This window comes from Camellia sinensis, chromosome 15 (genome assembly GCF_055761805.1).
Source record: "Camellia sinensis isolate YWXY chromosome 15, ASM5576180v1, whole genome shotgun sequence".
In the NCBI taxonomy this organism is placed as follows: Eukaryota; Viridiplantae; Streptophyta; class Magnoliopsida; order Ericales; family Theaceae; genus Camellia; species Camellia sinensis.
The window spans coordinates 29,725,313-29,797,401 of record NC_138975.1 but is presented as its reverse complement, the minus strand read 5'-3'; the positions used below and the strand labels follow the sequence as shown (position 1 = coordinate 29,797,401).

The 72,089-nt window shown below is 39.2% G+C and overlaps 2 protein-coding genes and 1 long non-coding RNA gene across 7 annotated transcripts; 1 reads left to right on the top strand and 2 right to left on the bottom strand.

Annotated features, from left to right (window-relative positions):
- The first annotated feature begins 630 nt into the window (after positions 1-630).
- Positions 631-1,691, top strand: LOC114284608 (ethylene-responsive transcription factor WIN1). Its single transcript, XM_028227552.2, has 2 exons — positions 631-816; positions 984-1,691. The coding sequence occupies exons 1-2, from the start codon at positions 737-739 to the stop codon at positions 1,432-1,434; spliced, it is 531 nt and encodes a 176-aa protein (XP_028083353.2). The 5' UTR covers positions 631-736; the 3' UTR covers positions 1,435-1,691.
- Positions 1,692-29,374: 27,683 nt separating this feature from the next.
- LOC114284473 (uncharacterized) lies at positions 29,375-65,758 on the bottom strand. Of its 5 annotated transcripts, none has more exons than XR_014356138.1 (7): positions 65,297-65,758; positions 64,096-65,097; positions 63,952-63,999; positions 63,520-63,568; positions 30,697-30,762; positions 30,462-30,605; positions 29,375-29,629 (listed from the first exon to the last, which is right to left on the bottom strand). It is a non-coding gene; the product is annotated as an uncharacterized LOC114284473 (long non-coding RNA). The 5 variants fall into 5 exon arrangements; XR_014356139.1 differs by lacking the exon at positions 29,375-29,629 and adding an exon at positions 29,725-29,824 and having other exon boundaries at positions 30,444-30,605; XR_014356136.1 differs by lacking the exon at positions 29,375-29,629 and adding an exon at positions 29,725-29,824.
- Positions 65,759-66,942: 1,184 nt separating this feature from the next.
- On the bottom strand, positions 66,943-70,499 carry LOC114284477 (uncharacterized). Its single transcript, XM_082908118.1, has 5 exons — positions 70,048-70,499; positions 69,336-69,807; positions 69,110-69,233; positions 67,958-68,543; positions 66,943-67,105 (listed from the first exon to the last, which is right to left on the bottom strand). The coding sequence occupies exons 1-5, from the start codon at positions 70,497-70,499 to the stop codon at positions 66,943-66,945; spliced, it is 1,797 nt and encodes a 598-aa protein (XP_082764244.1).
- Positions 70,500-72,089: the final 1,590 nt, after the last annotated feature.

Genomic DNA, 72,089 nt, shown 5'->3' with positions numbered 1-72,089 from the left:
CGCTACCACCCACCACCCGCCACCGTCACCTACCCACCCGCCACCACCACCCACGACCACCCGCCATCCGCCACCCACCTGCCACCACCACCCGCCACCACCACCACCACCACACCCATCCACTCGCTACCACCCGCCACCGTTACCCACCCACTCACCACCACCTGCTACCTACCACCCACCGTCACCACTTTCCACCACCACTTTCTATCACCGTCTTCCGCTATCATTTCTCACTCTTTTTTATATTTTTAAAATTTTTAAAATATTTTATTAATTACCAAATGCGTTTGTAGTTTATGTTTTTCTAAAAATAAATAAAAAAATAAACAAAAATTAATTTATAAAATTTTTATAAATATAAACTGAAAACGTAAGCGTTATCGAACATACTTTAAATGTTACCGTAATTTCTCTGAAATTTTCAGTATCGTCGTGGACGGCCTGTTTTGGACGGGATCAGATAAAAATTTAATTGAATTTAGGGTAAATTAACCCGTACACCCTTACCACTGAACTAAAAAAAAAAAAAGCAGCAATATCCAGGCAGCGGCCCAGGGCTGTGGTCCATGTACTGCTGCTGCTGGACCTCACTAACTCCCAGCTTCCCTCGCCCCTTTATATTTCATCGCAGAGGCATTAAGTTCCACCACATCTCCCGTAGTTTCTGCTTCCCCCTCTCTCTGTCTCTTTCTCTCATAATTTTTTTCTTCTAAAAAACTCTCTGACAAAAAACATGGTACAGTCAAAAAAGTACAGAGGTGTCAGGCAACGCCACTGGGGTTCTTGGGTTGCTGAGATTCGCCATCCTTTGCTGTATATGTCTATCTTTCTCTCTCTCTCTCTCTCCCCTATATTACATTAACGTGGATTATTTGGGCGTTTGTTCTTCACAAATCTCTTTCAATTTTTCTCACTTCACTTCCCAATCTTCTTCTTTTTTTTATTTTTTTATTTTTTTTAATTCATATTTGTAATTTCAGGAAGAGGAGGGTGTGGCTGGGCACTTTCGAGACCGCCGAAGAGGCGGCGCGTGCCTACGACGAGGCCGCCATTCTCATGAGCGGCCATAACGCCAAAACCAACTTTCCGATCACCACCGCCAGCCAATCCACCGACGACACGTGCCCATCAGCGCTGTCATCGGTGCTGAGCGCGAAGCTTAGAAAATGCTGTAAGTCACCGTCGCCATCTCTCACCTGCCTGAGGCTCGACCCGGATAACTCCCACATTGGTGTTTGGCAAAAAGGGGCCGGATCACGCTCCGACTCCAACTGGGTCATGACGGTGGAGCTCGGCAACAAAACCGAACCTTCACCACCCGAAGAGGAACCAGCGGCCGCAGAGTCGCCAGCGACAGAAATGGGAGAAGGGTTGGGGGAAGAGGAGAAAATGGCATTGCAAATGATAGAGGAGCTCCTCAATCGGAATTGACCTAACAGGATATGTATTAATATCCGTGATATAATCAAATATCGTCGATAATGATTCACATGTGCACTAGTCCCTGTCAAGACAATGCCAGTGTCCTTTGGTTTTCCCTTCAAACAAAGTCTTCTCCCAAGTCTTCTTTTTCTATGTGAAAGGGTAGGGCATCCAGGATGGATGTGTTAAAATTATGTGTTAACGTGTGTTATATAATAAAAAATATTAAAAGTGAGATTAAAAAATATATGTTAAGAATTTATTAATTTAGTGAGTAAATAGTGAATGAATGGTGGTGCAATGGATGTATTAAGGGGTGTGCTAAATATATATATATATGTATATAATAAATAAAATAAATAAATAATTTAGTTTAATCAAAAATTTCAAGTCCAAAAAAAAATACCAACAAGTTTAAAAAAAAAAAAATTTGCTATTGACCGGTCAACCGGTAAAATAAAAAAAGCGTTCCCCTTCGCTAGCTAAAACGCTAGCTGTAGATGACAAACATATTAACGTACACCACTAACACACACCACTAACACACTTACTAACGGTTCCATTGTGAGAGTAAAAATAAAAAATGACTTGTTAAAAAATAACAGCTGATACTAAAATACCTACTAACAGCTCTACTGTGGATGCTTTTGTAAACTTTTTTTTAGTTAATGGTAAAAATATCATATATTATCATAAATAATATTATATATTAGTTGTATCCATATGATTACCTGGGAGCTATAGAAATAAATGGATAAATTTTTATATGCGGATAAGATATATGTCATGCGGTACCTTTTATTATTGTGATTAGTTTTGATAGTAAAATCTATTACATTTATGTTAAGTATTTAAAGAATAATAAAATACACATTTATGATTAATAAAAAATAATACTACGTAATACTCAACTGACATACAAAAATTTCTCAAATAAATGAATTGGGTTCCATCAACTTTTCTCTACCACAGCTTGCTTAATTTTCCCCCTTTCTCTCTCTCCCTGTCAATTATCTTCTTCATATCGATATTCATTTGGCTAAAACTTTTTACTACTTTCGTTTCATTTCATTTGTCTATTATTTTATTTTTGGTCATTCTAAAATATATATCCACAGTCAAAATTTTAAGTTTAAAAGTTTATAAAATTATTGAATTGGTCAAAATCTTTCAGTGTGTGTAAGTCCTATATTTGATCATTATTATTATTGTAATTTATTAGGATTTATTATAATATCTAATATGAATCAAATAAAAAAATAATTATAAATATATTTAAAAATGGGAGCAGAAGGGGTATTTTGAAAATTAATATTTTCAATTTTCAATTATACATGTCTTCTTAAAACATTATAAAAGTTGTATAGCATCACCCTTTTAGAAAAAGACTATCATATGCAGGGGTGTGTGCGGTGTGATTCGAACAGTTTAAGAGTAAAATTATAAATTGAATGACGGATTAGTGGATTAGTAGATTAACAAATTACAGTTTGGACAATTTTTAGCGAATTAGCGGATTAAAGAATATTCTAACTAATTATCATATATTTACATAATATATGACATTAATTTGTATAAAATTTTTTAGATATATAACACAAAATAATTTTAAATAATATGTTTCATATATATAACTACTAATTTGTAATAAATTTCATATCTTAAATCTCTATCACACTCACTTTTACATTGATATTTCATTAGAAATTTAAAAATATATGTATTAATTATAGCGGAGCAGAATGGTTCAGTTGACAGATTATAAATTTTAAAGTTTAAACCGCAGTTAGCGATTAGAACTTTACGGATCGAAACGGATCGGTGAGATTTTAACAGATTATGTGATATTTTGTACCGCCCCAATCATATGGGACAGATGGAGTAAAAGACAACTTTGTTTTCACGTTTTTTTTTTTTTTTTTTTTTTTTTAAGCTTTCAGTAAAAAAGTAAAAAATAAAGTCAAAAAAAATAAAGTCTATCTCCTCTGGACGGTTATAAACATTTAACAATAAAAATTAAGTCAAATTTTATTAAAACTTTTTATTTACAACTTATATAAGCCTAATGTTCTAACAAAAAACTTGTTATATAAATCAAATTTAAAAAAAAAAAAAGAGAAAATCTTATATTTTTGTTTTGCTTTTTTTTTTTTAAATAACTTTTTTATCATTAAAAAAAAATTACTCTTTAAAATCATCTAGTCGAAACAAATCTACGTAATTCATAACTTATTCATGAGTCTTGTGTGGGTGATTTTCAGACCACACTGCCCGCTTAGTAACCAGCTGGAGAGCACTGACAGAATAGATGGCACTGGCAGAATAGATGGCACCTAACTGACCTGCAACAGAAATATAAGAATCCCGCGGTAGTTTCGACCACCCGGGGGCACTCCGACGATCAAGTCAGTATATCTCTCAAAGATAATCAAGTACTAAACTCACAAGCTTGAGTATCAAAAGCATACCTTAGACCCATGGGGGTGCCTCTCTTTTATAGCCAATACAATCCTAGTCCCAATAGGAGCCTGGCCCTAATGGACTTAGGATTACTGCTAATCTGGGACTCCCAGTGGGATTAGGATAAACTCTCTAAGAGTCTTATCTTTACCCAAACTGAAGTCTTCTCCCAATCTAGGACTCTTGTCCATATCCAAGTTGAGTTCCCTCTTCATTCTAGGACTCTTGTCCCTTGTCCGCTTATCTCGGATTCCGATATCTTTGGAGGCAACCTCGGCCTAGCCGAGATGACCTCGGCACAACGACCAAGACACATGGCACCTCGGCTGACACATCGGTGTCACCTTGCCACGTGTTGGTACTCAGAAAATATATCCCCACAACTGCCCCTAGGTTCTATTACCTCGGCATTCTGAGGTGATGGAACCTACACTGTTCGTTCATCTGTGTCCCTCTGTCTAAGATCAAACTCGCCGACCTCAAAGTTCCCTAGACTTTACCATCCACTTCTATCAAGTATCAAGATTCATGCCTTTCAAACTGCTTGAAATCGCACCTCCTAGCCGAGGTTCTGGTTCCATTAATTTGTAAACTCCAAGAGTTTTGCAACTGCTCCACTCACACTCTCTGGTGAGTTCCCGATTTCCAGTTATCTATTTGACTCCGGCGATTTTCATATCGGCGTTCATTTGGTAGGTTCATAAATTCTTACTTTTTATTAAGCTCAATCTTTCAAAACTCTTCTGATTTACTTTGAATCTGTTTATTTTCCATCTGTGGTCTTCTGTTCTCGTCTGTCTTCAAGTTTTTGATTTCTTATTCCTAAAATGCCTGGAACTGTTCTTGTTATATCCGTTTTCTATTGCTAGCATCGTGTCTGGGTCATTACTTTCTTGTTCTTCACATACTTACTTAGTGCCTGTGCACTTGACTTTATTCTTGAACTCTGTCGTCTTCTTGACTATTTTTCTCTTTTTTCATTTAATCCTCTGGCTTCTTCTCTTTCTAGCTCTTTTGCTTAAATCCGTCATTTGTTCCAAGCTTTCAAGCTTCTGCAACTGTCTTCGTTTCTCTCCTCCAGTGAAGCTTTACGTCATTCTGTCATTATCGTCAGACTTCGGCGATTCTCATTCCGGCTTCCCTCTTTCTGGTAAGCCACTGTTCCTCCTGGTTTTATTTCTTTTTGCTTTCCAAGAAGCTCTGCTTCATTGATAATCATCATTGCTGTTTTACCCGCTGTTTTCATATGAATACACACTGTTCACACATCTGTTGATTTCTATCACTGTTCTTGGCTTGACACATTTGTGCAATCTCTTTGTCATGATTTCTTGATAGCTTCATCACCATTCTTGATTACGGATTACATTCTTGTTTTTGTTTTCTGTGTCTTTTTCCAGATTCTTGCTTTCAAAACTCCGAGGTGCCAATCGCCAAGAAGAGCTTTGATCAAACTCTTCAGGAGGTTGATGCTGAGCTCGTGGCTGAGAAGGCTGCTGAGAAATTCTTTCCAACTGTCTTCTGGGGGTAAGACACAACCTACCGCTGATGCCGAGTAGTTTGCTTCCTTCTTGAAATTGATGCCGAGGTAGCGGTAGAGAAGCTCCTCCAACTGACTGCCGAGGTTGAGCCATTGTCGTCCGTCGAAACAAATTAGTCCGACGTTCGTTAAGGTCTTCATTTTTGTACTTGCCAACCTTCTCAGCTCTTAACAAGCTAGTTTGGTCATTTCAGTTGATCATATCTCGGAAACGTCTTTCAGTGTTATCTCGGCTATACCAAACTTGTAAATTGCTACAAATTTCAACAAGTGGTAGACTTCATAATCTTCGGTTAACTCATCTTGTAATTTGCTCAAAAATTTCAACAAGTGTTAACATTCCTTGTTCCTTAATTATCATTCCTTCTTCCACTGTATTTGATAGCCATGTCGGGTAATTGACTTCTCGGATGGCCCTAAGCTCCAAAAGTCTGTCTACTTTTTCCTCTACTGGTTCGACGTGTGTCAACGTTGGCCCTCTTGCTCATTGGATTACAGGTTTGGCCGACCTGTCGACGTTCAATTTGCGGCATGTGACCAAGCTTCAAGTTCTATTTCTTCTTCATCGGCTAAGCCTAAGCCGAGAAGAAAGAAGCGTTCTTTGTCCCCCTCCTGGACGAGGATTTCTAGTGCCTCTTCACACCTCTCGACTGGCTCCTTGCCGACATCATCTAGTACCTCTATGTCCTCGTTTTCAATCTCTGCCTTCTCTGGTTCTTGCATGCTGTAGGTGGATTTCATTACTGCCATGGAGCAATTCTCCGCCTGCAGTTGATCCCCTCTGACTTCTTCAATCCTATGTTCTATTGGGAACCGCAGTAGTTGATGCAATGTTGAGGGAACTGCCCCCATTGCATGCAACCATGATCTTTCCAAGATTTGTAAGGAGATGGAGTGTCGATGATGGTGAATTCTGTTGTGATCTTTTTGGTGCCAGCCTGCACCTCCAAGCTTACTGCTCTTAGTGGCCATGTCGGCATTCCATTGAACCCAACCATTGGGCCATTGGGTTGCTCCATATCGTCTAGATGAAGGCCGAGCTCCTTGTAACATCGGATATACATGATGTCACAAGAGCTTCTTTAGTCAATCAGGATGCATTTCACTTGGCACTCCCCAACCTGGAGGGATACTACCAAAGCATCATTATGCGGGTGCTGGACCATCTCGAGGTCGGCTTCGGTATAAGACACTATTGGTCCCAAGCATTCATATGCCCGATGTCTCTTGTCCCCGACTTGGTAGACATGTTGTAGGTGCTTTCACCTTCTGAGTCTCCGCCCTAATTTCGTTCTCGTTGACCCTCGAGTGAATTACATTAATTACCCGAGGTCTTCCTGCATGAGGTTGTTGTGCTGGGGGAGGCGGAGCTGCTGGCGCCCGAGGCAGTTTTGCCTGTTCTTCCCTTGTTCTGGTCTCATCGACGAGGTCCCTTCAGATTGCCTTGCCTCATCAGATCTTCTAAGTGTGCTTTTAGTGTTCTGCAGACCTGAGTCATACGCCCGCCTTCGACATATACCTTTAACTGTGCAATCTCCTCGGGGTTACATACCTCGGGTATAATGGCTAGAAAACTTTTACTTTCGGCAAGATACTGACCTGCAAACTTTTCATAAATTCTAACAAGTATGAAACATATACTACTTAATGTTAACTTTGCAAACTTTTTCTCAAGTTTCAACAAGTGTTTAAACAGTGATCTCGGTCTAGCCTACTTGTAAATTGCTACAAATTTCAACAAGAATTAACATATACTGCAACAGGGATCAACAAGGATTAACATTGCAAGTGTTAAACAATAATCTATTTACGAATTTCAACAAGTGTTTAAATATACTTAGCTCCTTCCTCAACCTGTAAATTGCTTCAAATTTCAACAGATGATCATATGTCGGCTTAACGTTATCTTGTAAATTGCTACAAATTTCAACAAGTGAAGAGAAACAGCCATCTCGGCTTAACTTCAACTTGTAAATCGCTGTAAATTTCAACAAGTGAAGATAAGGAATCAGCTTAATTCCAACTTGTAAATTGCTATAAATTTCAACAAGTGAAGATAAGGAACCAGCTTAACTCCAACTTGTAAATTGCTACAAATTTCAACAAGTGAATTAAGGAATAATCTCGGCTTAGCTTCAACTTGTAAATTGCTATAAATTTCAACAAGTGAAGATAAGGAACCATCTCAGTTTAACTTCAGTTAAACATCATCTTTGGCTTAACTTCGGTTAAGCATCATCTCGGTTTAACTTCGGTTAAACATCATCTTCGGCTTAACTTCGGTTAAGCATCATCTCGGTTTAACTTCGGTTAAACATCATCTTCGGCTTAACTTCGGTTAAGCATCATCTCGGCTTAACTTCGGTTAAACATCATCTTCGGCTTAACTTCAGTTAAGCATCATCTCGGCTTAACTTCGGTTAAGCATCATCTTCAGCTTAACTTCGGTTAAACATCATCTTCGGCTTAACTTCGGTTAAGCATCATCTCGGTTTAACTTCGGTTAAACATCATCTGGACTTAACTTCGGTTAAGCATTATCTCGGCTTAACTTCGGTTAAGTATCATCTCGGTTTAACTTCGGTTAAACATCATCTGGGCTTAACTTCGGTTAAGCATTATCTCGGCTTAACTTCGGTTAAGTATCATCTCGGCTTAACTTTGGTTAAGCATCATATTGGTTTAACCAACTTGTAAATTGCTACAAATTTCAACAAGTGGTAAACGCATTCTTCTTCTCTCTGCCCCCCCAGTGTGAACTTAAAATCCACTTGGGTTCTCATCATACATGTAGTTTCGACCTTGTCGCCGAGGTTTAATTCAAGCCGAGGTTGTTGGCCTTGGTTTCTCTATTGATCTTACTTGGCTCCAACCTGAGTTTGATTCTTGGCCTCGCATCGGCGAGCGGTTTCTTTTTTCTTGTTCCGACGCCTTTGTTCCCGGCATGTCTTCCTTGGCCTTAGCATACTTCTGGCCAACTTTAGTTTGATCTTGTGTGTTTCCTTTTTATCTTCTGGGATCTGCTCATTGTGCTCTTCTCTTCTCGGACTCAGGTGTCGAGATCTTATCTTCTGGAATCTTGGATCTGCTTACTCAGGTTGAGCTCTTCTTTTCTCGGACCTACTCATCTAGGCCGAGATCATGTCTTCTGAGATCTGGGATCCAGGATTTGCTCACTCAGGTTGAGCTCTTCTATACTTGAATGTTATCTCCTTGGGAGCGCTCATGCCCCCTGTCTTTGCATCCCTTCTGGAAGGGTCTTCGTTCCTCTGTAGGTATCTATCCTTTCATATCCGGAGGTCATCTTCGTTGTAGTATCTGCTTCGATCTGTTGTCTTTGGTGCGTCACCTTCCTGGCCGGCGTCTTTCACTCCGTGACTCTGGTCACGAGTTTCTGTGTTGCGATCGTCCCCTTCAATGTCGAGATCGATAGGTTTCCCACTCCCAGTAGGAGCATTGTCTCTAATCTGATCCTTCTGTGTCATTGGCCATCTATTCTTCTTTCTTTCCCCGGCAACGGCGCCAAATTGTGTGGGTGATTTTCAGACCACACTGCCCGCTTAGTAACCAGCTGGAGAGCACTAGCAGAATAGATGGCACTGGCAGAATAGATGGCACCTGACTGACCTGCAACAGAAATATAAGAATCCCGCGGTGGTTTTGACCACCCGGGGACACTCCGACGATCAAGTCAGTATATCTCTCAAAGATAATCAAGTACTAAACTCACAAGCTTGAGTATCAAAAGCATACCTTAGACCCATGGGGGTGCCTCTCTTTTATAGCCAATACAATCCTAGTCCCAATAGGAGCCTGGCCCTAATGAACTTAGGATTACTGCTAATCTGGGACTCCCAGTGGGATTAGGATAAACTCTCTAAGAGTCTTATCTTTACCCAAACTGAAGTCTTCTCCCAATCTAGGACTCTTGTCCATATCCAAGTTGAGTTCCCTCTTCATTCTAGGACTCTTGTCCCTTGTCCGCTTATCTCGGATTCCGATATCTTTGGAGGCAACCTCGGCCTAGTCGAGATGACCTCGGCACAACGACCAAGACACATGGCACCTCGGCTGACACGTCGGCGTCACCTTGCCACGTGTTGGTACTCAGAAAATATATCCCCACAAGTCTAATCACAATAAATTTAACAAATTCATAACCTTGTCACTTGATTCACCGTACACTACTATAATAAGAAAATTAATATCAATATGTCTTTTTATACTATTAATTGACAGAAAGGATACAGAATTTTAAATTTAGAACTCTAATTTAAACTCTAGTGATATGAAAAAAAAGAGAAGAAAAATTCACAAACATCATATTATGGGTGGAGGCCGGCTCATTAGCGCTTCACTAGAGCTCTGTGGCCCAGTTTGTTTGGGGTTATAGAGAGGAGATTGGATTTGATAGTGAGGTGAGACCCATTATATGTTATGTTTGTTTTGAGAGATGAGGAGGAGACTCCTAATCCCTTAGTATTAGGATAGGCCTTGGAAGAGAGATTGTGATGGAGGAGGTGGAGGAGGGAGTAGAGATGGTGTTAGAAAAATAGTCCGCTGGACTATTATTTTTTTATTTTTTATTTTATTAATGTTTATATGTGGGACCAACTTATTAGAGCCCCCAATTTTTTTCCATTTTTAAAGTTTGTTTAGGAAGTGGGTTGACTTTTTGATTTTTTTGGTTATTTTAGCCTGAGACTAAAAAGTCTGGTTTGGAAATGATTTTTAGTTTTTTTGTGAGAAAAAAAATATAATGATTATGAGTTAGATGTGATATTTTATCTTATTAGATTAAAAAATTTATTTTATTTTCTATAACTATTTTAACCAAAAAAAGCCTCAAAACCAACTTGCTAGACGGAGGCTTAAAACAATAATTTAGGTCAAGTTTGACAAGTTGAAAAAAAGGTAAAAAGTCAAAAAGTTACTCAAAAAGTTAAAAAATTATCACAATTTACCAAAAGTCAAAAATTACGGCTGCACAACTCCCAATCCTAATTTTTCCTTGCACACTAATTTATATAATTTTTTAATACACATTTTTTCATAAAAAGTCAAAAAATTAACTTAAATATTCATATTTATTTTTTCAATTTTTTAATTTAAAAAAATAAAAAATATACTTATTTAAGACATCCCAAATAACCCCTTACTATGTACATCTATCCTTCCATATTCCCTAATCGCGGGCATTGAGCTGCCATTGGTATCTGCATTGAAAGCCTTGATCAATGTTTTAAAAACTGGGCAGCGAATTGGAATGGGGTCGCGTGGAGGGGTTACCAATTTAATTGTTGGGTTGAATTGGAATCGAACTTTGTCGTAATAAATATATTAAAATTATATTTATATAAAAATATAAGTAGTAAAATTATAAATTAAAAATATTAAATTATTTTAAATATTTGTTTTAATATTTTTTTTAGTGAAAAATATAATAGTATATTTTAAAATATTATTAATTTTAATTTTGAAAGAGAAAATTAAATATTTAGTATTCCGTCTATATGATTTTAATTTAAATAATTTGATTAAAAAAAGAGTAAAAATTTGAAGGGATATCAAAATTTCAATATTCTGTCAAATACATTTGATTGAATCCCACATGGATTTCTTGAATTTTTTTGAAAGAATTTTTTTTTCTTATAAATAGATGGAGACTTTCACAATAATTTCAAACTCTTAAAGGGATTCCTCACAAGGAGAGACCCTTAAAAGAGAATTTCTAATTAAAATTTTCTTATATTCTTATATGTTATATATATACACACATATATATATATATATATATATATATATATATGTGCATATATATAAAATAAGAAAGAAAAGAAAGAAAAAAAAAGTTATAAATAAAAATAGTCGAATTGGCCAATTCAATCCGATTTTCAAAACCTTGGCTTTGATGATTATCAACTTTACTTAAGGCCTCGTTTGGCAAGAGGTTATTTTAGTTAATTAGCTAAAAAGTTATTAAATTAGTCAAAAAGTCAACAATCTATACTAAAAAGTCAAAGATTCTCTTTTCTCTCTACTTTTTGCACATCTTTTCGTAATTAGCCAAAAAGTCATCCTAAACATACAAGTTTTTTTTACCTACCTTTTTAGCCAAATAACTAAAAAGTTACTAAATTAGCCTGTTCCCAAACGAGGCCTAAATTGTAATAAATTGAAAGTTAATTTTTTTTATATAACTAGTTGGATTACTTTTGTTTTACCACACACAAGGAGAGACGGACAAACCAAAAATAAGAGTATCCACACTAGCTTCTTCAAATATTTAGTTAAATTAGAGCTTAAAACCTATTTTTTTATTTTAGTTAGTCACCTCTTTTGTACTTTCTGCATCAAACTCTCTATTTTAACTTAATTTTACTAAAATATATATATTTTTTGTTGTATTTGTTATTTTTTCTTTTCTATTAAATTGATGAGTTACCAGCCAAACAATTCTTAAAAAATACAAAAAAAAAATATAAAAAATAAATTGCCATTGACTGGTTGGACGTTTGGCCGAATTTTCGGGCGGACATCCGGTAACATTAATTTGCTTGATGTTTTGCTTGTTGTAGCAATGAACAGTACCTCGCTTAACAAGCGAGGTGCTGTAGCAATCATAAAATGAAATGAGCTAAAGCGAGATTGATGGAGTTGATTTTTTGAAGTTTATATCGCTAGTTTAGCTAAAAAAAGATTTTATCGAGTTTGATAACAATGCCCTAATATCATATCATTCAACTTTTTGTTAAAAATCAAAACCTTATGTGCCAACTAAAAAAATAACTCTTGCTAATAAATAAATAAAAAAAGAAAGAAGAAAATAAAGTAATTAACTATTTGAATTAATACTATTTTAAAGATTATTTCTTGAAATAATTAGTCCTTTTTTATATAGGGAAATTTCATTTCAGTGCAACTCAAAAAAAAAAAAAAAAAAAAGGTTGCGTTTGGTTTGGTTTTGGAATTGTGATTCTCTTTTCGGAGTTGTGATTTGAGAGTGAAATTGTGAATTGAGTTTTGAGTAATTAAAAATTGATTTGGTTATGAGTTTTGAAAGAAATTTTAGATTTAGAATTTTGAAAAGAGCGGATTGGGTTAACTCGATCGTCCACTCGGACATCCTCTTGAATATCTGGCCGGTTGACCGGAACAGTGCATTTTTTTAAAATTTAATTCATTTTTTTTTCTTTACCATTGCAACTTGTTATTTGAAATATATATATATATATATATTTCTTTTAGATATTTTTTAAATATAGAAATTAATTTTTTTAGATTTTTTATAACAAGAATTTAACAATCCCATCAGTAACCATCTTCAACACTATATTATCAAAAGAGTTTTGAAAAGAGTTTTGAGTTTTGAATTTTGAGTTGTGTTTTGGTTATGAGTATTGAAAATAATTTTTGAATTGAGTTTTGAGTAATTTTGAGTTGTGTATTTGGTTATAAATTTTGAAAAGTGATTTGAAAAGTTTATCTTTGAAATTATGATTCTAAAGGTAAACCAAACAGAGCCTTACATATTAATAATAAACTTTACAACATTAAAAAGACAATTTTATAATTTTTTCCATGTATCTAAAATTATTTTTTGAACCTTACACTGAACTGTTATTTTTTGAACTTTACACTGAACTGTTATTGGATACATGACTTGAACTACATTTTTACAAAGCAATTATTTTTATGTATTTTCTAAATTTATTTAATCTCATAAGTAAAATAAGGTTGAATTATGCTAACGGTCTCTATAGTTTGAGAGTTGTATTTCTTTGGTCACTGACTTTCAATTGTGATATATTTGACATTGAATTTTGAATCTCATTTCAAATAAAGATAATTGAAGACATTATTACTCCATTTTAAGGATAATGTTGTCAATTTAATAAAATATAAACTTGTGTGACAAAAATAAATGTCAAAAAATTATTTGTAAATTTTAAAAAATTATTTCTGCTCATCAAAGATAAAGTTATATAAAAATTATAAATTTTTTATTTTTATTTTTTTTCCAAATTAATTTTTAGTACGTGCTTAAATGATGATCATTCAATGGGTGATTATTTTTGTTGATATTTTTGTTGGAAATGGTTATAAAATTTTGGGTAAAACCAGAATTTTTTTCTAAGTTTGGTCTATTTTTTAGGTGGGGCCCCGTGCGTCGATTTTCACGGGTCAAAGTGGTAACGTGTTCTATGCCGTGTTGTGATTCACGTGGTATATTTGGTTGCTCAAAACCATTACCGAGTGAATGGGAAATTGAAACCAAAGTGTGCTCCATGGAAATGGAGTTTTGGTGGAAATTCCTTAAGGTTGTAAAATGGCTTGTTCCACATTAATTTGGTGGGAAGTTTTGAATGGGTTTATAAGGCATGGGTTTGGTACTTGGGGTGTGCCGCAAGGGGTACCCAAGTGTTTTAGAGGGAGAGGTTATGGACAAAATGAGCTAGACCCATTGGACCCAAAAATCACCACACGCACGTGCCGTCCGTCCGGTCGAGCTGGGCCTGGGCACGGGTGTGTGGTTGGGCTTGTTCGGCCCAATACTAATCTTTTTGGGCAAAAAAAATATTTGAATTTAATTTTATTTTTGATAAAATAAATCAAGAATTCAAATTAAACCGGAAATAAACTGGTCCGGTTTTACTGTACATCCAAACAGGGCCCTTCCCGTTTTTTATCTGTTTGAATTATAAACCCAATAGATTCAAATCTATTTGAATTCAAAACCAACAGGTTTGCACCTGTTCAATTCAAAATCTGCCGCCACCATTAGATCTATAAATAGGACAACCCTCATTTGATATTAAAGATTTCAAAAATTTATTATTTTCGTCCTTAAGAGCTCTGCAAATTCATTCTTCATTTTGTTGCATTATTTTATTGTAAGAAAGAGTGTAAACACTTAGTATGTTCGTAAGACAAACAATTTGTAGTGCTGCTATTGTTTGTGGTAGATCATTTTATCCTAGGAGATAGACGTCCAAATTTTGAAAGCACCGAGGAGAGGACGAATATGTCTTAAGGACATAGTGTTAAACACCGGACTTGATCAGATAATTATTCAAAGAAATTAATCAAGTAAGTTGTTTAATTTATTATTCTGTTTTATTTATTTACTTAAATCAGATTTTAATTTTGTTTTTGTAATAAAATAAAATCTGTTTTTATTTATTTTGTTTAATTTCTAGTTTGATTTTTGTAATCAAACAAATTCTCTCATTTCCTTTATTTCTTTATATTCTAGTTGTTGTTTAGTACACAATAGAATTTAATCTACTTAAATACAGTGAAGATTGTCCAACAATCTTAAGACAGATCGTTTTTGGTATCTTCATTGTATTTAATTTTTTGTGATTTCATAAGACATATTCTGGTTGGAAAAACGAATAGTAGTTTACGCTATTTGACAGATAGTAGTAATATACTGTCTTTTTTCTTTGACAACTAGTAGTAATATACTGGTGTCATTAACAATTGCAAAATATTAATTTGTGTTACAGAAAATTATTGTGATATTTTATTTTTCTAGTTTTAGTAATAAGGAAAATAAAATTATTTTGTATTATAATTTATTTTTTGGTTTTAGTAACTAGAAAATTAATTTTTGTTTTAATTTTTTTCTGATTTTTGTAATCAGAGATTATGGCTATTGCAACTGAAACTGCATCTGGTAGTGGTACTCCTATTGTTATACCAACACCGGTCCCGATCTAGAACCATGTTCATGTACCAATCAATCATGGAGAAAAATCGAAAAAATTTAACGGTACCGAGTTTAAGAGATGGCAGCAGAAGATGCTGTTCTATCTTACAATTCTTAATTTGGCCCGGTTTCTCCATGAAGAGGCTCCAGCACTTAAAGAGGGTGAAAGTGATCGATAAGTTGTTGCCGCTGTAGATGCTTAGAAACATTCAGATTTCTTGTGCAGAAATTACATCCTCAATGGCCTTGACAATATGCTGTATAATGTATACAGTCCTCTGAAAACAGCAAAAGAATTGTGGGATTCTTTGAAGAAGAAATACAAGACAGAGGATGCCGGCACGAAGAAATTTGCTGTCGGTAAATTTCTGGACTTTGTTATGGTAGACTCTCAAACGGTAATTTCTCAAGTTCAAAGTTTTCAATTAAATTTACATGATATTCATTCTGAGGGTATGTCTCTAGCCGAGTCATTCCAAGTCGCTGCTTTAGTGGAAAAGTTACCACCGGCTTGGAAAGATTTCAAAAATTATTTAAAACATAAACGCAAAGAGATGACCATGGATGAATTGATTGTAAGATTAAGAATTGAGGAAGATAACCGAAAGGCTGAAAAGAGGAATGGGAAAAATCCCATTGAGTCCAAGGCTAATGTGGTTGAACAAGTTCATAAATCACATAACAAAAAGAGAAAGTTTACTGGAGATGGTCCTAAACAAGGCGACAACAATGGCAACAAGAAGTTCAAAGGAAAATGCTATAACTGTGGTAAGACTGGACATCGAACTTCTGACTGCCGCCGCCCTAAGAAGGATCATGGAAGTACAAGCAAGAAGACCACCAATCAAGCCAATGTAACTGAATTAGATTACATCTCTGACGGAGTGAATGGCATCAACCTCTCTGCTGTGGTGTCTGAGGCTAACTTGGTTGGAAATCTCAAAGAGTGGTGGGTTGACACTGGAGCAACTCGTCACATATGTGCGGATAAGAAGATGTTCACTACCTACAATGAGGCTACAAATGGTGAACAACTTTTAATGGGAAATTCTTCTACTTCTACTGTGGCTGGACAAGTGAAAGTGATCTTGAAGATGACATCAGGGAAAGAACTGACCCTCAACAACGTACTGTATGTACCTGACATCCAGAAGAATTTAGTTTCTGGTTCTTTGTTAAGTAAAAATGGTTTTAGGCTTGTATTTGGGTCTAATAAATTTGTATTAACAAAGAGTGGTATGTATGTTGATAAGGGATACATGAGTGATGGTCTCTTTAAGTTGAATGTAATGACAGTTGTACCAAAAGTTGCTATGAATGAGAATAACACATCTTTTACTTATATTCTTGAGTCGAATTTATGGCATGGTAGATTAGGTCATGTAAATTATGATGCTTTGTGTAGATTAATTGGTTTGGATTATATACCAAAGTTTGAAATTAATCCTAATCATAAATGTGAAATTTGTGTAGAAGCGAAACTAACTAAGGCTCTATTTAAATCGGTTGAAAGGAAAACCGAACCTCTAGAATTATTTCATACTGATGTATGTGATATAAAATTTATTCAAACTAGAGGAGACAAAAAGTATTTCATAACTTTTATCGATGATTGCACAAGATATTATTATGTTTATTTACTTAGAAGTAAAGATGAAGCCTTAGAAATGTTTAAACTCTACAAAACAGAAGTTGAAAATCAACTTGGTAAAACCATTAAAATGGTTAGAAGTGATAGGGGTGGTGAATATGATGCATCATTAAATGAATTTTGTGTACAATATGATATTATTCACCAAACAACAGCCCCTTATTCCCCACAGCAAAATGGAATTACTGAAAAGAAGAATAGAATCCTTAAAGAAATGATGAATGCCATGCTACTAAGTTCAGGCTTACCATAGAACTTATGGGGGGAAACAATACTGTCTGCTAATTATGTTCTTAACAGAATACCCCATAAGAAAACCAGCAGCACTCCTTATGAATTGTGGAAAGGTCGACCGCCTTCTTACAAATACTTAAAAGTGTGGGGGTGTTTGGCAAAAGTTAAAGTTCCTGTTTCTAAAAAGACTAAGATTGGGCCAAAAACAGTAGACTGTGTGTTTATTGGTTATGCTCAGAATAGTAGTGCATATCGGTTTCTGACTTATAAATTAGCAATACCTGATATAAATGTGAACACTATTATAGAGTCAAGGAATGTTGTGTTTTTTGAACATGTCTTTCCTTACAAGAAAGGACAGGAATTAAGTTCACAGAAAAGAATTTATGATTATACACAAAGTCAAGAGACTAATGACAATCAAACACAAGAGCCTAGTAATGGTCTCGACCAACAGGATTTAACTGATGATGAACCAAGACGAAGTAAGAGAGCGAGAACATCAAAATCCTTTGGTCCAGATTTTCTGACATACCTGTTAGAAAATGAACCTCAAAGCTATAAGACAACAATGACAGGTCCTGAAGCACCTTTGTGGAAAGAGGCTATTAATAATGAAATTGAATCCATTATACAAAATCATACTTGGGAATTGGTGGATTTTCCACTAGGTTCTACACCTCTTGGATATAAGTGGATATTTAAGAGAAAAATGAAAGCAGATGGTTCAATCGACAAGTATAAAGCAAGACTTGTAGTTAAAGGTTACAGACAAAAGGAAGGTCTGGACTATTTTGACACATATTCCCCTGTGATAAGAATAACATCCATTCGCATGCTTATTGCTATAGCATCGTTGTTTAATTTAGAAATACATCAAATAGATGTTAAGACAACTTTTTTAAATGGTGATCTAAATAAAGAGATCTATATGGAGCAACTCGAAGGGTTTGTAGTATCAGGGCAAGAAAAGAAAGTTTGTCGACTTGTAAAATCCCTTTATGGATTAAAACAAGCACCTAAGCAATGGCATGAAAAATTTGATCATGCAATGCTTACTAATGGGTTTAAGATAAACGAATGTGACAAATGCGTCTATGTTAAAAACACTGACCAAGGATATGTCATAGTTTGTCTTTATGAAGATGACATGCTTATCATTGGAAGCAGTCAAAACATGATCAAATCAACTAAGCAAATGCTTAACAAAAGATTTGATATGAAAGATATGAAGGTCGCAGATGTTATATTAGGAATGAAAATTACTAAAACATCTGGCGGATATGCATTATCTCAATCTCCTTATATTGAGAAAATTCTTGATAAATTTATCAGGGATGATTTGAATTTAGCTAGAGCACCTGTAGATATCAGTCTTTATTTATCAAAAAATAAAGGTGATACAGTGTCTCAGTTAAAATACTTCCAAATCATTGGAAGCCTAATGTACCTAATGAATTGTACTCGTCCTGATATAGCTTATGCTATCAGTAAATTGAGTAGGTACACTAGTAATCCCGGAGAAGACCATTGGAAAGCGATCATTCGGGTTCTTAAATATCTAAGATTCACCCGTGATCATGGTTTGAACTTTACTCGATATCTAGCAGTACTTGAAGGTTATTGTGATGCCAATTGGATATCGGATACTAAAGATTCAAAATCCACTAGTGGATATGTCTTTACTCTAGAAGGCGCTACTGTTTCTTGGAAATCCACGAAACAAACTTGCATCGCACGATCCACAATGGAATCCGAGTTTATTACTTTAGACAAAGCAGGAGAAGAAGCAGAATGACTTCGTCACTTCTTAGAAGACATTCCAATGTGGCCAAAACCTGTGCCAACTATTTGCATTCATTGTGATAGTCAATCTACAATAAGCAGGGCACAAAATCATATGTATAACGGTAAGTCACGACATATTCGTCGTCGACATAAAACCGTAAGGCAATTGTTGTCAAACGGAATAATCTCAATAGATTATATAAAATCTAAAGAGAATATTGCGAATCCGTTAACAAAAGGTTTGACAAAAGAGCTAGTGTATAGTTCATCAAACGGGATGTGATTAAAGCCTATTACATAAGAGTCGTCATAATGGTAACCCTACTTATATGACTGGAGATCCTAAGAACTAAGTTCAAAGGGACAACTAAGTTATGTATGGCTTGCCAGAAATCACCAAAGGATTAAAGTTCCTACCCATTCCTGTGGAGAGAGTGATATCTGCAACATATGTTGTATGTAGGGGTATAAGGATAAGCTTTGCTTTTAATACTTACTTATATCTTGATTGAGGCATAAAATCAAGACGAGTATAAGGAGATACTCACAATAAGAATCACTTATATGAGTATCGAACTGGGGCCGGTTCTATGAGAATAAAGAGGCTAAATTCTCTAAAAACACTTATGACACAACAATGAGAACCATGATGTGTTAGAATATATTTTGTGTGAAATCTATTGCCTTGGCTTACACAAACGGCTGAACAATTCAAGGCATCGCGTCCATTGGTTAGCCAGTAAGTCCGATGGGTTATCACTAGGGAAGGTTCAAGGCCGAAAGCTACCTATCCTGATGCAAGATATTTTCGACTTATACTCTTTCGATAAAGTCTGCATATTGTTGTATTTCCATTGTCATCAAATTCCATTCATGTGGGGGATTGTTGGAAATAGTTATAAAATTATGGGTAAAATCAGAATTTTTTCCTAAGTTTGGTAAATTTTTTAGGTGGGCCCCGTGCGTCGATTTTCACGGGTCAAAGTGGTAACGCGTTCTATGCCGCGTTGTGATTCACGTGGTATATTTGGTTGCTTAAAACCATTACAGAGTGAATAGAAAATTGAAGCCAAAGTGTGCTACATGGAAATGGAGTTTTGGTGGAAATTCCTTAAGGTTGTAAAATGGCTTGTCTCACATTGATTTGGTGGGAAGTTTTAAATGAGTTTATAAGGCATGGGTTTGGTACTTGGGGTGTGCCACAAGGGGTACCCATGTATTTTAGAGGGAGATGTTATGGGTAAAATGAGCTAGACCCATTGGACCCAAAAATCATCACACACGCGCGCGTCGCCGCCGCTGTCCAGTCAGGTGGGCGGGCGGGCTGGGCTGGGCTGGGCCTAGGCGCCGGTACGTGGTATGTGGTTGGGTTGGGCTTGTTCGGCCCAATACTAATCTTTTTCGGCAAAAAACATTTGAATTTAATTTTATTTTTGGTAAAATAAAATCTAGAATTCAAATTAAATCGGAAATAAACTAGTCCGGTTTTACTGTACATCCAAGCAGGGCCCTTCCCGTTTTTTATCTGTTTGAATTATAAACCCAACAGATTCAAATCTGTTTGAATTCAAAACCAACAGGTTTGTACCTGTTCAATTCAAAATCTGCAGCTACCATTACATCTATAAATAGGACAACCCTCATTTGATGTTTAAGATTCCGAAAATTTATTATTTTCGTCCTTAAGAGCTCTGCAAATTCATTCTTCATTTTGTTGCATTATTTTCTTGTAAGAAAGAGTGTAAACACTTAGGGTATGCTTGGTTTGCATTTGGGAGATGAGTTTTAGAAAAAAATTTCTAAAAAATTGTTCGGTTTGAGTTTTTCTCAAAAAAATTTCAAAATCACTTTCTCTCTCTTACACATCAATCAATCACTTTTTCTCTCTCCTCTCTTTTTCTCAATCACTTTTTCTCTCACACACATCTACTCAAATTCTCCCAAAATATCAAATCATTCCAAACTCCCCAAAAAACAACTCTCCCAAAATATACAACCAAACAAATCAAAAAAAATTTTAAACTCTCTCTCCAATTTTTTTTTTCAAAAACAACTCTCCCAAAAACAAACCAAACAAGTTATTAGTGTGTTTGTAAGACAAACAATTTGTAGTGCTGCTATTGTTTGTGGTAGATCATTTTATCCTAGGAGATAGACGTCCAAATTCTGAAAACACCGAGGAGAGGACGAATCTGTTTTAAGGATACAATGTTAAACACTAGACTTGATCAGATAATTATTCAAAGAAATTAATCAAGTAAGTTGTTTAATTTATTATTCTGTTTCATTTATTTACTTAAATCAGATTTTAATTTTGTTTTTGTAATAAAATAAAATCTGTTTTTATTTATTTTGTTTCATTTCTAGTTTGATTTTTGTAATCAAACAAATTCTCTCATTTCCTATATTTCTTTATATTCTAGTTGTTGTTTAGTACACAACAGAATTTAATCTATTTAAATACAGTGAAGATTGTCCAACATAGACGGTTGTCATGTACTAGATGGTTGTATTTGTTATTAACAAATATTTTTTTGATAATTATCATGTAATTGATGGTTATTAGGCTTCTAATGTATAATTGATATGTTTAATATATGAAATGTTTTTAGTTTTGAATTTTTTGATTTATTGGATTGGTTTAATAATGACATCAAAGTGGTTGCCATGTTTGACTTTTGAAAAAATAAAAACTAATTTAATGAAAAAAATACTAATTTAACAAAAATAAATAGCAAAACAAATTATTTAAAAAAATTATTTATACACTTCCAAAAAATAAAATTATATAAAAATGATGTGCTTTTAATTTTGTTTCACCAATTTAATTTTTAGTATCTTAGCAAAAATTTTTGAAAATAGATTTTGAAAACCAAACAAATAGAATTTTATAACAAAAAATGTTCCAACATTATTTATTAAAAAAAATGCCATTATAAGGAGTACGCCGAGTAAAGGGTATCTGGGCCACATGACTGAGCCGAGTATATTGGGTGAGTTGGCCAGACCATGTCAGGTGAACCTAGCTTGTCACTTTCTAAAAAGTATAGCAGAGAGATGGGTCTTGACAGAATGATGATAAAGGGCTAAGCTACATGGAGAAAATATCAAGGAGAATGACTTTATAAAAGAATGAGGAAGGCTGAAGAAGGAGATATGTTCTAAAAACTTGAATGTTAAGCAACCAAAAACACTTATCTTTCGATAGAGGGTAACTTGCTTGTCGGAATGCAAATTCCAACACCACCGATCAAAGTTTTCAGGTGACAGCTGGGAAGATCTCACAAGGGCTTGTTTGGATTGAAAGAGTATTCCAAAACCATATCCCCACATTAGTGTAATTCACCCTTAAAACAAATAGTATTCAAAACATGTGTTTTTTTTTTTTCTTTCTCGAAAGATAGATTTAGATATTAAAGAAAACCTACATGGGCATCATAGGAGAATGCTATTATTTGTTGGAAAGCAACTACATCTCAAAATTGTTCGTCAAATAGTTGAACAAGAGGATGATTGAAATCTCTAACCACCTTACTTTAATGAGAACATTAGGCATAAATGGCTGAACAAATGGCAATTACATTGATAAAGACTAGTGCTTTTCATTTTAGACCATCATAATCTACTTTAAACATGTGAGACATCAAATCATTAAGCATATAAATGGTCAAAACAATGCCGATTGCCTATAATGACGTGATGAAATGATCAATAATGCAATAAATTGGTCGTTAGGGAGGTTTTGTCAATTACTAATGAATAATTCATTTTTTTTGGGTAATACGATGATTCATGATTGAAGAATATACCAATGTCGTAGCTACACACATACAAAACAAGAGAAAACAAAAATTATTATTGCAATCTAAACTTGATATGAGCAGTTAGTCGAATGGGACACTTTGGCAAATCAAATGTCATTTTATGCAAATATGCGTGCCGCTTGCACCTAAATCAACATGCTACTTCATATCATGCTTAACCAACAATATGACAAAATAAAAACCCTACCTTCCATGCATTAATATGCACAATAAAGTATAAATGTCAAGAGAAACCATGATTACATTGATAAAGACTCCTTAAATTTCGCTTCGGGAAGCAACTTTTGCTAAAACCTACTGGAATTCAATTGATCATAATGCTGATAAGGAATTATTCGAATATTAAAAGACTCACCATGAACATAATAAAATAATTCATGTCAAAATCCCCAAAAATAAAAAATAAAAATACCACCAATTATAAACATGATGCAAGTGGCTTGTGTTATTTCAAATAGCATATTCTTCTTCTTGTTCATGAGTACTAATCCAGCTCAAGTAGACTTTAATCATCAAAGTAGTATTACAAAATAATGAAATGATTTCTTATATATATATATATCTATAACCGTACCGTAGTCATATTGGGAATGCATCCTATCATCTTTATATCAAAATCTTTTCTAGAGTAAATCATTTTTTCTTGTTTGCACGGAAAGAAAATATCTTATAACAATATTGCATTTTGATCTTTGCAAGTTTTTGGATAATAATATAGATTTGACATTTTAATTTTAAAAAATAAAGTAGGTAAACATACACTTCAACCATAGTCTATAACTAAATGCATTAATTTGGAGCTTTCAAGCATTGATCACTAGAAATTCCTCATTTTGGTGCAAACAAAAACCAAAGCACATGTGGACTCATTAGCTAAGGCATTTCCATTAGATAACAAGACCATAAAGACTTAAAATGACTTGAAGTGGGGACGGTCACTGCCCCAGTGGTAGGTTGATCATCAATTCTTCAATTTCTATTCATTAGGTATATTTTTCAGTTTGTAATTGTCATATATAGAGTTCAAAACACAGTATGAAAGTGTTATATTGGCGCTGTTTGGGGAGGGTGAGTTAAGGCTATTATAGCCTAAAATGCAAAATAAGCCCAAAAGTCAATACTGTTCACAGTTTTCTTAAAAAATATATATATATATATATATATAGGCTGTACCTACACTGTCACAGTTGAAAATTGTTATATAAAGGGTTAAATTACCATTTTGCCCCTTTACATCCAATTAAAAAAATATAATTTAGGGACAAATTTTTTATTTTAAATTCAAACATCATTTCAACACACTTTTCAATACAACAGCTCAACTAAAAATTCATTTCATCTTCCCAAATACAAAAACTAAAATAGCCTACTAAAATAGCCAAAAAGCCAAATAGTCTATTAAAATAGCCACTTCCCAAACGAGGCATTGTAGTGGTTAGGTGGGATAAAAATTGTGGCAGTTGATGGGGGATTTAATTAGCAACAGGAGTTAGGTAGCTTTATCTTTCATAAGAATGGATGAAGAGGGTCTATTTTGAAATTTTATTCAACAATATCCTTTAATTAATTCATGTGCATTCATGCTGGGACCAATTTTTGTCTAAATAGAAAGCTCCAACTAATTACAAGTGTTGTGCTAAACTATATTAGTCACTAACATATATGTTCTTTTTGCAATACAAAATTTATATGGACCCAAAACAATAAACACAGAGAGAGAAAAGAAACTAGGAGAAGATTTTCTGGATTGTATTAAACCCATGTGATAGACAGCAAACCACTGGCAAACAGGTTTAGCCATTCGCTAGTCTGAGTCAGGGTTAATTACACCAACACTCCGTTATCTATTAAGAAATACTAGCTTATTTTTCATATTTATAAATTCTTATATTCTGACCTCATACTATATAAATCGTACAAATATCCCCTTTTAAAGTGATGGAAATGATTCAATATACATGGGTTAAGAGATAAGGGATAAATTGATATTGGTTAATAATAGCTTAGGAGGTTTTGGTGTAATTAGCCATTTAAATAATGGTAATCTCTATATTTTTCAAATTCAACTCTTTGCTCACTATCGTTTCAATTTGGACAACATTAGTCGTAGGCTTTAAGTCCACTTTCAATCTAATTCTTCTGGCTCAAATTAGATATTAATATTCATGATTTTTTTTTTAACACATGTCAATCACATAAGGAGCACATATAGAAAAAAAAAAAAAAAAAAAAAAATTAACGCTAATTTAAACGAAATGACCAAATTAAAACTCAACTTAAAGTCTACAGTTGACATTGTTCAAATTGAAATAATTTGACAAAGATAAAATTTGAATTAAACTACAAAAGTAAAATGTATAATTTACCCTTTGTGTTTCTAATTTGTGACATTTCCAACTTTTACATTCTTATGATCTATATATGTGAATTGTGAATATTAAAGGAATACGAAACAATATAAAAATATGTCAACTAGTTTTCTGGTCATGTAGATATATATATATATATATATATATAAGAGTACATAAATTTTTTGACATATAATTATTTTATTATGTTCATGGTCAGTGTTTTAATGTTCAAAGAGTAATGTTAGAAATTTTGATTGCCATTTTTCTTTTAGCAAAAGTTGCTTTCCAAAGAGAAGTTAATGTGTCTTTATCAATGTAAATCATGATTTCTCTAAACATTTTTAGACACAAAATTTTAAGGATAAAATCACTTTTTTAAGGATAAAATATTTTTTGTCGCAAAAATTATTATTATTTTATTTTTAGTAACAAAATTGGACATTTAGTGATAAATTACTTACTTTTTGGGACCAAAAGTTTTGTTTAAAAAAATAATTGTTTTTTGAGACCAAGTTATTTTGTTTGTAAAAGTACATTTATTAGTAATATTTTCAAAATTTTGTCTCTAAAAGCTCATTTTTTGACTTTCGAGACAATCTTTTAGTGACTGTTCCTGCGACAACTAAAATTAGTCTCTAAATATTTTTTATAACAAAATTTATACTTTCAGAGATAAATTAGTCTCGATTAGTGATGGTCCATATTAATGTATGAAAGAGTAGGGTTCATATTTTGTCGGATTATTTTTTAACAATGATCGTGAAATGTGATTGGATTTTTCAAATAAAATTTAGTTTCCAATAATGTTTTTTCAGTAACTATGATATTATGAATCATCGTATTATCGTAAGATTTGAATTATTATTCATTAACAGTCGACAAAACCTCTCTATGTAAACATAAATTTTAGAACATAAATCTTACACTTTGGATCATTTACCATGTGTATTATCAAGAAATCAAGACAAAATGACATACCTGAATCCATTGATGAACGGTTAAACGGAAGCGTTTGATTGTTAATAAAACCTTAATATTGACTTTGTTAGAGCCTTCTAATCCTTTCCCTTTGGTGCCTTATGTTTCTCCTTGAGAGGATTTAGAAAAACAAAACAGTATTCTTATTTTTTCACATTGGGAAGGAATAGGGACCATAACCTTTTAAAGGTTGTAATTGGTTTTCATAACTGAAAGGTAATGAAAACCAATAAATTAACCATTATTGGTTTTAAAACTGAAAGGTAATGAAAACCAATAAATTAACCATTATTGGTTTTAAAACTGAAAGGTAATGAAAACCAACTTTAACCAATATGTTTTAATTTCTATTTTTGCCCCTCATAGAAATAGAAATTATACAACTAGTATCTACACATTAGGTCCATAACACATATACCCTTAAGCCTATTAACTAAATTGAATCACTTAAATTGTAGGCTTCTTATAAATGATAACACCACATTTAATTATGTGGTCCCATTGAGACATTATCTAACAATCTTCCACTGGACCACATATGTATCCTGAAAAATGTGCTTAACTTTAGTGAGCTCAGAAATTTGTTATCATAACTTGAGGGTATCCAAACAATCTTGTCCATTAACTATATTAATATAGGATCAAAGCGGTCTTCGTTACATCAATCGTAACTCGACCCACCAATGGTCACGTATACTAATACAGCTAAATGACATAGATCAATCATGGATGCGTAGCATGGAAATTACATGTGATGTGATCCATACATGCCTATTTCCAACTGGTCCTACTTAACTTTATTGAGATCAATACTTCACAATACGTAACAGAGCGTAATAAACTGAATATTTCATTTCTGCAGAAATTAATCTAATTACATAGATAAAACTCAAGGCTGACATAAAGCAGTAATATAAATACAAACTCCTACTAAACCAGAATGTTCTTAAATAGAACAACACCCATCTGAGCAGTGTGCTCATGAAAGACCTTGGGTGGTAGTCCCTTCGTAAGTGGATCCGCTATCATGGAGTTTGTCCCAATGTGCTCTATGAAAATCTGTCCACTCTGCACTACCTCTCTTTTACAACTAATCTCTAAATAAATTAATTTAATGACAACATCTCAAGATACCTAGCACAACATTAATACCAAGCCTTTGGGTAGTGATATTAACTGTAAGTGGTATTCTTGTTGTAATGATCAAACATTGACAATAAGTTATGTCAAATAACAAATCTATCTTTTGATGGATTTATTATTCACATTAGGTTTTCTTGACAATTGACACATGTTTATCACCACAAAATGTGTGTGTAATTCTGCCAAGTCTTAATCATGTCTTTGGACCGATAAATACCCGCATGAGATACACAGACATGAACTTCAAAACATTCCAATAAAACAATCTAGACAAGAGAGATCACTTTTGTGACATCTTGTTTGAATTGACTTATATTGAGAATGTTAGAAAATTAAATTTCTGCAGACGTTGTATGAAATTACATTAAATCTAAAGATTTCTAAATTTGTGACCCCGTATATGTTATATAATCTGCAGCAATTCCAATTATATATATACATATATAAATAGAATTGACGGGTCCAAAAAAAACTGCCCACCGAATCATTTTACAATTTCAGAAAACAGATTACCATTTTCACAGAACAAAACAGGAAAAAACAGAATTTACATCCATAAGAAAATTCAGAATCTGATGCCAGGAAACTAAATGGAATGAATAAAGCATATCAATTCTGATAAGACACATGATATGCTGGCTCTGATACCAATTGTAAACATAAATTTTAGAACATAAATCTTACACTTTGGATCATTTACCATGTGTATTATCAAGAAATCAAGACAAAATGACATACCTGAATCCATTGATGAACGGTTAAACGGAAGCGTCTGATTGTTAATAAAATCTTAATATTGACTTTGTTAGAGCCTTCTAATCCTTTTCCTTTGGTGCCTTATGTTTCTCCTTCAGAGGATTTAGAAAAACAAAACAGTATTCTTATTTTTCCACCTTGGGAAGGAATAGGGACCATAACCTTTTAAAGGTTGTAATTGGTTTTCATAACTGAAAGGTAATGAAAACCAATAAATTAACCATTATTGGTTTTAAAACTGAAAGGTAATGAAAACCAACTTTAACCAATATGTTTTAATTTCTATTTCTGCCCCTCATAGAAATAGAAATTATACAACTAGTATCTACACATTAGGTCCATAACACATATACCCTTAAGCCTATTAACTAAATTGAATCACTTAAATTGTAGGCTTCTTATAAATGATAACACCACATTTAATTATGTGGTCCCATTGAGACATTATCTAACACTCTAACAACAAATTTATTATATTATTGAACATATCACCATGTCTTTATCAAGGTAATTGGCATTGTTTTGAACATTTTTATATTTAATGATTTGATATCCCACTTGTTTAAACTACATTATGATGGTCTAAAGTGAAGAGCACTTGTCTTTATCAATGTAATTGGTTTTGTTCTTCCATTTAGGCCTAATGTTGTCATTAATGCGAGATTTCATTCATTCTCCTGAGATATAGTGGTTGCTTTCCAACAAATCATATGGTACTCTCCTATGATGCCCATGTCCTTAATATCTAAACCCATCATTAAGGGATTTTTTAATATCTAAAAAAATTTCCTTGTGCCTTACTATATATAGTTGAAGACACCTATCCATTGCAAAATAAAAAAATGACTCTGTTACTACTTCTGCATATTTGAAAGGACTAATTATTTCAAGAAATGCTACAAGAAGTTATTTCAATTGCTATGGTTTTTACTTCTCTCCTTGTGCGGTTAAACGAAAGCAGTTGGGTCTACAAATCAAGAAGAAAAAAAAAAAAAAAAAGGTAAAATTCACTTTATACTTTTGTGATTTTGTCTATCACTTTCACTGCTACAAAATCATAAATAGGTTACAAATTTTAAATGTAATATATGTTATTTAATCACATATTTTTTTATTTTGTCAAAGTATAATCTTTGAGGGTGTGATTGTTAAAGGTCATTTTTTATCATACTTTTTTACCATCATTTACCGTCATTAAAAGATTATTGTATCACATGTTTTGACTGTGATAATAACCATTTACATCACAGATTTTAAATGTGATTAAAAACCAATAAAACCTGAGATTAAACTTAAATAATCCATAATTAATAAAGAGATAAGATCACAATTATATGCATTTCTCATCATAGTTAGTGCGTGTGATAAAAAGCCTCAGACCACAAAATATTACTATCAATAACAACATATAAACCATGATTAAAATATAATCAATAATATTTGTACACATTTGAATAATGTATAATACACCTATTATTAACTATTCTTTGAATCACAACATTGACCACATACAAATGGTTAATAACCTCATATATTTTGTAAATGAAAGTCGAATGTTGAAAATATATATATACACACACAAAGAAAGTGTCTAAATAAAAGGTTTTTTTTTTTTTTTTAACCGTGATTACACAATAAAAATCTCATTACAAAGAATGAAAAAACTTATGGAAAACTAAGTGTGCTTCCATATTAGTACGCCTTCTTTGACTACATTTTGGGTCTCTCCAAATAATTTTTGACTTGAATCTAACAAGCTCCACACTGCAAAGAAAAAAAAATGAATAAGAAAAATTACAATCTTCCGAGGTTTGACCATATTCCACAAAAACCAATTAAAAAGTCAGTACGAAAATTACAATCTTCCAAGGCTGACCATATTATACAAAAAAAACCGATCACAATTACGCCGGACATGATAGTCCTTCAAGAAAAAGGTCAAAGTGCCCAAAGATTTCCCTATACAATTTAAAAGAATGAAAAGGGCAAATGTATCAGTGAAGAGTATCAATCTTTAAAAAAGGATAATTGAACTGAAAAAAAGATTTGATATTCCTTCACTACAACATATAAGAATTTTAGATAATAAATATTTTAGTCTTTAAAATTAAAAATTTTGTTGCAAAAGACATTTAAGGACCAATTTTCATCATCATGAGGATAGTTGCTAAAATGTCATCCCAAAAAGTCAAAAATAAGACTTTTAGTGACAAAATTTTGAAAATGTCACTAATAAATAGACTTTTAGGGACAAAATAATTTGGTCTCAAAATGATTTATTTTTTAAGACAAAAAATTTGGTCCCAAAAAGATAATAATTCATCACTAATGTCCGATTTTTGTTGCTAAAAATATAATAACAACACTTTTCGCAACAAAATTATTTAGTCCATAAAAAATAATTTTGTCTCTGAATTTTAGTTTCTAAAATCTTAATTTTTTGTAGTGCTTTTTTGTCTAAAAGGCTAATTCTAGACCAAGCTCAGCAAGCATGATAAATATTAGATAGGCAGACAATTAAAAAGCAAATGTTCAACTAATTAATTTAGTAGCAATTGATGAAAAATGAAGAAAATACATCATGTAAATCACCCACAAATCTAGGGAATTGTAAAATTTTCAGTGGATTGCCTTTGTAGCTTCACCCTTTAAGCCAATGTAATGTATGTGAGTCGCATCACCACCAAAATTTTCAAGAAAATGCAAGGTCAGATTTCCCCAACCTTGGAATCTAGAATATCTAAATGAATATATAGATACCCGTCAAAAATAATTAGATAATGCAGCAAAAATCATGTGACAAAGAAATGTTCCTTAACTTTAAAAGTTACCTTCACGATATGGAGCCCATTCAAGCTGGCGCAAATGATGTGGAGCATCAAGTGGGGCAAAAGTCTCTGCAAAAGTTTAGGATGCGAGCAACTTGTAAGTTTTCATGAACTAACAAGAAATAAAAGAAAAGGAATACTGATCAAATCCAAGCAAGATAGACATTAAGTTCGCTCCACAAAACGGAAGCTGTTATGCTTTGGAAATAGACTTTTTCTCTAATAATGTGGTGTCTCGAGATATTGCAAGATCCTTATAAGAAAAGTTGCGCCACTTTCAATATCATCTGAATATTGTCATACACTGTGGTAACACTTGAATCATTCACTGAACTACTATTGTTGTCAAATACCACCACCTGTTTATATAGGAATAGTTAGAATCCCCCTTTTTTGATGAACACAATAGCTAATGTTAACAGCTAAATATCAAGAACCCCAGCTCCTCTTTTCAACAATAAAACAAACAAATTCAATAAATTCCATTACTCTAATTTAGGGTCAAACTAATGAATTCTATAATCAAGTCATATTTCATTCTCAATGAATAATACTGAATACATCTGTCATACTTATACACAATGAACCTAACCAATTCTATAACTAATCTAACAAACTCTTGTAACTAACTCTAACAGATACAAGAAAATATCCTAGCTGATGACTTAGCTAAGTTGAGCTGTGGACTACAGGCTGAGCTGCTTTTGCAACAGATATTTGAACTGTAGGTGGAGCTGCTATGTCTGCAGTCTAAGCTGCTGCTACTGGCTGAGCTATGATCCTCAACATTTCTCCACATGCTGATGGAAGGAGGAACATACATCAGTTTGTCTTTAAGATAGGAAAACCGAGAGACAGACAAAGGCTTGGTGAAAATGTCAGCCAACTGATCAATGATGGGAACATAGTGTAAGACAAGTTGTTTAGCAAGCACTCGATCTCGAACAAAATGGCAATCAACCTCTATGGCCCCGTTTGTTTTGGGTTATAGCAAGGGGATTAGGATTACTAGTACCTTGGGATTAGTATATGGGGTGTTTGTTTTGAGAGATAGCCTTGGGACTATTAATACCTTGGGACTAACTAATACCTTGGTATTACTAATACCTTGTTTGTTTTGAGAGATATGGAGGGTATTACTAATACCTTTGTAGACACCCCATTTTTGACCGACCTTAAGACTCAGACGTCACCGATTAAGCGCTTGGTGATGTTGCATAATGTGCTTGTTCAGAAGTTTTAGAGTCGCGGCTGTGAGCCCTGCCTCCGGACTTCCAAACCCTTTTCTGTGCCTTGTCTCGGTTTGCGAGCCAGACTCGGTTTTCTCCGTTTCTTTTCCTGAGGGGAGGGAGAGGTCCCGTAGACCATCTCTCAATGTCCGTAGGCTAAATTTGGTGGCCGTAGGCCATTTTGCCCATTTCGGAGTCCGGTTCCCGGTTTTCGGAGCCGTCAGGCCGTGTGCCTCGGTTCGGGACCACCTAACCATCTCCGTTTGCTTTGATTTTTGGCATACATCCTATTTCATCCATTTTGAGGGACACTGAGGGCTGAGAAACCCACTTCGAGGTCAAATACAATTTTCGGTGCTTAACATCCCATTTCCGGGACCTCGAAATGCGTGTTTTGGCCCCGGAACATTCGTTTTGCAATGGTTTTCGTCCATTTTTGGCAGGTACCTCTGTTTCACCACAGGGAAGGTCACTGAAGGGTGGGAGGCCAGCAATTGTTGCAGCAACCAGTTATCTCTCCTCCGGAGCCTCCCGGCGCCCGTTTTTCCAACTTCCGGGCTAATGTTGAATACCTTAGAGCCAGCGTTGCCAACTTTCAACCACATATCTGTGATCTACACATCTGAGAGGCCCCTAAAAGTTCATGGCCGGCCATTAAGGTCACCTGACCCTTTTGACCCCTTTCTTCCGGGCTAATGTTGAACCCCTTGGACCCTTTTTCTGGAACTTTCAACCACATATCTGTGATCTACACATCTGAGAGGCCCCTAAAAGTTCATGGCCGGCCATTAAGGTCACTTGACCCTTTTGAACCCCTCTTTCCGAGCCACTGTTGAACCCCTTGGGCCCACTTTCTTGGAATTTCAATTACATGGTTGTGTTGTACACACAAAGGCCTACCTCCCCAATACCTGGCCGGCCAGAAAAGATGGTTGACCCTTTTGACCCCTAGCCGGCCGGCTAGGGGGTGTGGCCGGCCGGCCACCTCCGGCCAAAGTGAGCGGCCGGCCGTGCTCTCCTCACTGTGCCCCTTCCAGCTGTGAGGCAATATCCCCCAGATATTTTCTGTATCCGGGGGATATTTTGGGAGAGAGTTTTCCTCTCCATTTGACCCCCCTTTTACACCCCCTTTCTTGACCTTATAACCAGCTGAGGACCTTCTTCTAGGGGGTTAGAAAATTTGATCTTAAGAACTCCATAGCCAACTCCATCTTCATCTTCTTCAATTCTTCAAAAACCCTAAGTCCATTAACCTCCATTCCTTCTATACCACCAAACTCTACCACCACTATCTCATTTCCAGCAGCTAGGAAGGGTTCTTGAAGGCCAAAGGAGCAGCAAATCCATCCAAGAAGCAACCAAAGTCTAGATCTTCAAGGGTAAGTTCCACTTTGATCCTTTTGACCCTTTCCTTTGATCTATTTCTAAGCCTCATTTCTTTTTGGTTTCAAGCTTCGGTCCTAACTGAAAAGGACCATATTTTGAGCTCATCATCACTTCTCATTAAGGGCTCAACCTTGTTTGAGCTCTCCATAATATACTTGCTTCATTGACCATGTTGTATGTCATGATTTTGTATGCCTTTTTTTGACCTATGAGCAATTTATTTTCGAGCATGTTGTAAACTGATATGAGGCATATTTTGAGCCCCTCTTCAACATTGGAGAAGGGCTCAACATTGTTTGGTGTTTCCATATGTCACTTGTAGTTATATCCCCTATTTAGCCCCATTTTTGCATAAATTAATAGCTCTCTTTGCTTCTGTTTTTGGACCTTGGTCCGAACTGAAAGAGGTCTTATTTTGGCCTATACTTCATGTTTCATTCACACTTTTTTTCTGTTTGGTGATTAGTTTATACACTTCATGTTTTAGCACCTTTTGAGCCTTATTTTGCATCATATTTTTAGCGTACTTGTATACTGATTTTGAGGCTGCCATATACTGTAAATGTTCATATTTTTGGTCCATCTTCAGTGTTGTAGAAGGAAATTTTTCAGTTTGAGTTTTGCTTACACCACTTGCTTCTTTACCCCTCTTTTGGCCCCCATTCTTGCATGCTATGCTTCCCTTACCTATGCTTGCTGTTTGGCCATGTTCATAACTGCGAAAGTGCATCTTTTGGGACTGTCTAGCTTCTGTCTTTGCATTGCATGTCCATGTTGTGCATATTTAGTATGGCTATAGGCCATTTCGGATGCCTAATGTTGCATTTCGGGTCATTTCCTTACATTTCATGTCATTTCACTTCATTTCGGGACTGTTTTCCCCCATATTTTGTTGCTGAAATTCCATTAGCATGCTTACATATCATTTTCCATGTCATTTGCATTGCGTATGCATTGCCTCGGTTTGCGTGCCCGCGTGCACGCATTTCGAGGCACTTCATTTTCTGCCATCGGCATCCGATGTGAGTGTGGCTGAGGCTCACTTGTGTTGGTATAAGCCCATTTGTCATTTTCCATGTCATTTGCATTGCGTATGCATTGCCTCGGTTTGCGTGCCCGCGTGCACGCATTTCGAGGCACTTCATTTTCTGCCATCGGCATCCGATGTGAGTGTGGCTGAGGCTCACTTGTGTTGGTATAAGCCCATTTGTCATTTTCCATGTCATTTGCATTGCGTATGCATTGCCTCGGTTTGCGTGCCCGTGTGCACGCATTTCGAGGCACTTCATTTTCTGCCATCGGCATCCGATGTGAGTGTGGCTGAGGCTCACTTGTGTTGGTATAAGCCCATTTGTCATTTTCCATGTCATTTGCATTGCGTATGCATTGCCTCGGTTTGCGTGCCCGCGTGCACGCATTTCGAGGCACTTCATTTTCTGCCATCGGCATCCGATGTGAGTGTGGCTGAGGCTCACTTGTGTTGGTATAAGCCCATTTGTCATTTTCCATGTCATTTGCATTGCGTATGCATTGCCTCGATTTGCGTGCCTGTGTGCACGTACTTCGAGGCATCTCATTTTCATTGCATTTATCATCGCCTCGATTTGCGTGCCCGTGTGCACGTACTTCGAGGCATCTCATTTTCATTGCATTTATCATCGCCTCGATTTGCGTACCCGTGTGCACGTACTTCGAGGCATCTCCTTTTCATTGCATTTATCATCGCCTCGATTTGCGTGCCCGTGTGCACGTACTTCGAGGCATCTCATTTTCATTGCATTTATCATCGCCTCGATTTGCGTGCCCGTGTGCACGTACTTCGAGGCATCTCGTTTTCATTGCATTTATCATCGCCTCGATTTGCGTGCCCGTATGCACGTACTTCGAGGCATCTCATTTTCATTGTATCTGCCATCGCCTCGGTTTGCGTGCCCGTGTGCATGCATTTCGAGGCACCTCATTTTTAGCACTGTGTATGTTAGGATCACATCTTAGTTACATTTCATGCATATCATGCATATTGCATCGTGTCCGGGATAGGAGTTAGTCCGGGCACGGGAATCGAGGTACATTTCGTACTCCGAGTGACGGAATGTGTCTCAATTCCCCAGTCACCGACACTCCGGATTATCCATGATGGAGTTAGGTTTTAGCTGTAGTTTCATGTGCATTCATCCTATATTGAGTGGTGCATTTCGATTCCTCGGCCATCATGCCTCGGTATGTGTGATTGGTGGCACGAGGATCGAGACATGCATATATTTGTGCAAATACATTGCTATGCCCCTTTCCTGCTCTCTGTTGCAGCAAAACCAGGAATCAGTAACTTTTCGGGACTTGGCGCGCATTTCAAGAACGGGTGTAAACAGAGGCTAATTGGGGCATTCCGGTGGATTTCCGCGCAAGACAATCCGGACATGCATCATCCATCAGAAGCAAGGCAGTCCCTGGCTTGCACGCCAGTTTATTTGCTTTCTAGTTAATTCATTAATTAGAATTCTGTAATATTCTTTTATTCGGGACTGTAATATTCGGACTGTATATTTATTCGGACCCTCCGAGCGAGGGCACAACTGTAATAAGTGTGGGTGAGTGTGATGTATGTCTTCCAACCCCACGTCTTTCTCCCTTTTATTTATCCGCTTTTGATGGTTAGATTAGGGCATATTTTAATTAGCATACAGTATGACAGCATGTTTACATCATTCATCTATATTGCATGCATCGGGCTCGGCGCATCATACTAACTGCATTGTACTTTCAATACCAAGTTGAATACATGTTAGTTGTAGCATTTCATATGCCATCTTAGAATAGCCGAGCCTACTATAGTTGCATTTTGCATGTGTTGCATTAGGCATTTTTGTATACTTAGGATCATGCATGATTTCTAATGTAGTTTCTGTTTTTGGCTTGGAGTACTCGGTAAGCTTTATGCTTTAGCATCCTTGCATGCGTGTGAGTGTCGCCATGAATAGCATGCTCACCATGAGGCTATGTGCTTATCTGATATAACTGCCTGAATGCCTGTGGGTGAAGGTTGGGTTATCTGAATTGGAATAAATCATCAAATGTTTCAAGCCTACCTGCGGGTAGCAAATCGTTTTCAAAAACAAACAAGAAGTGTTTTATTCCAATCCAGGCGACCTGGTCTATATTTATATGCTGTGCGCATCACATAGTAACCTAGGCTAATAAACCGGAATAAGAATTCACAATGTTTTCAAAAATTGATATCATGATTAGTAGAGGCCGGTCTATGACCGGGCGAGCGGGGGTGCTCACGAAGTGACCTTCCCCAATCGTACCCAAGTTCCCGAGCCGAGGCAACTTTGGTAATGACGGACACGTGGCCTTTTGGCACCGAGTCAGGGTTTCCTAAATTTCCCAAATTAAAATATTTAGGTGGCGACTCTGTATCTGGCAAAGCAGTCCATGTTTGGCACTTCTTTCAAAAAACTGTTTTCTCAAAACGATTTGCCGGATTTGGACTCTTTGGTTCAGACTTAGAACCGTGACTGACAAAAGTCGAGTCCGAGCTGTAGCGAGGTCCCCCGCGGGCTTGTTACAGTTTCTGGCGACTCTGCTGGGGATTTAGAGAACTTGACTCGAACTCATGATATCTGTTTTGACTACACTTGTGTGTTTCTTTGCATTGCATTTGCATTGGTGCGCCTAGGACACCGTGTTTTCCATCTGCTATTCCTGAACGGTTTGCCGGAGGCTTGTCTTGTCAAGGCATGACCATAAGGCTGACCGGTTGTGGGCTCTGCCAGTATGGGAACACAAACCCCGGTTTTACCGGGGCACCCTCTTTGACCATTCGACCTAGTGCATATTCGGATCCATAGTGACCATTCCAAATTAGGACAGGTTGCTTACCCGTTTATAGGTTGTTTTGAAAACGCTATGTGCATAGTGAAACCTTAGCTCCTGACAAAATAGGACAGGGAAACCTTACCCCAACATAGGGGTGTTTTGGCTCTCACTTATCTGTTATGTGCTTTAGAGTGCGTCTCTATAGGAGTGCATGTATCGGTATATGAGTTTGGGCATCAGGCCTGCGAGCTTCAGTTCAAGTATCGGCAGTATCAGGCCTGCGGGCATCAGATCAGTATATGAGTTTGAGTATCGAGCCTGCGGGCATCAGTTCAGTATTGACAGTATCAGGCCTACGGGCATCAGTTCAGCATTGTCAACATCAGGCCTGCGGGCATCAGTTTTCTATTACGGGTATCAGGCCTGCGGGCGTCAGCCAGTATTTGAGGAATATTTATCTACGGATATCAGATTCTGTTTTAGGGAACAATGATACAGGGATGATAATCAGTGTTTGAGGACAGTGTATACTTCAGCTTATTGACTGTGTGTTGATTATGCCCGACTATGTGTCTTGCATTTTATTTTAAGCTGTTATGCTGCCCGTTTATCTGTTTATTTATTTCTTTTTCGCTTTATTTATCTTTTGCTAGGTCAGTTTTAGCACGATTGCTTCCGACCCAACAGGCATTCCCCAAGCACCTTGGACGCGCGGTCGTCGGCTCCACCGATCTGAGGATCTAATCGACGGACAGCCAGTGTTCCATTCTTTACCCCCTGTTACAAGAAGGAAACAAAGGAAGCGCAGTACATCTGAATTGAGAGCACCAGAACAGTGGTATCCCCCACCAGTGGACAGTTGGACTGAGATCCCCCTTGAGACAAATCTGTCAGTAGTTCAGACAAACCAAGACAGTATGACGGCACCAACAGGAATTGAGGAGATGATGCGCCAAATGCAAGAAACTATGCAGGCCATGCAGCAAGATGCCGTTCGCCGGGATGAACTTGCTAAGCAACAGTCTGAAATTATGACCCATCAGGCTGAGCTGATTACCAGACTGCAACAGCAGAATGAGGCATCTGCTTCGCAACAAGTCCCTCCCCCGGCAAGGGCCCCATTACCCGAGAAGGCTCCTGTTATTCAAGACGTCCCTCCCAACACCCCGAATACTGTACCGGCTGTCCAAATTTTGCAAGAGGACACAAGTCTTCCAACGGGGCCTGTCCCGCCCCCAATTCCACCACAACTGTCCAAGGCTCATACATCCAATCACCCGGACTCTCCATCCGAGGACGAGGTTGATCCAACGGCTCTGAAATTGAGCAAATTGGAGAAACTCTTTAAGAAATCCCAAGGGGCTAAGGCTATGCCGGATATCGGAGATGGATATACCGAGGAGGCCGTGACGCTCCCCGATAGATTCAAAATGCCACAAATAGACCGTTTTGACGGGACTGGTGACCCCATGGTTCATATCCGACTGTTTGCGGATGTCTTGCGGCCAATGGGCCTCACACGACAACAGAAGCTCTCATTATTCGGCCGAACCCTGTCGGGTGTGGCCTCCCATTGGTACGCAAGATTATCGGATGAGGTAAAGAAGAACTGGGATGAGATGGCCGAGGCCTTTGTCACACAATATTCCTATAATACTCAGATCGAGATCACAACTCGTGATCTTGAAACGACGAGGCAAGAGCCTAAGGAATCTTTCTCAGACTTTGTGATCCGATGGAGGGCGAAGGCGTCGACGATGACTCTAAGACCCACAGACAGAGATCAAATCCGGATGATTGTGCGCAATCTCCACCCGAAGCTGATGCAAAGAATGATTGTGGTCCCCTTCCCTACTTTCGCAGATTTACATGATATGGGGGTGCAAATAGAAGATGCTATGAGGCAAGGACTGCTTGACCAGGACAGAGGACAACTGAGGAGGACCTTCAATCGCAACAATAACGCAGGCCCGAGCGGCGCTGCAAATACGAGAGCCTCGGAAGTTGGTATGGTCACCACCACTCCCCCTCCCCCTCCAAGACCCACGACTGCCACACCATTCTCCGGCGCGTCCGGAAGCAACTCACAAAACAGCCGATTCCAACCCCGAGGCCAAAGAACCTTTACTCCACTATATATGCCTCTGACCAAAGTTCTAGGAATACTGATCAGAAAGAACCATTTGAAACCCCTGGAACCCAAGCCATTACCAAATCCACTCCCTCCCTCCTTTGACTCATCGAAATACTGCGCTTATCACCAACAACACGGTCACGACACCGACCGTTGTTTCAGATTACGTCATGAGGTCCAAGATCTTATTGACAAACAGGTGATCGCACCTCCCGACCAACCCAATGTTACGACCAACCCTCTCCCATCACATAACCAAGCTCCTCCTCCCAAAAGAATTAACTTTATCCAGACTGGGGTCGCATCTTACGATCCTAGCATCTACATTACTCCCACCCACCTACCCAAGCCAGAGGTGCTCCTCCCCGATTACACTGACTTCTTGTGCATGGTGGACACCTCCAAAACCCAACCAGAACCGATGGTGGTGACCGTTGAAGGCAGGGCAGGGCAGATTTTGGGAGAGACCGAGTTTGTTGAATCTGGGACTGGGCAGAGTTTCGCTGAGAGAGCTTATGATCCGAGCAGGCACATCCTATCAACGAGCCGAAGTGGGCTAATTGTAGAATTTCCCGAGACAGGAGAATTGTGCATGATCCGAGAGGATGGATCTAGGCTATGGGCAGATGAGCCGACAACCATAGAAGAGGACTTTGCTAACTTGCAATTTCGCGATGATCAGGAGTTGGAGGACGCGTCCATTAACTGGAATGATTATGAGGGATCAGAGGAGGCCACTGGATGGCTTGAAGATCAACCGGATGCAGTGGGGGAAGCCCAACCAGAACAGAGCCCGGCAGGGGCAGAAACATCATTTGTGGCCGGAACGGCCGAAAATCAAGTTGTACCGCCGGAGAGCGCCGGTGTTAAGAATTCCGCTCAGGACATGGGCATTACGGATGTGGGAACCATTGAACAAACAGCTGTACTGACACAGTTGGAACAGGGAAAGTTTGAGGAAACTGAGAGAGCCAGAAAGGCGAAGGGCCCTGAGGGGACCGGAAGTGCTGTGTGCACAAAGACAGACAACGCTGCGAGCATTTGGACAGAGAGCACTGAAAGTGCGAGTAGACTGGAGCCGGACAGATGTCTGTTGGCTGCCAGCGGAATGTGGTGGGAAGATGACGATTTATGTCTTGCCCACACCGATGAAGACTGGGGAAATGGCCAACCAGATGATACTTGGTATCTTGATGAAGTGGACCATATGACAAGAAGTGGGCGGTACTTCAAGCCCCCACACTTAGACCAACCCGAAGCATCCGGGAAAGACAGAGAAGTAGAGAGACAGAAGGAGAAGCAGATTGAAGACGAGGCTGTGTTGAAACAATTAAAGAAAATACAAGCAGACATCTCCATCTGGGGACTGCTAATGGCATCACGAGTGTACAGGGAAGCTGTCCTATCTGCCATGGACAAGTCGAAACTTTCTATAGACACCACGCCTGAACAGCTGGTTGGGCTGGTTTTTCCGGGAGGAGGTTCCCCGGCATTAACTTTTTCAGACAAGGAGCTACCGCCTGAGGGCGCAAATCATAACAAGCCTCTCTACATCTCTGTGGAATGTAGAGATAAGTGGATACCGGTGGTACTTGTTGATACCGGGTCTGCGATTAATGTCTGCCCAACCAGAACGGCATATGCAATCGGGTTGAAGCCTGTAGATTTCGTCCCAACCACCCAAGTGATCAGGGCATATGACAATACCAGCAGAGAGGTGATGGGGACTGTTAAAATTCAAACTAAGGTTGGTCCAGGACAACACAGTATCGAATTTCATATTTTGGACGTTCCCGCAACCTTTAACTTACTTTTGGGGCGACCGTGGTTGCACCAGGTCAAAGCAGTCTCTTCCACCCTTCATCAAATGCTGAAATACCCTCACGGGAAAGGGGTAGCAATCATTTTTGGAAATTCATCAATCCATCCGCCGCCGGAAGTGTCTACACCCGTCTTAGAAATCGAGCACGGCACGGAGGATGTGTTTTTGTCGGGGTTCACTTTGGCCGAGGCTCAAGTGGTGCAGAATGTCATGGCTGCAAATGAGGGCATGTATGTCAGTGCACAATCTATCTACCTCATGAACAAGCTAAAACATACCCCTGGAATGGGATTAGGGAGAAGTGGCCGAAAAGGCGTCTCAGTGTTGGCCGAAGTGCCGCACAATCCTCACGCCTTTGGACTGGGTTATCTGCCCACCAAGGAGGATTGGGTGAGGAAAGGAAAAGAAATGGCCGGAAGGGCCAGGGCAAAGAAGGCCGGGAAGCCATTTGATTTAATACACAGGCCCATCTGGGGTACCCTAAACGGACGTTTCGTCCGGGAGGGGGAAGATTTTCCATTCTGCGGCTTCCCGGAGCCATGGCTAAACGCGAAGGGGGAGCGCGTGCCTGGTTTTGAAATCTTCTTCGACATACAACTATCTGGGGATGACGTTGCCGAAGCGTAGACAGACCCACCAACTGAGACTGAGCAGTGTGAAGCAGTGGATCCTGAGAGTACAGAGATGGAAATGGGGGTAGCACTGGCGAGTCTACTATCAGATCCTCCGATCGGCCAAGAGTGCTTGGGGGATAACTCTTCGGTTTCTGTGATTGGAGATGAAATAGCTGCGGGCTTTCCAGCGTCGATCTTGGATGCATCTATCGCACCTTCTCTCATCTGGCAATATGAAGAAGGCTTTTTATCTAGCAGTTCCGGGTCAGGTAGTGAGCCGGAATCTGATTCTACCGAATCTTCTGCGTCGGAATCAGATTCCAGCTCGACTGAGTCTGAGTCCGGTATTCCTGGGGGTGATAACCCGGATACCACAGTCCTGTCTAGGTCGTCTTTTTCATTTTCTTTTGAGTCTGTTGTAACAGAGGAATCTGACGGCTTGGAAGTATTTAATGAGAATGATGTGGATGTGGTTTCCGAGTATTTTTCTGTGCCTTTGATTTATTGCTTAAATCAGGATTTTCAAAACTTTGATGAAAACAGCGAGGAAGAAATTCCCCCAGTTTTGCAACGATTAATTGATCAAGAGCAAGAAAGATTTGTTAAACCATTAATGGATGAAATCACTACTGTGAATGTTGGTACTGAGAAGGACCCGCGGCTGGTCCAGGTCGGGTCCACGTTGTCTTCAGAGGAGCGCGAGCGCTTAGTCGCTTTATTAAAAGATTTTAAAGATGTTTTCGCGTGGTCCTATGAAGACATGCCTGGAATCGATCCTGAGATTGTACAGCACCGGATCCCTCTTGATCCAGAGGCCCGCCCTGTCAAACAGAAACTCAGAAGGATTCGCCCGGACTGGGCCCTCAAGATTAAGGAAGAGGTCACCAAACAAATTGACGCAGGGTTCCTGTTGGTGTCTGAATATCCAACTTGGTTGGCCAACATAGTCCCGGTGCCAAAGAAGGACGGCAGAATTCGGGTCTGTGTAGACTTCAGGGATTTGAACAAGGCCAGTCCGAAGGACGACTTCCCCTTGCCGCACATCGATGAATTGGTGGATTTCACGGCAGGACACGCCTTGCTTTCGTTTATGGATGGTTTCTCAGGCTATAACCAGATAGTAATGGCACCCGAAGACCGAGAGAAAACTGCGTTCACTACCCCGTGGGGGACATATTGTTATCGAGTGATGCCATTCGGTTTGAAAAATGCCGGAGCTACGTATCAACGGGCAGCAACTACAATATTACATGATATGATCCATAAGGAGGTCGAAGTGTACGTGGACGACATGATTGTCAAGTCCAAAGATAGAGAGGGCCACTACACCGCCTTACAAAAATTCTTTCAAAGGATCAAAGAGTTTCGGCTGCGACTGAATCCCCAGAAATGCACGTTTGGTGTTACAGCAGGGAAGATGTTAGGGTTTCTGATCACACAAAGGGGCATCGAGGTCGACCCTTCCAAAATCAAGGCCATCTTAGAAATGCCACCACCAAGGACTGAAAAGGAGGTGCGAGGCTTTCTAGGTAAAGTGCAATTCATAAGGCGGTTTATTTCTAAACTAACCTTGACTTGTGAACCACTTTTTGGTCTCCTGAAGAAAGGAAAGAAATTCCAATGGGACGGCCGATGTCAAGCAGCTTTTGAGCAGATCAAAGAGTACCTACAGAACCCACCCGTGTTGTCACCGCCAGAGCCGGGGAGACCGTTGATACTATACCTTTCAGTAACTGAGACCACCATGGGTTGCATGCTTGCGCAGGAATCAGAAGACAAAGTAGAAAGAGCCATCTACTATCTGAGCAAAAAGATGTTGGATTACGAGATCCGCTATACACCGCTAGAGAAGGCTTGTTTGGCCTTGGTATGGGCAACCAGGAAGCTGCGGCACTACCTGTTAGCCCACTCTGTAATGTTGGTTTCGCGTTTGGATCCCATCAAATATCTTTTCGAGAAACCAGCACTTACAGGTAGGCTAGCTCGTTGGTTGCTGTTGCTCTCCGAATTTGATTTGAAGTATGTGACGCGCAAGTCAGTAAAAGGCAGAGCGGTAGCGGAGTTCCTTGCCGACCACCCGGTTGAGGGGGATGAAGCGGTTGAGTATCTATTCCCAGATGAAGCCATTCTGCACGTCGAAGATGAAACTTGGACAATGTACTTTGACGGAGCGTCAAACCAGTATGGGTATGGGATAGGGGTGTTGCTGATAGCGCCTGATGATTCCCGTATTCCTTTAGCATTCAAGCTCCGGTTCAAAGTTTCCAACAATGAAGCAGAGTATGAGGCATGTATTGCTGGCCTAGAAGCAGCCCTAGAACTAGGGGCGAGACGAGTGGACGTCATTGGGGACTCGAACCTCGTTGTGTCTCAAGCAAAAGGAGATTGGAAGGTCAAAGAGGAAAGGATGATAACCTACCACCAAACCTTGGATTTGTTAATTCCTCGGTTTGAGAAGCTAAATTTCACCCACCTCGTAAGAGAGAACAACAGGTTTGCAGATTCATTAGCAACTCTATCTTCTATGATAGACATCCCGTCCGGAGTCCGGATGCGTCCAGTCATTATTGATCAGAAGTTTGCGCCAGCGTACGAGTCGATTTCCGCCATAGAAGAGGTTCAAGACGGCAACCCCTGGTACTACGACATCTGGAACTTCTTGGAAAAGGAGATATATCCGCTAGGGGCAAATGCCAAGGATAAGAGGGCTGTCAGAAGAATGGCTGCTCAGTTCGTTATCTGCGGGGGAAAGCTGTACAAAAGGGGTCATCTGGGAATGCATAAGCTCTGCGTAGAAGCTGAAGAGTCAAAACGCCTGATGGAAGCCATCCATGGGGGGGAGTGCGGTGCACACATGAATGGAGTAATGCTGGCCAGAAAGATCCTCAGACAGGGCTACTACTGGTCAACCATGGAGGAGGATTGCATTGGTTTTGTTCGGCGATGCCACAAATGTCAAATTCATGCAAATCGCATGAACATCCCACCGTCAAAACTATACAACATGACTTCGCCGTGGCCTTTTTCAGTCTGGGGAATTGATGTGATCGGAGCTGTTACCCCGAAGGGGTCCAACGGGCATGAGTTTATCCTAGTAGCGATAGATTATTTCACAAAGTGGGTCGAGGCCCAATCATACGCAGTGTTGAAGGCGTCGCATGTCGCAAAGTTCATCAGGAACAACATCATCTGTCGCTACGGGGTGCCAAACGAAATAATTTCAGACAATGGTTCCCACTTCAAGAAAGAAGTGATAGACTTGTTGGAGAAATACAATGTGGCTTTCCATAAGTCCTCTACATACAGGCCGCAGACCAACGGAGCGGTTGAGGCCGCCAACAAGAATATCAAGCATATACTACAGAAGATGGTGGAAACCTATCGAGATTGGCCAGACAAGCTGCCATTTGCTCTGTGGGGCTACAGGACTTCAATCAGAACTTCTACTGGAGCAACTCCATATTCATTGGTCTATGGAATGGAGGCTGTTCTACCCATTGAAATTGAGGTCCCATCATTACGAGTATTGGCTGAATGCCAAATAGCCGAAGCAGATTGGCAGCAAAGCAGATTCGAAGAACTCATGCTTTTTGATGAAAGAAGACTGAAAGCACTGTACCACATCCAAGGCTATCAACGCAGAATTGCCCGGGCTTTCAACAAGAAGGTTAAGTCCAGGAATCTGAAAGAGGGAGATTTGGTACTCAAAGACAACCGAGCTCCCATCCACGACCCAAGGGGCAAGTTCAAACCCAATTGGACTGGTCCTTATATCATCAAAGCTATCTGGTCAGGTGGGGCTGTGGTTCTGATGGATCTAGATGGCTTGGAGTTCTCACAACCGATCAATATGGACAAGTTGAAGAAATACTATCCTTGAGAGGCTCGCTAGGCCGAAAACCCGAAAGGGCGACCTAGGCAAGATTCAGGGCACAAAAAAATTAGAAAACATAAAAACTGAGCTCGCAAGGTTGAAAACCCGCAAAGGGCGGCCTTGGCAAAAGTTAGAGCGCAAAAGGAGAGTGAAAATACTCGAGCGAACCTAAGCCTGAACTACGTAAGACTTGATTCCCATCTTTGGGATACGTAGGCAGCTTCGTCCTGAAGTTCAGTCATAAACTTTTCCCCGATCAACTCTGTCCATATTAATCATCTCAGTCATCTTTATCCATCAGCATTTATCATGATCTCTGGTACAGTGCTGTTCAAACTAGGGGCAACTTTCCGTTGCCATGACGGTGCAAAGTTACTCAGACAAGGGGCAACTTTCCGTTGCTTTGGAGTGCCGCATTGTTCTTCAAACTAGGGGCAACTTTCCGTTGCCATGACGGTGCAAAGTTACTCAGACAAGGGGCAACTTTCCGTTGCTTTGGAGTGCCGCATTGTTCTTCAAACTAGGGGGCAACTTTCCAGTTGCAGGGATCTGGGGTTGTGCATTTCAGTGACAGATTTTCGGCGTGTCCAATTCTGATCCACATCGAAAATAGTTTTGAAAAGTTTTAATAAAAGTTGACTTTGTTCAAATCAATCTTTTCACGACTAAGACCATTTTTGGACCAAAAGTGGAAAATTTTCAGTACCATAACTTTCAATTTCATTGATTTCAAAATGGAGTTCTCCTGCTCTTGCATTACAATCGAGGTTGCTTTTTAGTACAATCATAAAGAAAACTTGAAAATACTAATAAGCAATAAATTTGGGGCATAGTTGAATCAAGTATCTCTGTGTCCCACTCCAGAGTTGGACGGGATATCTGATGCCAAGCTGGGCCCAACTTGTACCTCCTTTTTTGAGCCAATCCACATATTCATCTAACAAAGCGCAACTGAAGGTTGAAACAGGGGCCAGAAACTCTCTAGTCCTCCATGCCGTGGCATATCTCTGGCCGGCCAGCTCCCATGGATGACTGGCAATGTTACAGTGTGTCCCCTCGGCCTTGTCTTGCTCTTCGAAGGAGAACTCCAAGCATTACCATACAACAGGAGAGCCGAAGGCCTTCATTTCAGACGCGTTCCGATGCCCAGATCGTCAGAAGTACACCTTTTGTTTTTGAGCTTTTTGCTTATCGAGTTGTTGTACTTTGTTTATCGAGTTGTTTGTCGAGCGGACGTGTTTTGTGTTTTGAGTCCTTGCTCTCTGTTTAAGCAAATTTTGTTAAAGTCTTGTTTGTTTGCATTGTTGCTTTTTGCTTATCGAGTTGTAAACTTGCTAAAGATTCTGTTATATCTTAGTAAGTTGGGTTGTTTAGTTTGTTGCGTCGGTTCACTACCTGATTTGGTGATTACAATGCGCATTACCATTCAAATTCTTTTCTTGTGCAAAACAAATTGATGCGATACGATACTAAAAGTTCAAAATACAAACACCTTTTCAAAAGCTATTTCATTTCATCATGCTTTACAACGAACAAAAGGTACAGGTTTTACAAAAACAAAACTGCCTAACAATGTGCAAAGTGCTACAAACTACTAGTAAAAAGAAAAATAAAGCATGGAAATAACAACATCAAAATCCTCGGGAACGGGAACGAGAAGCCCGCCTGGTCCTCTTTTGTGGAACAACCTCCACACCATCATCAGAGTCGGAGCTGTCGTCCTCAGGATCCTCCTCAGCCTCGCCTCTGTTCCCCGAGCCAAAACCGGAGCCTCCCTCCTCGACAGATGTCTCGAACTGACGGTCGGTAGCCTCCTCCTCCTCCTCCTCATCAGACTCCACCTCCACAACATGAGCCCTGCGTCTGCGGACAGGTCCCCCTCGAGCTCCTCGAAATGGCCTAGATGGCCCGGCTCCTCGGGAAGGCCGAGATGACCCCTCCCCCTGATAAGGCCCGGATGGCCCAGCTCCCTGATAAGGCCCAGATGGCCCAGCTCCCCAATGAGGCCCAGGTGGCCTGATCTGTGGCTGACCGGACCATGAAGGCATCTGAAAACAAAGAGTTCAATTCAAATACATCAGTCCGAATATATACATCAGATGCAGATACAAGCAAAAGCTACATAAAGTGGGTGCATGTAAATACAGTGTACAAGTGAGGTGTGTGTCAGATGTGCTCTACACAAGTAGTCTATCGATGCAGTAGAAATCAGCATGTCATCAGAAGTATGATCGATGCCAAAAACTGAAGGGTACCTGAATGCCCGCAACAGACAACTGTGCCTCCCTGCGTAGGACCATGCCCTCGAGTGTGGCCACCAGCTCAACCATCTCCTCCATGTACCCTCGCGATGGCTGCAAAAATGAGTTCATACTCATCAGTGAACAAATGAGTATCTAAACATCTGAAATGATGAATGACGAAAGTGGAGCATACCGGCGGTGAGTCCGGATCAATGGCATATCGATCACTGGGCATCCGAGGCTCTAGTGGAACTGGAATCGGAGAGCTAGTCCCATACTGCCACGCCATCAACTCAGTAGGCATATCTGGCCATCCCAGATGAGGATGAATCGACGGGTTCGGAGGAAACGGTCTACTCCCACCTCTAGATGCGCCAGCCCTGCTAGAAGAAGGGATGTCTGTAGCCCGAGCCTGAGCCTGATCCGAGGATGACATACCGGCAGGTCTCATCATCGGAATACGAGCCTCTGTCAATGGAGGCATCAAATATATGTGACGATAGGTGGCGTAGTCCCCCTCCGCAACATATAACAAAGCATCGCTGCCTAGCATGGCGCCGACTACCTCTGAGTAAGAGAGCCCGTCAGCGGTCCGCATACTAGCCGGAGGTACCGCGGGAACATCCTAGGAAAGATACCCCCGTACCTGGCACAGAAAGCGCTCCCCCAGGAACCAGACTCTGCCGACTGGCCCTTCGAGCAGGACCCTATACCGGGAGATGCCTGAGGCTCCGGTATACTGAAGTAAGAGATCATCACCCAGAGGTGCCCAAGGCTGCCAAGTAATCTGCGGATGATAAATGTATAAACCAATCAGAAAACGAGAATATACAGAGCAAATCAAAGATGAAAATGAAAAGAACTGAAAGTTCTGAAATACCTCTGAGTGTCGCACAGTGTCGAAGTACTGTCGCAGGCGAACCAGGGTCTCTCGAGGCCTCGCCCGGTGCGGGCCCTCAAAAATCAATGAATATGGGGTCACGGGAATCCCCACCACCTCCAGCACTGGGGCTAACGATGGGAAATATACATAAGCCCATAACTGAGAAGAGCAGTGCAGAATGTAAATACGAAATGCTGAGAGCAAAATGCAGACTGTAAAAGTACGATGTGTGTGCAATGTACAAGTAATGAAAAGCAGAAATGTAAATCGAGGGGACAGAAAGTACCTCCCAAGCTCTCCAGTAGCCGCCAAGCAAATCGCCCCGCCCGCGGGAGGTCGCGCTCATGTAAAAGTAGAGGGTGGCCAGGCCAGCGCCACCCCAATCATATCTACTGACCTGTGATAGGTCAACCAGAGCGCTCAACAGGTATAACCCAATGGTGTTCCCTCTGTCGGCAAACAGAGTAGTCCCGAAGAGGAACATCAGGAAGCCACGAGCATACTGCTCTGTCTCCTCAGGAGTCTCGGGCATCATCTCAGCCCGCCGAAAATGGGAGGAAAACCAAGTATAGCGGACTCTCCCAGAGACCCTGTCAACAGGTGGGCGAGCCCCCAACAAATACATCCAGGCGGCCTCCCACTCGCCCATATCCTCATCGTATGGGATGGCCCAACCTCCGACATCAAGGCCGGTCAATACAGCAAAATCAAAAGGGGTCATAGTCATGTCCCCGGTAGCAGAGAAATGAAAGGAATTAGTGGTGTCCCACCATCTCTCTACCAAAGCTGCCATCAAGGTCCTCCGGGCAGGACAACGTGACAACCCGGTGCAGAAGGGCCCAAACCCCGCCAAATCTACCAAATCCCTGACGCCCTCCGGGAGCTCAGCATACCAATCCCGCGCCATGGTAGAACCATATCCTCGCACACTGCGGGAGCCACCCTGCATTCAGAATGAATACATGTGTCAGTATAAAATGAATGGGCTGTGTGCCGATGAGATGAATGAGTTGTGTGCCAACAGAAATTTGGGCTATGTGCCAATAAAACAAATGGGCTGCGTGTTCAACTTTCAGTTAAATTGTGGGCTGCGTGTTCACTATCTACCTGGGCTGCGTGTTCAGAGAATTTGAATTTTGGGCTGCGTGTTCAACTTTCAGTTAAATTGTGGGCTGCATGTTCACTATCTACCTGGGCTGCGTGTTCAGAGAATTTGAATTTTGGGCTGCGTGTTCAACTTTCAGTTAAATTGTGGGCTGCGTGTTCACTATCTACCTGGGCTGCGTGTTCAGAGAATTTGAATTTTGGGCTGCGTGTTCAACTTTCAGTTAAATTGTGGGCTGCGTGTTCACTATCTACCTGGGCTGCGTGTTCAGAGAATTTGAATTTTGGGCTGCGTGTTCAACTTTCAGTTAAATTGTGGGCTGCGTGTTCACTATCTACCTGGGCTGCGTGTTCAGAGAATTTGAATTTTGGGCTGCGTGTTCAACTTTCAGTTAAATTGTGGGCTGCGTGTTCACTATCTACCTGGGCTGCGTGTTCAGAGAATTTGAATTTTGGGCTGCGTGTTCAACTTTCAGTTAAATTGTGGGCTGCGTGTTCACTATCTACCTGGGCTGCGTGTTCAGAGAATTTGAATTTTGGGCTGCGTGTTCAACTTTCAGTTAAATTGTGGGCTGCGTGTTCACTATCTACCTGGGCTGCGTGTTCAGAGAATTTGAATTTTGGGCTGCGTGTTCAACTTTCAGTTAAATTGTGGGCTGCGTGTTCACTATCTACCTGGGCTGCGTGTTCAGAGAATTTGAATTTTGGGCTGCGTGTTCAACTTTCAGTTAAATTGTGGGCTGCGTGTTCACTATCTACCTGGGCTGCGTGTTCAGAGAATTTGAATTTTGGGCTGCGTGTTCAACTTTCAGTTAAATTGTGGGCTGCGTGTTCACTATCTACCTGGGCTGCGTGTTCAGAGAATTTGAATTTTGGGCTGCGTGTTCAACTTTCAGTTAAATTGTGGGCTGCGTGTTCACTATCTACCTGGGCTGCGTGTTCAGAGAATTTGAATTTTGGGCTGCGTGTTCAACTTTCAGTTAAATTGTGGGCTGCGTGTTCACTATCTACCTGGGCTGCGTGTTCAGAGAATTTGAATTTTGGGCTGCGTGTTCAACTTTCAGTTAAATTGTGGGCTGTGTGTTCACTATCTACCTGGGCTGCGTGTTCAGAGAATTTGAATTTTGGGCTGCGTGTTCAACTTTCAGTTAAATTGTGGGCTGCGTGTTCACTATCTACCTGGGCTGCGTGTTCAGAGAATTTGAATTTTGGGCTGCGTGTTCAACTTTCAGTTAAATTGTGGGCTGCGTGTTCACTATCTACCTGGGCTGCGTGTTCAGAGAATTTGAATTTTGGGCTGCGTGTTCAACTTTCAGTTAAATTGTGGGCTGCGTGTTCACTATCTACCTGGGCTGCGTGTTCAGAGAATTTGAATTTTGGGCTGCGTGTTCAACTTTCAGTTAAATTGTGGGCTGCGTGTTCACTATCTACCTGGGCTGCGTGTTCAGAGAATTTGAATTTTGGGCTGCGTGTTCAACTTTCAGTTAAATTGTGGGCTGCGTGTTCACTATCTACCTGGGTTGCGTGTTCAGAGAATTTGAATTTTGGGCTGCGTGTTCAATTTTCGGTTTATTTGTGGGCTGCGTGTTCACTATCTACCTGGGCTGCGTGTTCAGAGAATTTGAATTTTGGGCTGCGTGTTCAATTTTCGGTTTAATTTGTGGGCTGCGTGTTCACTATCTATCTGGGCTGCGTGTTCAGAAAATTTAAAGTGTGGGCTGTGTGTTCACTTTCGAATTCGGGCTGTGTGTTCGACAAATCAGTGTTTGAGCCGTGTATTCTAAAGTGTGGGCTGTGTGTTCGCAATTAACTAATGAGCCGAGTGTTCAGAAATTTCAAGTGTTGAAACTACATGTTCAAAGATGTAAGGAAAGTACTATGTCACAAGCTAATTGTTTAAACATGGCAAGGACGCAAAATGTAAAATACAGAAGATGAGGTAAATACCTCTCGAGCCTCATGAGAGAGATGCTGCTCTGGCTCTCTGAGAAGCAGGTCCGCAGGTGCTCTCTCGTCGAAACTGGTAAAATGACGGAAAACGGCACGTGGAAGAACGTGTACTGGTGGACGATACCTCCCGGGAATAAAAGGGCGAGTCCTCGGAGGTAGGGTCATGGGATCGAAGTCATCACCGGCACCTGAAAAGCCTCCACCGTGGGGAGAATTGCCCGCCATGTTCAAGAATCTGCAAAAGGGAAGCAAAAATGAGCAAAATGCGCAAAAATTGGAAAAGTCAATAAAAGTCAATTCTCGAAAATTGGAAAAGTCAACAAAAGTCAACTCCCGAGAAAATATTCTAAATATTAAGATGAACTTACCTCAAGTGTTGAAAATGCAAAAAGAAGCTCCGAAGCCGGAATTTAATCGCTCCAAAGTGTTTAAAACTAAGTGTTTTTACAAAAACAATTTGCGCGAGGCGTTGGAAAACGCGCGTAAAACTCAAAACTGGAGAGAAAAGCGTTGAAAGAGGCAAGGAATGAAATGGGGTTCGGCTGCTATTTATAGGCTTCAAGCCTTGGATGAAATGCATGCAAAAAGGAGGCAAAAAGACGAAAATGTCCCTGGGAAAAGGGCACGGCCGGCCGGCCTCTAAAAATAGCTGGCCAGCCATCTGCTTTTTGCAGAAATGGCCGGCCAGCCATTAACTTTTTTAGAAAACGGTTGGACACCCCCCCTTGGGAAGATAAACGGCCGGCCATGCTCCCCACATACTCACCTAGCTCTCTGCAAATTTTGAGGAAGATCGGAGTTCCCGGGACCTGAAAAAGTTCAAGAAACGTACACTTCCGGCCGCAAAATTGCTCCGTCCGGACTTCGGTTTCAAGTTCTGATGTGTGTCTCATCGTCATCCATTGAAATCAACGTGTATCTTTTTTTTGAATGGGTTATAACCTTTCAGAGAAGTGGATCAGAGGTCGTGATCAAGTTACTTTCGCCGAAACACGCGTTTCCGTACTCGTTGTTTCATGACAAATGAACACCCTGTTTCATGCTCGTTTTGTACTATCTTGCATCCTCATAGACATACTCGCATTGTCATGTACATTTCTCGATATTTGTATACCTCTGTGTTTGAGCATGCGTCGTCACACATATCTCATTCTTGCATTACGATGCATCCACTCACCAACGCTGCGTGTGTCAAACTTTCGAAATCACATTGAATATATGCTGTTAGCATATTGTGCTTGTTGCAATTTCTCTCTCTTGCAGGCACGATATTGTATGTACGGTTCAATTGAGGTTGGTGCGACCAGACGAATCACACAGGTATTGTATCTTCTCCGTGTGAGACATCGCGGGGATTGAATAATCCCCCGCGTTCTTAACTGCATGAAATGTAGTTGTCGCTTTGCATTCTTGCTTAAAATTGTTGCATCTATTTGCGAATACTTGCCTCATTACAGCTAGCTGCATTTGCACGATCATCGGGCTACCTTCGGCTTCTTGCATATCATTTGCATTTTGCCCCCTGCCTGCGGGCATGCCTGCGGGCACATCTTTTTCTATCTTGTATGTTTGTCTGAGTCTTCGGCCTTGTCAAAAATGGGTCGTCTCTAGGCTTTGACATTCACTCCCGTCACTTGTGACTTCCGAGTTCTGTCAAAGAGGGGCAACTGTAGACACCCCATTTTTGACCGACCTTAAGACTCAGACGTCACCGATTAAGCGCTTGGTGATGTTGCATAATGTGCTTGTTCAGAAGTTTCAGAGTCGCGGCTGTGAGCCCTGCCTCCGGACTTCCAAACCCTTTTCTGTGCCTTGTCTCGGTTTGCGAGCCAGACTCGGTTTTCTCCGTTTCTTTTCCTGAGGGGAGGGAGAGGTCCCGTAGACCATCTCTCAATGTCCGTAGGCTACATTTGGTGGCCGTAGGCCATTTTGCCCATTTCGGAGTCCGGTTCCTGGTTTTCGGAGCCGTCAGGCCGTGTGCCTCGGTTCGGGACCACCTAACCATCTCCGTTTGCTTTGATTTTTGGCATACATCCTATTTCATCCATTTTGAGGGACACTGAGGGCTGAGAAACCCACTTCGAGGTCAAATACAATTTTCGGTGCTTAACATCCCATTTCCGGGACCTCGAAATGCGTGTTTTGGCCCCGGAACATTCGTTTTGCAATGGTTTTCGTCCATTTTTGGCAGGTACCTCTGTTTCATCACAGGGAAGGTCACTGAAGGGTGGGAGGCCAGCAATTGTTGCAGCAACCAGTTATCTCTCCTCCGGAGCCTCCCGGCGCCCGTTTTTCCAACTTCCGGGCTAATGTTGAATACCTTAGAGCCAGCGTTGCCAACTTTCAACCACATATCTGTGATCTACATATCTGAGAGGCCCCTAAAAGTTCATGGCCGGCCATTAAGGTCACCTGACCCTTTTGACCCCTTTCTTCCGGGCTAATGTTGAACCCCTTGGACCCTTTTTCTGGAACTTTCAACCACATATCTGTGATCTACACATCTGAGAGGCCCCTAAAAGTTCATGGCCGGCCATTAAGGTCACTTGACCCTTTTGAACCCCTCTTTCCGAGCCACTGTTGAACCCCTTGGGCCCACTTTCTTGGAATTTCAATTACATGGTTGTGTTGTACACACAAAGGCCTACCTCCCCAATACCTGGCCGGCCAGAAAAGATGGTTGACCCTTTTGACCCCTAGCCGGCCGGCTAGGGGGTGTGGCCGGCCGGCCACCTCCGGCCAAAGTGAGCGGCCGGCCGTGCTCTCCTCACTGTGCCCCTTCCAGCTGTGAGGCAATATCCCCCAGATATTTTCTGTATCCGGGGGATATTTTGGGAGAGAGTTTTCCTCTCCATTTGACCCCCCTTTTACACCCCCTTTCTTGACCTTATAACCAGCTGAGGACCTTCTTCTAGGGGGTTAGAAAATTTGATCTTAAGAACTCCATAGCCAACTCCATCTTCATCTTCTTCAATTCTTCAAAAACCCTAAGTCCATTAACCTCCATTCCTTCTATACCACCAAACTCTACCACCACTATCTCATTTCCAGCAGCTAGGAAGGGTTCTTGAAGGCCAAAGGAGCAGCAAATCCATCCAAGAAGCAACCAAAGTCTAGATCTTCAAGGGTAAGTTCCACTTTGATCCTTTTGACCCTTTCCTTTGATCTATTTCTAAGCCTCATTTCTTTTTGGTTTCAAGCTTCGGTCCTAACTGAAAAGGACCATATTTTGAGCTCATCATCACTTCTCATTAAGGGCTCAACCTTGTTTGAGCTCTCCATAATATACTTGCTTCATTGACCATGTTGTATGTCATGATTTTGTATGCCTTTTTTTGACCTATGAGCAATTTATTTTCGAGCATGTTGTAAACTGATATGAGGCATATTTTGAGCCCCTCTTCAACATTGGAGAAGGGCTCAACATTGTTTGGTGTTTCCATATGTCACTTGTAGTTATATCCCCTATTTAGCCCCATTTTTGCATAAATTAATAGCTCTCTTTGCTTCTGTTTTTGGACCTTGGTCCGAACTGAAAGAGGTCTTATTTTGGCCTATACTTCATGTTTCATTCACACTTTTTTTCTGTTTGGTGATTAGTTTATACACTTCATGTTTTAGCACCTTTTGAGCCTTATTTTGCATCATATTTTTAGCGTACTTGTATACTGATTTTGAGGCTGCCATATACTGTAAATGTTCATATTTTTGGTCCATCTTCAGTGTTGTAGAAGGAAATTTTTCAGTTTGAGTTTTGCTTACACCACTTGCTTCTTTACCCCTCTTTTGGCCCCCATTCTTGCATGCTATGCTTCCCTTACCTATGCTTGCTGTTTGGCCATGTTCATAACTGCGAAAGTGCATCTTTTGGGACTGTCTAGCTTCTGTCTTTGCATTGCATGTCCATGTTGTGCATATTTAGTATGGCTATAGGCCATTTCGGATGCCTAATGTTGCATTTCGGGTCATTTCCTTACATTTCATGTCATTTCACTTCATTTCGGGACTGTTTTCCCCCATATTTTGTTGCTGAAATTCCATTAGCATGCTTACATATCATTTTCCATGTCATTTGCATTGCGTATGCATTGCCTCGGTTTGCGTGCCCGCGTGCACGCATTTCGAGGCACTTCATTTTCTGCCATCGGCATCCGATGTGAGTGTGGCTGAGGCTCACTTGTGTTGGTATAAGCCCATTTGTCATTTTCCATGTCATTTGCATTGCGTATGCATTGCCTCGGTTTGCGTGCCCGCGTGCACGCATTTCGAGGCACTTCATTTTCTGCCATCGGCATCCGATGTGAGTGTGGCTGAGGCTCACTTGTGTTGGTATAAGCCCATTTGTCATTTTCCATGTCATTTGCATTGCGTATGCATTGCCTCGGTTTGCGTGCCCGTGTGCACGCATTTCGAGGCACTTCATTTTCTGCCATCGGCATCCGATGTGAGTGTTGCTGAGGCTCACTTGTGTTGGTATAAGCCCATTTGTCATTTTCCATGTCATTTGCATTGCGTATGCATTGCCACGGTTTGCGTGCCCGCGTGCACGCATTTCGAGGCACTTCATTTTCTGCCATCGGCATCCGATGTGAGTGTGGCTGAGGCTCACTTGTGTTGGTATAAGCCCATTTGTCATTTTCCATGTCATTTGCATTGCGTATGCATTGCCTCGATTTGCGTGCCTGTGTGCACGTACTTCGAGGCATCTCATTTTCATTGCATTTATCATCGCCTCGATTTGCGTGCCCGTGTGCACGTACTTCGAGGCATCTCATTTTCATTGCATTTATCATCGCCTCGATTTGCGTACCCGTGTGCACGTACTTCGAGGCATCTCCTTTTCATTGCATTTATCATCGCCTCGATTTGCGTGCCCGTGTGCACGTACTTCGAGGCATCTCATTTTCATTGCATTTATCATCGCCTCGATTTGCGTGCCCGTGTGCACGTACTTCGAGGCATCTCGTTTTCATTGCATTTATCATCGCCTCGATTTGCGTGCCCGTATGCACGTACTTCGAGGCATCTCATTTTCATTGTATCTGCCATCGCCTCGGTTTGCGTGCCCGTGTGCATGCATTTCGAGGCACCTCATTTTTAGCACTGTGTATGTTAGGATCACATCTTAGTTACATTTCATGCATATCATGCATATTGCATCGTGTCCGGGATAGGAGTTAGTCCGGGCACGGGAATCGAGGTACATTTCGTACTCCGAGTGACGGAATGTGTCTCAATTCCCCAGTCACCGACACTCCGGATTATCCATGATGGAGTTAGGTTTTAGCTGTAGTTTCATGTGCATTCATCCTATATTGAGTGGTGCATTTCGATTCCTCGGCCATCATGCCTCGGTATGTGTGATTGGTGGCACGAGGATCGAGACATGCATATATTTGTGCAAATACATTGCTATGCCCCTTTCCTGCTCTCTGTTGCAGCAAAACCAGGAATCAGTAACTTTTCGGGACTTGGCGCGCATTTCAAGAACGGGTGTAAACAGAGGCTAATTGGGGCATTCCGGTGGATTTCCGCGCAAGACAATCCGGACATGCATCATCCATCAGAAGCAAGGCAGTCCCTGGCTTGCACGCCAGTTTATTTGCTTTCTAGTTAATTCATTAATTAGAATTCTGTAATATTCTTTTATTCGGGACTGTAATATTCGGACTGTATATTTATTCGGACCCTCCGAGCGAGGGCACAACTGTAATAAGTGTGGGTGAGTGTGATGTATGTCTTCCAACCCCACGTCTTTCTCCCTTTTATTTATCCGCTTTTGATGGTTAGATTAGGGCATATTTTAATTAGCATACAGTATGACAGCATGTTTACATCATTCATCTATATTGCATGCATCGGGCTCGGCGCATCATACTAACTGCATTGTACTTTCAATACCAAGTTGAATACATGTTAGTTGTAGCATTTCATATGCCATCTTAGAATAGCCGAGCCTACTATAGTTGCATTTTGCATGTGTTGCATTAGGCATTTTTGTATACTTAGGATCATGCATGATTTCTAATGTAGTTTCTGTTTTTGGCTTGGAGTACTCGGTAAGCTTTATGCTTTAGCATCCTTGCATGCGTGTGAGTGTCGCCATGAATAGCATGCTCACCATGAGGCTATGTGCTTATCTGATATAACTGCCTGAATGCCTGTGGGTGAAGGTTGGGTTATCTGAATTGGAATAAATCATCAAATGTTTCAAGCCTACCTGCGGGTAGCAAATCGTTTTCAAAAACAAACAAGAAGTGTTTTATTCCAATCCAGGCGACCTGGTCTATATTTATATGCTGTGCGCATCACATAGTAACCTAGGCTAATAAACCGGAATAAGAATTCACAATGTTTTCAAAAATTGATATCATGATTAGTAGAGGCCGGTCTATGACCGGGCGAGCGGGGGTGCTCACGAAGTGACCTTCCCCAATCGTACCCAAGTTCCCGAGCCGAGGCAACTTTGGTAATGACGGACACGTGGCCTTTTGGCACCGAGTCAGGGTTTCCTAAATTTCCCAAATTAAAATATTTAGGTGGCGACTCTGTATCTGGCAAAGCAGTCCATGTTTGGCACTTCTTTCAAAAAACTGTTTTCTCAAAACGATTTGCCGGATTTGGACTCTTTGGTTCAGACTTAGAACCGTGACTGACAAAAGTCGAGTCCGAGCTGTAGCGAGGTCCCCCGCGGGCTTGTTACAACCTTGGTATTACTAATACCCTTGGGGAGGGGATTCATAGTGAGGAGGTAGAGATGGTATTAGAAAAATAGTGAGGGGATTAGAAATATTTTTATTTTTTTTATTTTTTATATATTGGAAAATTTTTTTAAAATATAATTTTTAATTTTTTATATTTTTTTATTTGTTTTATTATTTTATACAAAAATAATTTAACAATTCCTCACTACTAATCCCCTCACTATCAATCCCCTCACTACTAATCCCCTCACTATCAATCCCCTCACTAACAATCCCCTCATTATTAATCCCCTCACTATCAATCCCCTCCATTCTATCTCTGAAAACAAACGACCCTCACTAACAATCCCCTCACTATTAATCCCCTCACTATCAATCCTCTCCATTCCATCTCTGGAAACAAACGGGGCCTATGTGTTTAGATTTGGAATGAAAAACTGGATTAGAGGCCAAGGCTATGGCAAAAACATTGTCACACCAGAGAAGAGGGACAGTAGGAAAAACAATACAAAATTCCTGAAGCAACATGCCAAGCAAGCCAGTTCTGCAGCTGTATGAGCTAAAGATTGATATTCTGCCTCTGTGGAAGATCTAGACACGGTGGCTTGCTTTTTAGCTGACCAAGAAATGAGATTTGATCCTAAAAACACACAATATCCAGAGGTGGATTTTTTATCAACTGAATCCCTAGCCCAATTAGAATCTGAGTAAGCTTGAAGATCAAAGGAGCTGGGTGTATATGTACGGCCATGAGAGAGTGTACCCTTAACAAATCGAAGTAACCTTTTGACACCAGCATAATGACCAACAGTGGGGTTATGCATATGTTGGCAAAGCTGATTTACTACATAGGACAGATCAGGCCTTGTAATGGTCTAATACTGTAATGCTCCAACTATACTCCTATAGACAGAGGGATTATCAAAAGGCAATTCTGAATTAGGAGACAAACCAGGTTTGACTGAGATATGAGACGGGTAGGGTTTGCATTCCAACATACCAGCTTTAGTAAGTATGTCCTGAGCATATTTCTTTTGTGAAAGAACAATAGTAGAACCTGATGTATGAACTAATATGTCAAGGAAGTAGGAAATGGGGCCTAGCTCTTTCATGGAAAATGCTTGATGCATTTTAGTAACAAGATCCTGAATGTGAACACTATCACTGCCAGTGACCAAGATGTCATCAACATACACTAGTAAGGCAATAAAGATGGACCCAGTCTATTTAATAAAGAGAGAGGAATCACATTTGTTGTTCTTGAACCCCTGAGACAACATAAATGATGAAAAAGTAGAATACCATGCCCTTGGAACTTGTTTAAGGCCATACAAGGCATTGTGAAGATGACAAACAGCTTGAGGGTGAGCAGAATGTTCAAATCCTGGTGGTTGCAACATGTAGACCTCTTCTTCAAGAACTCCATGAAGAAAAGCATCTGAAATATCTAGCTGCTTAATAGGCCATCTGTGATGAAGTGCAAGACATAACAGAATTCGAATTGTTGGTAATTTGGCAACCAAACTAAAGGTTTCCTGAAAATCAATCCCTTCCTGCTGGAGATAGCTTTTTGCTACCAACCTAGCCTTATGCCTGGTAATAGTCCCATCAGAATTTCATTTAATTTTGAACACCCATTTACAGCCTATGGCAGTCTTGCCAGGAGGAAGAGAAATCAGAGACCAAGTCTTTTGGTTTTGTAAAGCTTAAAATTCCTCCAACATTTCTTGTTTCCAAAGGGGCGAGAGCAAAGCCTCTTGATGAGTAGGAGGCTCAATATCAGAATAGGAAGGAGAGGAAATAGTTGTAACAATAGATAAGGCAACTTTAGATCTAATAACCATAGGATAACAATTAGAGGAAGAGGGAATAGAAGGAACTGAACCAGAGGAAGGAGGAATAAGTAACTGAGGTAATTGAATGGAAATAGAATGGATAGAAATAGAAGACTGCGGTGGAAGAGAACTAATAGGAACAACAGCAGAGTTGCTGAGAGGAGCAGAAACAGAAGAGCTGAGAGGAGAAGTACTGAGAGGAGCAGAACCAGATTGAAAAGAAGAAGAAGAAGAGACTAATGGTTGAGAAGGAGAGGGAGAAGCCCAAAAGAAAGACAGAAGGAAAGACAATTGAGAAGAAGAAGAAGACATGTGAGAAAACGAAAACATATGCTTATTAAACACCACATGTCTTGAAAGATAAATGGTGCCAGTTTTTGGGTCAAGACACCTATATCCTTTGGCAAAAGCATGATAGCCTAAGAAAACACACTCAACAGATTTAGGCTGTAATTTAGCAAAGGTATATGGCTTGATCCAAGGAAAACACTGGCAGCCAAACACCTTGAGAATAGAAAAATCTGGAAAATGATGAAATAAGGTTTCAAAAGGTGTTTTGTAAGCCCATTTAGAAGAAGGAAGTCTATTAATGAGATAGGTAGCACAGGCAATGACATCAAACCAGTAATGGATAAGAACAGAAGAATGATTGAGTAAAGCAATGGCAACTTCAGTGAGATGCCTATGTTTACGTTCTGCTACACCATTTTGAGGTGGCGTATAGGGACAGGAGTGTTGATGAACAATGCCTTGAGCAACAACAAATGTCTTCATTTTGTTATTAAAAAATTCTATGCCACCATCTGTTCTAAGAATCTTAAGTAATGTAGAAATTTTTTTTTTTTTTGCATAAGCTTTGAAAGCTAGAAATTTCTCATACACCTCACTTTTGTAAGCCAATGGATATAACCAGGTGAATCTACTAAAATCATCCACAAAAAGAACATAAATTTGTAACCAGAAGTGGAAGCAAAAGGCCGCCCCCAAACATCACTATGTATTAAAGCAAGAGGTTTATTAACAGTGAAATTTGACAGATGAAAAGGTAATCTATGACTCTTTGCAACACAACAATCAATACAATCTTGAAGATTGACAAAAGCATAATTTTTCAAATGTAAAAGGGGCCTAAGATGTTTAAATTTTAGAACACTAGGATGGCCTAGCCTATTATGCCATAGAGTACTAGAAAGAAAAGAAGCAGAATGCACTTGAATAGCTACAGGAGAAGAAGACTTAGAATGCACTTGAGTAGCTGCAAAAGATGAAGACTTAGAATGCACTTGAGTTGTTGCAGAAGGAGAATGAGCAATAGGTGAAGCAGTGGATGAAAAGAAATAATACAAGCCATGAAGATTAGAGCCTTTGTGAAGCACTTTCTTCGTAAACTTGTCCTGAATCACAAAATGAGTGTCATCAAAACTGATGATGCAATTGTTATATTGAGCCAGTTTTCAAACAAAGACAAGATTAGAAGATAAATCATCTGTATGAAGAACATTATTAAGCTTAAAGATATGGTAAGGAGTGGAAAGAAAACCTTTACCAGTATTTTGAATAAGAATGGTATTACCATCGCCTATAGTAATCTAATCAGATCCTTGATAGGGCTGATAACAATTGAGATGACTCAAATCATTGGTCATGTGATCTGTTGCTGTAGAATCTAAGTACCAAGGACTGGGAACAGAAGAAAATGAAGGAGACACAAACGCAGATGAAGCAGTGACAAAGGCTCTTGGTTGTTGTTGGTGATTGAGATGGTTTGATTGAGGAGGCTGAAACTGAGGATCCATGCAATGCCAACACTCTAGGGCTGAATGATTAAATCATTCACATATTTGATAGAATTGACCTTGATTGGATTTGCCTCTGCCGCGAGATGAACCAAATCTACCACCACCATATCCTCTGTAAGATCCATAACCTCTGTAATTACCTTGATTACCACCTCTATAGATACTTCCACCTCTTCCTCCTCTAGAATCAAAACGACCTCGAGACGAACCAAAATTCTGATTGGATGAATTATCAGATCCTTTAACTGTAGAAAATTCTACAGTTGGTTCTGCAGATTTCTTAAGCTTGGATTCTAAATGAAGACCCTTAGAACATAACAAAGATGAGAGATCTTCTATGGTAATGACATTTGGTCGAGTACAAATAATAGTAGAGAATGCATCATACTCAGATGGAAGGCCATTCAAAGTGATTAAGACCAAATCTTCATCATCCATGATAACAGAAGCCAGAGCTAACTGATTGACTATGACCTTGATCTTTGACAGATATTCTTTCATTGTATCAGACTTCTTGACAACACTATTCAGTTGATTCTTTAATTGATGCACATGTGATCGAGACAGAGATGTAAATTGCTTTTGCAATGAAGTCCAAACCTCAAAACAATGATGAAATTGAAGAACAGAGGAGTAGATCACAGGTGTGAGAATTGTAGTGATGCAATTTAGCAAGTGTGCATCAATCATGGTCCATTAAAGAAACTCTGGATTAGGAACTACATCACTTGTTGAATCAATGATTGCAGATGAAGGACATGTGATAGATTCATCAACATAACCAAGAAGATTGGTTGCTTTATGAATATTTGAGAGTTGTGACTGCTAGATGATGAAATTCGATCCATCAAGTTTAACTGTCACAAAGGATAAAAAGTTGGAGATTAGCAAACTCAAGTTTGAAGGAAGCAAAGAAGATAATGGTGATGGTGATGCCATGATAGAGATGTTCGTTAGATCTCAGGACTCTGATACCATAATGAATTCTCTAATCAAGTCATATTTCATTCTCAATGAATAATACTAAATACGTTTGCCATACTTATATACAATGAACCTAACCAACTCTATAACTAATCTAACAAACTCTTGTAACTAACTCTAATAGATACAAGAAAATATCCGAGCTGATGACTTAGCTAAGTTGAGCTGTGGGCTACAGGCTAAGCTTCTTTTGCGGCAGATATTTGAGCTACATGTGGAGCTGCTGTGTCTGCAGTCTAAGCTGCTTGAGCTGCTGCTACTGGCTGAGCTATGATCCTCAACACAAACCCATAACAAAATGCCATTTTGATAGAATATAAACTCATTAATAGTAAGAATACCATTAATTCAATAAAAAAATAGCCCACCAATAATACATAGAACTATTTTAGATTATACACTTAAAGTTTTTAATTACTCAAATTTTAAAAAACTCAGGTAAATACCTCCATTAATTCGAAAAATGGTTGCAGTGCGTGTAATTTGACAGGCCAACTGAAAAGAAACAAATGAAAATGAAACCAATATAAACACATATACATATTACTTCTCTAAGTCACATACTGTAATTATAAAAGCAAAAGAGAATAATTCCTAATAGTACCAGAACAAAACAAATAGACTATACTTCAACAACAAGCGCTAATTCAATATCAATTTTCAAACCACCTAGCAGTAAGAAAATTCATAATTAAAAAATTTCCCAAAATAGCAAGAGTCCCACCATCTCTTAAACATAAATCCTCCGTGAGAAAAAATTTCCCAAATCAACTTAAAACTAGCAAAAATTGCTAGAATCAACCTAAAATCACTCAAATGGAGGGAGGGAGGGTGAGAGAAAGAGAGAGAGAGAGAGAGAGAGAGAGAGAGAGTTATACCAGTTCTTTTACATCCTTCCTTTGCTGTCAAGTTTGATTATCTAAATACTAAATGAAACATACAGAGATGGGAAATTAAGTCAGACACAACTTCAATGAATATGTCATATGAAATGCTAATTGAGTCACTACAATTTTGCTTACACTACAAATCCCTTGTGGATCCATCATGCACCGGAAATTAATATAGAGAACATAAACTTAAGTCCAATGACTACAGAATAAAAAATAAAAAAAAGAAGCCAAAGGAATTGTACGAGAAGAAATTAAACGCAAGTTTAGTGCATAGAAATTAAACGAAACAGTTAGTAGGGGAAAGTATATAAGAAGCAAAGAAAGAAAAGCAGGAAATCAGAACATTATATTCCCAAACAAAGAACGGCCTGAGATGCAACCTCACAATCATTCAAACTTCCACAAAGTGATAAAACAATCTCTTTATTTTTATTTTTTATTTTATTATTATTTTTGAACGTAAGAGTTGATTCTAGTCCTCGAACAAACCAACATTACGTTGGGATCAATTTCAAATTTATAATTATAAAAATTTTGAAAAAAAATAGACATAAATCTAAACTCTTTGATTACCACATTTATAAAATAAAATAAAATTGGAAACACAACAGAGAACCATTACAGTGAACCAAATTGATCTTAAATCTTCCAAAAAGAATTTTGCTACTCTAATTTATTCTTTGTATTTGTGGAACTGATTTAATTAAATTTGCTTCTCAAAGATTATCCAACAATATGGTATAGCTATTCAATTTAAAACACTAACCAAAGCAGACAAAATTGACAAATTATTCTTCTATATACAAGTAGAAATAGAGGGATACAAACAAGACCTTACATATGAAAATAGGAATCCTTTATATATATATACATATATATATATATATATATATATATGTATATATAAACACCAAAATCCAACTCATTCCCAACAAGCAACACACATCCACAAAAATTACCCCAAGAAAATCAAAGAAAAATATCATTTTTTCCAACTATAGTAGCATTTTAGTCTAACAAGAAGATCTACAATTGTAAGTAAAAAATGGACGAAACTTAAAAATTGAAATGCTTGATCAAAAACGAAATGGTGGTGAGACTTGAGCGGTTGAACAAAGAAGGGGCTTTGATCTGCAAGATTGAAAATTATAGTTAGGGTTTAAAATTGGGAATAGAGAGAGAGAGAGAGAGAGAGAGAGAGAGAGAGAGAGAGAGATTAAAAAAAAAATCAAGGGTTGATTTCAACAAAAATCAAGGGCTGACTTCAACAAAAATCGAATTAGCAAAATAGTAGAAGAATAGAAGAAGAAAAAAGAAGAGAAGAATATACTTCAGTTGCTGTTGTCACTCGCCGATTGTTGTCACTGCCGTCGCTTTCTGATTGCCTCCGCCGGTGGAAGAACAGGTGCCGGCCTATCAAGGACATGCAGAAGACTAGGGTTAGGGTTGGGAGAGAGAGAGATGTTTGGGAAATTCTATTTCCACACACCTATTTACCTCTATGCACACACTTAATGATTTATTTTTTTATTACAGTTTTGTCCTAAAATAAAATTACTAAAGTATCCTTATCTTCTCCACCAAAACCCTAATTTCTTAATCCTAACCCTAGCTACCGCCCACCGCTATTGCCGCCGCTATTACAGCTTTGGAAATTTGAGTTCATTGCAATCTTTTGATCTCAACACTAACCAATTGAGTGGGAATTTTCCTATGATTGAATGGTGTATTTGTTTTGTTTTCTGAAAAGCATTATTTCATCATAACTACTTTGTTTATAGTGATTGTGCCTGTTTTGTTAGCACACTCATTTTCTTGCTTATATGTTATTGAAGCGCCTGATGAGCCATCACCCCATGACATATGCTTATTATGGTTAATATTGCAGCTTATGGATGCAGAGGCTTTAAGTTGTATTTTTCTACATTATGTATTGCATATAATGGAACTTGATCTAGAGAATGGGTGTTGGTTTAGGATTTCAATGTTAAAGAAAAGGATATTTTTGGCAAAAAGGGTTGTGCATTGAGTAAAATTACAACATTCAAAATTAGTTGGTGTGTGTATTGAGAGAGGATGTGGAGTGAGATATTTTGGTGTGTGGAAATAGAATTACTTGAGATGTTTGGAGTCTCAAAAATTAAAAAAAAAAAATGATTTGTTTGTTTGTGGGAGTGTGGGCTGAGATTAAAAAGTTACTTCACATATTTTTTTGCAACACATTTTACAAAAGTGAGATGGTAAAGTTTTTTTTTTTTTCTTTTTTTTGATCAGCAATTTTTTATTTATTTATTGATGAACGAAGAACACAATACATCAAGAAAGGAAAAAAGAGATGGGTGCAAAAAACATCATCGCGAGACATACCAATCCCAACTAGGTTGGCACTAATATGTCCGCCCAATCCCTTGCTAGCACACCATCAAAAGTTTGTGAGAAACCAACCCAAGCCAAGCCAAGCCAAGGAAAAACAACAATGGGCATAACAAAACCCCACCAAAACAGTACAGTAGCATCCCACTAATCTAACCTCTGTTACCAAAACTCAAGACATAAACAAAACAATGAGCATATCAACACAACACCAAAAACTTCACAACAGCACATCACCAAAAACAACTCTGCAGCAACAGAATTCAGTAGCAACTATCATCAAGCCCAATACCAAGAGTAGTAGCAACCATTAGTAGCACAACAATTAGGTTCAGTCCAATCCATCAGCAGCCTTATCACACCTCAGTTGATGCATCTCCTGATCCAAAACTTCTAGCATCCCATGACACACCAGTAGCAGAGCAGGAATACAGAGCAGAAATACCAATAACAGAGCATAAATACCAAAAAAAAACTAGAATTCACTCTTCACCTCAAGCTGTGCCTGACTAGAAACCATCCCCAGCCTAACACCTCCACTACTTCACCCCAGAAGTTCACTTAGCAGCATCATAACTTCTCTACTTTATACACTAGTACCCATCACTTAATACATCGCCTGATCTGTTGTAAGTTTGAAACAAACTGATTAATTGAATAATATCTTCCCACCATATTTGATTTCAACCACATGGCCACCCTAACCTTGATAATCTCACATAGATCTTCATTGTTGGGCTGAACCTCATTGAAGATGACATCATTTCTGTGCTTCCAAATAGACCAAAAAATTGTTACAGGAATTGCTTTCCATATCTGTAATTCCCCTTTTTTAAACTTCCAGCCACTTCACCAATGAAGCAGCCCTTCCACTGTACCAGGCACTACCCATTCCATTCCCCACCATTTGATTATGCTAGACCATATATTCCACACAAAATGATAGTGCAACATTATATGATTTAATGACTCCTCCTCTGTTCCACACAGAGCACATAAAAATCCCACTCTTGGATCAACAACCCAATCTTATGTAGAAAATCCATTGTTTTTATTCTCTCTTTCCATACCAACCAAGCAAAGAACTATGTTTTTGGAGCTGCTACATTGTTCCAGATCAAACTAGATAGCCTTTGCCTAGATCCAGTAAGCTGCGTACACTAGTTGAAAACTGATTTAACACTGAAACACCTAGAACAATCAGCATTCCACTTGATGTTATCCAAAATTTCCAGGCACAGACTTGGTCCTGAGCCTAATTCCTCTTTCAACTTTCTTAACTCCTGCTCCTCCCATGCCAGTAAAAGTCTTCTAAAACTAAAAACTCAATCATTAATGTTACATTTTCTATCCACCATGTCTTTTAGTGATACCCCTTTATCAATGGAAATGCTAAAAAGTCTTGGATATTTATCCTTCCAATAAAGCCTGCCCAGCCACGCATCCTCCCAGAACTTAATCCTACTCGCACTCCCAACTCTGATTTCAACATTTTCCATGAAAAAAATTAAAGAGCCTAGTATTAAAATGAACTACTGATAGTATATCACTCCAGATCCTTGAACTATTACAATCAACCATATGAAAAGGGAACCATCTCCTACCTTCAGCACCTTACCTTCTACAAATTAGAATCTTCCATAGTGCATCATCTTTAACCCCGAATCTCCACCACCACTTGGCCAATAGACTCTCATTTACTGTTTTAATGTCCCTGATACCCAGGCCTCCAAGATTCTTACTCACTGTAGCTTCCTCCCACTTCACTAAGTGTAACTTTCTCTTCAGATCAGAGTCACCCCATAAGAATGCTGATTGTATCTTATCAATCTCCTTGGATACTCTTTGAGGTATCTTAAATAAGGACATGTAATAAACTAGCAGGTTGGAGAGCACATATTTAATTAGTGTCACTCTACCAGCAAATAAGAGCACTATTCTCTTCCATCCAAATAATTTTTCCTTGAACTTGTCCACCACAGGTTTCCAAAATTTCTTTCTTCTAGGATTAGCCCTTAAAGGCATACCCAAGTACTTAAAAGGAAGTGTTTGACTTGCGCAATTTAGTCTTGAAGCAAACATAGCAATTGTAGCCTTATTAATCCCCACTCCACTGGCAACACTTTTGTGATAATTAATCTTTAGCCCAGAAACTACCTCAAAGCATCTTAAAATTCTCTTCACATTTGAGACCTCTACCCAATCTGCCTCACAAAATAAGACTATGTCGTCAGCAAATTATAGGTGAGATAACTTCAATCCTTTATCACCAATCATGATCAATTTTATCAATCCTATTTCTCTGGCTCTTGATAACAACATATTCAACTCTTCAGCTACGATAATGAACAAAAATGGAGAGATTGGATCGCCTTGCCTTAACCCTTTTTGGGGACACACTTCCTCGGATGGAGAGCCATTAACTAGGCAAGATACTGTAGTTGAACTTAGGCAAGACCTTATCCATTCCACTCATTTGGTCTCAAACCCAAACTTGCCGAACATATCAAACAAAAAACTCCAATTTACTGTATCATAAGCTTTTTTAAAATCAAGTTTTAAAATTAACCCACTTTTCTTGGATCTTTCCACCAGTCTACCACTTCATTTGCTACTAATATCCCATCCAGTATACTTCTCCCACTCAGGAATGCAGACTGTGTTGAGTTAATGATACTTGGTAATACTTGTTTTAATCTACTAGCTAAGACTTTTGATAGAATCTTGTACATGGAATTTATGAGACTGATTGGTCTATAATCTTGGATACTTGTTGGGTTTTCCTGCTTAGGAATTAAAGATACAAAAGAAGCATTTAGGCCCTTCACCAGCTTCCCATTCTCATGAAAATCTGCCATAAATTTGAGAATATTATCGTTTATTATCCTCCATCCCTTTTGGATGCAAATCAAGTTAAATCAGTCAAGTCTAGGGACTTTATTCCCATCACACTCCTTAATAACAACCTATACTTTTGATTCAGAAAACTCTTTCACCATCAACTCAGCTAGATAGGGTTGAATTGACCTAAAAGCTCCACCAAGCTTTGGTCTAACCCTCAAAGCTTCTGCAAATGCCTCTCCAAAGTACCTTGCAATTTCCCGTTTCATTTCTTGAGGATTATTGTAAGAAGTACCCTTGATTATGATTGAATCCATCAGATTTCTACTCAACCTCTTTGTAGCCATAATGTGGAAATACATAGTATTTTTATCTCTTTTTAAAGCCCAGTTTACTCTGGATTTCTGCACCCAGATCCATTCCTTCATTTTTCTCAGCTTCCAAATCTCCCCTTTAACCTCTCTTCTTCTGGATATTTCAATATCATTCAAAGGCCTTTCCTCAGCAGCCAAGTCTAATGCATGCATTGCATCCTTTGCCTCTTTGAGCTTGTATTCAACATTCCCAAACACTTCAATATTCCATACTTTCAGTGCTTCCTTTAAGGCTTTCAGTTTAACCTTTAATCTAAATTTAGCCCATCAATCCACCTGAGTATTTTTCGAAACTGATTTTACTTTAGCCAGAAAGGTAGGGTGGAGAACCCAAACATTTAAAAACCTAAATGGTTTAGGCCCTCAATCCCTCTCATCCTCCATTAATAATATTAGACTGTGGTCAGATAATGACCTAGGAAACCCTCACAATTTGAAACTAAACCATTCTAACCATTATGGGCTAACTAAAAATCTATCCAATCTACTCCACCTCTCATCTTCTTGAGAGTTGCACCACGTATACTTCCTCCAAATCATTGGGACATCCACTAACTCCAATGTATTTATAAAATCATTGAACTCATTCATTCCATCATCTCTCCTAATACAGCCTTTTCTTTCAGCCACTGATCGAACTTCATTAAAATCTCCCCAAATGCACCATGGTTTGGGAAACTTAGGCTTAAGATTACCCAAAATTTCCCATAAATTCCTTCTCATACCCCTATCATTGGGTGCACAAACATTTACAACCACACATTCAATTACATTATACATTTTACCCGAGAGGATGATACAATTTTTGTTATTGTAACAGTCAATCAGGGCAAACACCTTAGGCCTCCATACATAAAGCAACCCTCCAGCACTTCCTTCAGCATCGATTGCCATAAAACCAACCAACTCTTCTGGCCACAGTGATTTGACAAATAACTTTGTCATTTCTGATCTTTTTGTTTCTTGAAACAAGACCATGTCAACCTTTCTCTACCTTATGAACTCTTTTATTCTCATTCTCTTCTCAATCCTACCTAACCCTCTGATATTCCACGATACTATCTTCATTACAAAAATATTGTTACTCCTACTTCTCTAAAAATGCTCCTTCAAGCACATACCCTCATAGTCCTCTTTGGAGCCTGGGACCTATCATTTCTTTCCATTGTAATCATTTTCTCTGCCACCTCTCTTTCCTTACCTTCAAAATCCACTCCCAGAGCTTTCCCAATATGGATTGTAGCTTGAGCTTCATTTAGCAAATACTAATGATATCTTTTCTTCCTTCTTCTGTTATGATTGTTTGTTTGTGACACTGAAGAAGAGAGAGCCACTGCTGCTGCCCTAAAAATTGCCCCTCTTCGAAAACCATACCTGGACCATACCTTGTTTTTTCTCAGTTTTTTTTTCCTTTGCAACTCACAACTCATCTGATCTTCACCGTTGTATCTACTCAGTAGTTCTTGGTTTCTATTGAGCACTCTTCTTTGTTGTATTTCTGCCTCATCTTGATTTAGTCGCCCCTTTGATCCCATTGGGCCTACAATCTCCCCAATAGATAGCTGGGCTGGTGATTAATATCTTTTGATTTGGGCTTCATCCTGTTTCCCTTCACCTCTTCTTCGGTTCAGACCACCAATTAGTCCCTTGAACACCGCCTGGTCCAACACTGCATTTAAATTAATGCTGGGCCTGGGTGGATCAGAGTTGCTTATGCTCTTCATAAAACCCATTGAAGGCCCACACTCTGAAACTCTTCTACTTCCCCTGTTATTGTTCTTAATCAATACCTTGTGCATGCGTATCTCTTTTCCCAGACTTGTCTCAGCTGCTATTGGGTTTCCCACTTTGTAGCATGTCTCATTTACTATTGACAAAGCAAATGAACTGCCACTGCTACCCTTCTTTAACATACCATGCCCTTCCCTATGATCATGTGCCATATCATCATTGTCATCCACTTCATCCTCTGATGCATCCACGTCAACTTCATCTTTCTCGTTTCCATCTTCCATGTCTGCACCTTGAGCTTCATTGAATTGGAAATTTGATGAGTTATCTTCTCTCTGATGCTCTTGATAGAAACATAACTCTTTACACACCCTAATGTTGCTTACGAAGCCTTTACTGATTAACTTAACACACCTATTAATGGTCTCTGTGGGGGAGTGGTTTTGGAAATACTCTTTTGATCCAACGGGACGCTCGAGATTCTCAGCTAATCACCTGAAAAAGAATGAACACTCCGATCGGGGGTGCCAGAATTAGCACTCCGATGGTTAAGTCAGTATCTACTCTCTTGGTTGCTTCTTTCTTAAGTTAAGTTTACTAGTTCTCACATACCTCTCTCTGGCTGATGTTTTTCTATTTATATCTTTTCTTTTTTGGGCCTCAGGGCTGGGCCCACTTTCAATTCGCCATATAACTATTTACTCGGCTCCTTTTGTTGTAAACCGCTCTTCATTCGGCCCCTTACTCAACTGGTTATTTGGTCAAATAGGGTAGGATTTGTATGTATAAGACGGGACCGAATGC

Bases quoted from the DNA above. Each gene is read 5' to 3' on its own strand.
- LOC114284477 (XM_082908118.1), bottom strand. From the start codon at position 70,499: ATGACAAAGTTATTTGTCAAATCACTGTGGCCAGAAGAGTTGGTTGGT. The intron at 69,234-69,335 runs GTGAAAGAGTTT...TGCATCCAAAAG, and splicing joins CCTATCTAGCTGAGTTGATG to GGATGGAGGATAATAAACGA. The intron at 68,544-69,109 runs GTATCCAAGATT...TTTGTGAGGCAG, and splicing joins TAAGCAGGAAAACCCAACAA to ATTGGGTAGAGGTCTCAAAT.
- LOC114284608 (XM_028227552.2), top strand. From the start codon at position 737: ATGGTACAGTCAAAAAAGTACAGAGGTGTCAGGCAACGCCACTGGGGT. The intron at 817-983 runs GTATATGTCTAT...TTGTAATTTCAG, and splicing joins GAGATTCGCCATCCTTTGCT to GAAGAGGAGGGTGTGGCTGG.